Source organism: Paramisgurnus dabryanus, chromosome 14 (assembly GCF_030506205.2).
Source record: "Paramisgurnus dabryanus chromosome 14, PD_genome_1.1, whole genome shotgun sequence".
Classification (NCBI taxonomy): Eukaryota; Metazoa; Chordata; class Actinopteri; order Cypriniformes; family Cobitidae; genus Paramisgurnus; species Paramisgurnus dabryanus.
In genome coordinates, this window is record NC_133350.1 from 19,174,943 (window position 1) to 19,239,816 (window position 64,874).

The 64,874-nt window shown below is 36.7% G+C and overlaps 4 protein-coding genes across 4 annotated transcripts; 3 read left to right on the forward strand and 1 right to left on the reverse strand.

Annotated features, from left to right (window-relative positions):
- The first annotated feature begins 32,881 nt into the window (after nt 1-32,881).
- Nucleotides 32,882-39,725, forward strand: LOC135718991 (opioid growth factor receptor-like). The gene is made up of 9 exons (XM_065241441.2): nt 32,882-33,196; nt 34,197-34,271; nt 35,419-35,442; nt 35,673-35,738; nt 36,185-36,239; nt 36,326-36,404; nt 36,501-36,567; nt 36,731-36,879; nt 36,963-39,725. The coding sequence occupies exons 1-9, from the start codon at nt 33,017-33,019 to the stop codon at nt 37,603-37,605; spliced, it is 1,338 nt and encodes a 445-aa protein (XP_065097513.1). The 5' UTR covers nt 32,882-33,016; the 3' UTR covers nt 37,606-39,725.
- Nucleotides 39,726-41,585: 1,860 nt separating this feature from the next.
- On the forward strand, nt 41,586-46,618 carry LOC135719345 (opioid growth factor receptor-like protein 1). Its single transcript, XM_065242034.2, has 9 exons — nt 41,586-41,687; nt 42,558-42,635; nt 42,794-42,803; nt 43,002-43,051; nt 44,412-44,466; nt 44,560-44,638; nt 44,744-44,810; nt 45,383-45,531; nt 45,615-46,618. Exons 1-9 carry the CDS (start codon nt 41,586-41,588, stop codon nt 45,991-45,993), a joined length of 969 nt encoding a protein of 322 aa, XP_065098106.1. The 3' UTR covers nt 45,994-46,618.
- A 1,668-nt stretch (nt 46,619-48,286) lies between these two features.
- Nucleotides 48,287-51,506, forward strand: cep15 (centrosomal protein 15). The gene is made up of 4 exons (XM_065241442.2): nt 48,287-48,801; nt 48,885-49,008; nt 49,197-49,265; nt 49,949-51,506. Exons 1-4 carry the CDS (start codon nt 48,749-48,751, stop codon nt 50,132-50,134), a joined length of 432 nt encoding a protein of 143 aa, XP_065097514.1. The 5' UTR covers nt 48,287-48,748; the 3' UTR covers nt 50,135-51,506.
- Nucleotides 51,507-52,848: 1,342 nt separating this feature from the next.
- On the reverse strand, nt 52,849-59,926 carry fezf2 (FEZ family zinc finger 2). The gene is made up of 4 exons (XM_065241443.2): nt 58,465-59,926; nt 58,205-58,339; nt 57,964-58,096; nt 52,849-57,503 (listed from the first exon to the last, which is right to left on the reverse strand). Exons 1-4 carry the CDS (start codon nt 59,269-59,271, stop codon nt 57,247-57,249), a joined length of 1,332 nt encoding a protein of 443 aa, XP_065097515.1. The 5' UTR covers nt 59,272-59,926; the 3' UTR covers nt 52,849-57,246.
- Between the last annotated feature and the right edge of the window lie 4,948 nt (nt 59,927-64,874).

Sequence of the window (64,874 nt, forward strand, 5' to 3'; positions counted from 1 at the left end):
TTTAACCCAGTTGTTCTCAAACTTTTTCTGCGTACCGCCCTCCTTGTGTACGGTGCATTCCTTTGCGGCCCCCCCAAAGAAAATGTATATAAAATTTGTTCTAAAATGTAACATTTTAATGAAACAAAACATATTAAATTACAAAAAGTTGTGCTGTTGGTTAGGAGCCATATTTTTTAGGTTTAATTACACAGAATTCATGACAAATTAATGTATTTTTTTAAATGTCATAAGACTGGGCCCCCCTGGCACCATCTCGCGGCCCCCAGTTTGAGAACCACTGATTTAACCTAATGACTGGATTTGTCCCTTTACGACCCAATGTTGGGGAGCAAAAAGCTGAATGTTAGGGACTGACAGTTTCAGTTATGATTCATTTTCATGGTATAGATGCAATAAAAGGAAATGGTTACTACACAAAAGTTTGGCGTACCACAAAAGACAGTCATATGAGTTTGGAAAAACAACAGCATTGGTAAATGATGCCTAAACTTTTCATTTTGGGTAAACTATCACTTTAAACTTTCTACAGTTGAAAAATAATTTCGTGCCCAAACAATAATTTTTCTACTTCAAACACTGCAGATGTACTAAATATAGCATGAACTTTGTAAACATGCAAGATTGGTGGCATACATTTAATCGTTGAGTGGATGACTAACTTATAAATGAGAATCCCTGCTTTGTTTTGGTTTATTTAAGAAACTAGGATGTTGTACCAGATAAAGTGTGTGGCATGCATATTCATCCATAGAAAGCTAATAAGTTCTAACATAAGGAAAAGTTAATTGAACAATTAATCAAAGCTTAGCATGTCCATTAGGTTTATTGGAATGAGATGATTCATTGGGGCCGCCTGCTAATTTCGTTTCAAATTATTTAATTCTGATTTACTTCAGAGACGTAATAACCGCTGATGGTTTGAATTACCTAACAAACATTTTCACTAATTATAAAAAAGCACAATCTGTGATGCCTTGTTCCAAATAATCAATTCAAAAGTGTTGCGCAAGCAATTTTACAGTTTTGTGCTTTCTAAGCATAAACACAATTCATAACAGCAACAACAAATGTCAACTGCCAAAATATGCTCTTAAAAATGAAGACGTACACATCTGCTGTCTGTATCCTGCCGCACCAAACAAATATCTCTTTGCAGCGACCAGTATTTATGAAACACGATGCCATATCTATCTAGAAACATATGGAGGGGCTGAATAACAGGACAGTCGTTGCAGATGGACTGACAGTCCCAGTCACAAGCAGGGCAGAGATAGTTCATTTTCCCTGTAAATGTTTCGTTCCTCAATTCATCTCTGACACATAAATTGCTTTTGAGCCAGATCCGGTGAAGGCTTTGGCTTAGTTGATGCTCTGCGCCCCGATGTTAAATGACCTTTGAAACAATTTGATTATGATGTTCTGCTGACAGGCTTAAATTTTTCATGGGAGGGAAGGCTGTAATGGATCCAAGTGGAGCTCGGAAAAGGATGTGAAGAATGTGTGGAAAACAACAGACGAGAAGGGAAAAATCAAGAGAAAAGGAAGGGATTGGGAGGTAGAGGAGAACATGGGGATAAATGAAGACGACAAGCAGTGGAGAGGCCGAAGGGGAAATGATGCAGCGGAGAAGAAAAATGGTAATGAACAGCTTCGGGAGACGCCGGGCGGTCAACACAGGCTAAATAGGGATTACCACCTAGACTTGTGTAAAAAAGATCAGTTTGTCGGGATAAAGAGCATCACCCATGTCTATGGGTTGTGTGCTTTACCTCTTTAAAACAGATCTCATATTATCTCATAGAGAGAATAATTTTTAAATCTGTAGCTTACATTGTATACATTAATTTACACAGTTACGTCAGCGCAGTGTAGTAGTTGATACCCTTCAGCTATGATATTAACTAAGATAATTGACTTATTTATTTAGCTTGGAATCGGAAATCATTTTCTCTGAAGGACTCTGTTGTTACTGATTCTTAGCAGAAGTATACCAGACTTTAAGTTGTAACAATAGTTACAATACATAATAATATAAATATATTTTTTTTGTGGTTGTAGCTTTAATGATTTCTAACACATGATGAATTCCAGGAATTTTCAAGGCTGGAAAATTTAGTTGCCTTTAAAAGGGTATACTTAAATGTAGTTTAAAAAAATCTTCCAGCATAATTTTGTTTAAAACAACAAGATTTAATGCATATGCGACCGAAATTTAATCTGTGTGACCTTAAAATATATTTGGGAGCATTTGTGCGACTGCCCATTTTTTTGTGTGGTGCGACTTGATTTAGATTGTGATGCTGCGTGCTGCTGTCCCAGGTTCAGTGTTCTCTCCAACGTTACATAACCAATCAAATTTCACCATTAAGTTCTTACGTTTAATGAAGACCGCAGATTGGCTAATATGAGCGTTAGTCATTCCTTGTTGCCGTGCTACGTTGGTACGTGAAGCGCGAAAATGTGAAAGACGAACCGAGAGCATGACGAGAACGAGCCGACTACAGCCAATGTTACTAGTACTACTGTAATTAATGACGATGATCCGGATTCAAATGCGACTCCACCACCGGAAGATAAGACTTGACATTAAACCTTTCGGAGAGAGTGGGTTAAAGATTTCGAGTGTCTCCGCTATGAGAATGGTTCGATGTAACTTAATGTGTTTACTGTAAATCCTATAAAATGCGTTGTTGGCGGAATCCACACATTTTAAGCACCAGACCTTGCTTAAACATGGCGAAAGTGACAAAAACACAAGTAGTGTCATGACAAATGTGTTCACTATTGATGGAGACACCGACCTGTCTGTCAAAGAGTGTTTGATAGTGTATGTGCGCATGCGCTGGTGAATGGACATCCGACAAACATTCTTGTGGTCCATGTTGATGTGAAACACGACAATGCTGATGGTATGTTGTATAGTATTTTTTAAAACAATGCCTATTTAGTAGTAATAGCATCCTGGTAATGCAGTTATCAATACCAATATATATATATATATATATATATATATATATATATATATATATATATATATATATATATATATAAGCCTTCTTTATTAAGGTCACTTCTGTAATGTCCCAATTAATCAGTGTTTTACATGTTTGCTAGATTTTCTATTGTAATCTTAATCATTTTACCTGTAATTGTTAAATTATTATTGCTATACTATTTCAACAGAATTTGGGTATTAATTTTGGCATCTATACAGCCAAAAATAAAATAAATAGAAGACCAAAGTTTAAATGCTGGCCATGGTGGCGTTTTTTTTTTAATAAAATAAATCTATTAACATATACATAGTAGTTTTGGTGCCTTTTAATTTTTGGATGGATGCGCCTAAATTTTTGCTGGTGCTCCTAACTCTTTAAAGTTGGGAGCACCAGTGCTACCAAATAAAAAAGTTAATTTTGAGCCCTGTAATGCAAAGTGTAATGGGGGATTCCCCTCCATTTTCCAGGCCTTGACTACCACAGAAGCCACACTTGCTGCATTTTAACAGTTTAACTACAGTAACAAATACCTAAATATGTTTTTACAGTAGCTAGCTAGACAGTAAATAATATATCTAAATGTAAACCAGCACTATTATAATAACTATAATAATGTTTATTATGTTTTTGTGTCACTTAATGAAAGAATCAATTTAAGTTCTACTTACAATTAAATCAGACATCATTTTTTAAATAAGTATTACCTTACATGTCTGCTTATAACCAATCAAAATGTTTATTTATGTTTGTGTATGATATAGTTTATATAAATTTCCCTAAATTTCCAAATAATTCCCATAAATTCCCATAAATTACTGTAAATTCCCGTAAATTCCCATTAATGTCCGTAAATTCCCATAATTTCCAAGTTGGAATATTTCCAAAATTCCCCGATTAAGTTTCCTTAGAAAGAAAATTTACCTGAAACTTTCCGCCCCTTGGCAACCCTAACTCCACATATTGAGTTCTACTGTACTATAAGTTGTAATGTATTTTAAGTATTGTATCTTGACTTTGCATATCTTACTACATATTATGAAAGGTCTTTCACTTTATAAACTTAAAAAAGTCTTCTTATAAACATGTAAAAGGCTTTGTAATGTGGTCATAATGTTTGTAAATGGTCTTTGTATGCTTTAAGTAAAGTGACAAAAGCTAAGTCCTAAGATGCAACTTGAGGTAAAGTTGTGCGAAAGTAAAAGGAAACAAAACATAAAAATAAACAATTATTTATGAGATGGTACAACATATCACATGTTTTTTATAAGGCATTATGCTTGCATATATATAATTGCCATAATTAATTATAAATAGGCTTCATTAACTCTTTCACCGCCAGCGTTTTTAAAAAAAGTTGCCAGCCAGCGCCAGCGTTTTTTATGATTTTCACCAAAGTTTAATGCCTTCCAGAAAATGTTCTTCTTTAAATAAATAAACATACAATATACCAAATGAAAGAACAGACCCTCTGCTTTCAAACAAAAAAAACCGTTTCATCCTACCTTTAGTGGTTCTTTTGCAATCAGCTTTTGAATATGGGTAGATTTTTGCAAAAACACCATATTTTGAGCAAAAAGCAAAAATAATTCCATATTTGTGACGGACTTTTCATAGAGATCCCATTCAGAGCGATCTTTAAAACAGACACGGACATGCAGCAGCTTGCCATAGGGCAATACTTCCGGTTTTAAAAAGTTGCGGAAGGGCGCCACCTGGTGGATAATAGCGGTATTGCGGAAAGACGGAAAATCTCGTCATTGGCGGGGAAGCGTTTTCTCTTAATTGACGAGATATCTCGTCAATGGCGGGGAAAGAGTTAAAAGTGTTTGTGTCCCACGCCCTTTGATTTTATATTGAGTTCAAGCCTATGCAATTAAAAATGCAAAGCAAGGGAAAAAACATAATGATCAACACGGCTCAACTTGAATCTTGTGCACTTTGTAAAGCCACAATTTAGTCCGCCTGAGACAGATTTTTTGAGAATCCTAAGATTCCTATGATCCTAGAGCAAAATCTGTTGTCTTTGATCTCTAGTGTGTTCACTGACAGACGATTATTGACCACTGTGAGCCAATCTCTCTTCCAATAAAACTCTGTAAGACACAGTCCAGCTGTGTGGTTTCTACTATGACACCTATGACCTGAAAGTCTAGATGTGTCTTCCTGTGTGTGTCTGCTTTTAATCTTGACGTTTGTGCAGTCTGACATTAATGACAATTGAGATCCCATAGTGTTACATAGCTATAGCACTAGTCATGTGCATATAATTCGACATGCAACAATTGTAAAGGACTACTAAAAATCACAAAGTGTGCATCAGGCTTAAGCCATTAAATAATTGACCTGATAAAAAACTACGTTTCACACAATTCATGTGATTGCATTTCTTAAACAACTCAACATCAAATACAGCTCATTCCAAATGAAAAAGTAATGTCAATTATGTTGAAAATTATCACACATTCAGTCAATTTATCAAGTGATGAGCTGTTTCCGTACAAAAGCGGTTTATTGAATGTTTACTAAGTGTACGAAGACATCTACTCCATTGATTTCCAATTGAACAAAACAGCCTCTGGTCTCCCTGTTGGCCATTAAGCTTTTCTGAGTTTCTCCCTGGGGGAGGAGCTTCGGAAAAAGTCACCTGATTGGTATCAATCAACCACCTGGTAGACCTGATGGTTGTGCACAGCGGCAAGCTGGACAAATCTGTGCGCTCTTTCCTGAAATACAGTGCACTCTTTCTCCTCTATAGCCAGATTTAACCTGGTTTCTCTTGAACATTCATGCTTCAGAGCGCAGTTTGCACTGAATAGCATGCGCTACTGAAAAGAACGAAGGCCGGCATGCACAAAAAGATTTCAAATGTCATTCCAGGGTCTGGTCTCTGTGTTTAACACGCTGTCTGTCTCGCCTCGCTCTCTCCCGTTCAAATCCACTCCCACGCACAGAGCCGGGCACCAGGGCCTATATGAAACAGAGATACATGGACCTCACTGGCACTTTTGGCATTTGTTCAGTGCACGCTGTAATTGTGTCGGAGGTTGGCGAGGTTTCAAAGCCAAACTTTGCCGTGTTGTCTGCAGGAGATGCGGACAGACAAAGACAGACACAACACTGACATCACTCCTCAAGTTCGTGCCAGGTTTTATCTGTTTCTATGCGATAAACGTTACCAAGGAAACCATTGCGGTTACCCAGGGGAAGGGTATTATCGGTGTGTCAATCAAATGGAAAAAATATCTTTTAGGCTTAAGATAGACCTTTTACTTTAAAGTTACGGTATTAGTTTTAGCCAGACATGTCGGGCAGCACCGAGCCACTTGTTCCTTTGGAGTGCTAAGTTGGCGGCATGAATACCGACCCATTGCAGAATTTCCAGAATGGGGGATGGAGTGGAAGGAGTGAGAGAAATCTATAATGTCTACAGGCTGAAACCGATCCCTTCCCACGAATTGATTTTAGCTAAATGTCGCTTATAAACTGCCAAGTGTCATTTTATACAAATACAAGTGATGTGACAGAGGTCTAATAGGAAGTGAGGTTATGTGAGATCTGCTACTGATCTGCATGGCGGCTGTTGTGTCTGCAGTTTTAAGGCTTACGTGTGATCAGCATCCCTTGTAAAATTCCTAACCTGCACCATCACTAAAAAAGATAAACACAATGTAGCGGTTTTTAATATCAGAGTCAAGATGAGGATGTGGATGTATGCATTAAAGGTGAATATAGCTTGCAGCTTGGACGCATGATCAGTTCCTCATTATTCCATAACTGTGTTCATACTGGAGCAAAGCGATCAATACCAACAGGATTATTTTACATGGGAACATTGATTATTTCTGACATTCTCTAATTTAATCTCAAACAAGACAGAACATGGGCTGGGCTGTAAAGAGCCTTGGGTCTATTGAACTTGTGCCTAATGTGCAAGACGTACACAAAAATCGTCACAGATGTTTGCTTTAATTGCTTAGCGCACTTGAAAACTGCAAAAGTTGCAAATTGCTTATTACCTGAGGGTAAGCGGGCAGTTATGGCTGTATTCAGATTCCAGAAAGACGTGGCTGCTGACACGAAACACATTTAGCTTATTTTTTTAGGGGCCCCATTTATTCCTTTCATCCGCCTACCTCTCTCAAATATTTCATTTCTTTTTACTACCGTTTTTATCTCACAGGTTTTGTATATAGTACTCGCAGTGCTGCTTTAAATAAATCGCCATGACCAGTCTCACAAATTGTATATCAAGGTTAAACTATAGATGTCTTATTTTTGCATAAATCTTTAAGTGAATGCAGTCATGCATTGTGTGGGTTTCAAATTCGCAACGCTGAACCATGCCCTAAATGCAGGATAATCATCCATACAAAACACTTGAGCCAACGAGGAAACACAAACATGCAGCGTTGTGATGCTTTCTCAAAAACAAGCCATCTTACACAGAAAATCTGCCACATTTATATTAAGAAATTTTAAGAAGCTCAACACGTGTAATGTGTTGGTGGCATGTGCACTACCTGGCAGTCTACACCTGCAGGAGTATTCCTGGAAGTCTTCCACCGTTCCTCACAGCTGCCCAGAAGATAAATTAAAGGGGATATATCTCAGGAAATAAAAGATTTTCTTATCTTATGAGATTAAAGTGCGCTATGAAAACATACTATAAGCTTGAGAACTTAAAACATCATACCATGTGAAAAACACTATTTGCATTATTCATACTAACTTCTAAAAAAAATGCATTTACTAAATGAATAAATGCATGTGTCCACTCCACATCCAATTCCTTAATGTAAAACAGCATTTACGTACAAAGGTAGAGTTTGACTGGTTAGCATTGCCCTGTAGATGCAGGGCTCGACATTAAAGGGACAATAAGTAGGATTTTTCCCCATCTAGTGGTGAAATTGTATTTTGCATTCAAACGAATATTGCTCTCTAGCGCCTCGCTTTCCGAATGCGTGTTGCAACTACGGTAGCCGTTATGTACTCACTGATCTCCTTGTCCGTTTCAGCTGGTTCACGTGTTCCGAATGAAAACGCGTTGTGGAACGTGTTGGTAGGATAGTGCATTGTCCTTCTCTGCTATTATAGTTTATCAATATGGCGGAATGACATGGAAGCCTCCTTGGACTTACCCGTTCAATGTAAGTAAAGAGAAGAAATTCGAAGCTTACAAAAAAATGTCAGATCATCGGCAGAGGTCATTTGACACCAAGACATTGATTTTGATTAATAAAACACTTAAATCTTACTTACTGTCCCTTTAAAGTCACAATTGAAATTAAAAACTTAATTTTTTTGGAATATTGTTGTGTTGTTTACAAATGAGTTATCTGTGAGCGTCATTATTTTAAAAAAAATGTAATGTGCCCTCATAATCTTTCATTCCCCCGACTCCTTGGAACGATCTCTTCCGGTCACGGGGTATGGCGGGTGCGCGGGGCCCGAGAAAAGATTGCAGCAATTAGCAATAGCTACATGATCCAACTTCCAACAATCCAATCAATTCTGGATGGACGTCATGAGAGGAAAATAAGATAATTGTTACTTCCGTTTCACCGTGACTTTAAAGCTTGTCCAGGACAAGCGAATGTTTTGGATGGGCAAGTGAGAAAGAATCATATAAAGTATGATATGACCTCTTTAAGCTATGGCTATTCATACATTTATTCATATAATTTTCTAATGCATTAATAAAGTATTTTTTAGATTGTACTTTCAAGAAAATCTTGTCCTTTTTTAACCGCAGGAGTATACACATTTAATAAATGCTGATCAGTCATTCTCTTATACGGACTAATGTCTCATCTCAATTAATGATTGTCATTAATCTCATATTAACCAAGACTCTTTAAAATTCCTTTTAATAATAAACTGCGCTTAGGATTTTAATTACGATGTTAATTGAAAGGGAATTACAGTCTTCTCCTACAAACAAACAAACCAAACAATCCCAACATAAAGTATACTCAAGACAAACACGCACACCTCAAAGTCTGTATTTTGGCAAAGAAACGTAATTAAATGCCAATTACCAGCTGTTAAATGGTGATGTGATTTAATGAAACCATTTGATTACACGTTCACTACACATCATCCGGCTTCTCCACTTTTATTTCTGGAGAATGCTGACTATGCAGCAGTTATTGGTGCAGTCTCTGAATGATCTGCGAAGCAACAGCAGACCGATCAATAGGCTCAGATTCAGTACAACCTGCAAATAGTCGCCTCTCATTTGGACTTCATGGAACTGCTTGTTGGCTGGACAAAATCAATCGGTTAAGTTCTCTGGAAAACGTAGGGAAGATTGATTGGCCCAGTACACAATGGCAACTGAGATCTATCTCAAGTCATGTTTGGATGTGCAGACATGTTATTAAACCGGACAGCGTTTTGGAAAGAAAAACCAACATTATTTTACCAGCATGAAAAGCCTGTGGAATCCTGCCTTAACATGAACCACATTCCGTAATTCCGAAAGCTTCTCGATTCCCAAAAGCATTACCCGTTTTGCAGTGTTCTGCCTGACCATCAAACAGTTTTTTTGCAATGAAAAGAGATTGTTTGCTCAGTACAAAGCAATCATACGGATTTTTCTCTTTCTCCCTCCCGTACCAACTCACCCACTGAGGCCTATCTGTCAGAGTCTGAGTCAACACGACCTTATTTACAGATACAGTAAGCTTCTATCCTTTCTTCCTGCCCACGGGCCTCCGGCCCTCTCTCTTCACTTTATCCAGTGCTTAAGCAGCCGGTAAATTGGGCAAAGTTGCTTTATCTGATTAAAGAAGTGTATCACTAACAAGCACTCCGGGCAGTTGCTCTGATTTATTCTCACTGGTCCTGGGAGGACTCGGCAGCAAAAGAATGCACTGCTGACAATGCCGGTGTTAATGAGGCTAAGCGGAGATGCAAACTGCACAATAAAAAAAAAAAAATGTCAGCGCCGCCACTATATAAAAGTGTCACAAAGCGATTAATCATTTAGGCCTGTGAAGGGTTGGGTGGGTAGTTCAGATGAGTTTCATCTTGACCTTAAGATTTCTGGCTCATTGAAAATATAATAACTATAGTTAACAAGACTCTATGGATCTTTTAATCAGGCTTGGTTTTATTGCCGAGTTTGAACCAGAGATTGATTTTAATTCCGTCATCCTGCACAGGTTTCTTTTTAACATTGTACCGAAACTAAGTACATTTGTGTCATCATCGTGGGTACCGCAAATGCTAGCGTAGGCTGTTTACCACTGTTGCTAGGTAACGACAGGAGAAAAGGATGCCAAATTGTCCCCCATTCATACAACTTTATGCAGAACTCTGTGGCACAGAACAGGACTGACGTTTCCTTCTGCAGATACATTGCAAGAGATGTGATGGTAACTACAGTAGCATTACATTTTATACATTACATTTATCATGTAATGTATATATTTTATCAGTATGTGTGTTCCCTGGTTTGAACCCATGATGTTTTGCACTGCTAATGCAATGAGCTGCTGTATAGGAGTGCAGAAACAGCAGATATGGTAACCACATTATACTACAGTAAAGCCCTGGGTATAGTCTGTTATGTGAGCGTCAAACGCACAGCCTTGCAAAGCATAGTTCATTTGATTCATACACACGCTGACGTTCGAAATAACACGGTAGCATACTTTCAATATCAAGTTTATTTAGTGACCCTCAGGCCATCCGATATGTTGGTGACATTTTTTCATCAGTAGAACAATAAAGATTTAGCAGAAACCCCAGTGTTCTGACATATAATGCAAGTCAATGGAACCCGCACTTTTGAGAGCTAAAAAGCAGATATATCCAATACAAAGGTAATCCCCACGACCCCTGGTGACATATTGACGTCTTGTAAAGAAAATCGATCAGACTTTGCAAGAATTTTTACTTTATTTACAATATTATTAGCATTAATTCAGAGCCTCTGCCAACAGCCTCTGGCCAAACAAGACCGCGATCGTCTTCTTGTGATGTTTGGTGTTAGCAAACCCATCTGTCAGCGCCACGCCGCCACCTATAGAGCGGAAGCGTAAAGCGCACTTCCTGCTTGGCAGATGCTCTCCATTAACACTAATAATGTTGTAAAAATAGAATAAAATAATTTTTCGAATAATGGAATATTCCAGCCTGATCTCACAAGAAATCTTAAGTATTTTACGAGTTGGTTAATTTGTAAGAATTCATACAAAGTTAATTGTGCAAAATCATATGATTCTCATGAAAAAAACAACAACAAACGAAACCGAACCCCTAACCACGCACCTAACCCCAATGTCACAGGGGTCAAGGCAAATTTGTACTAAAACAAATGTGGCTGGATGAATTAATACAAATTAGTCAACTCATAAAATATTTACGAATTCTCGTGAGATAGCGTTGAATATTCAGGTCCAGCCCTATACAGTACGTGCGCTAAAGGTCTACACAGGTCCACTTAGATCCGAAAACCCGAGATCCAACTTGAGACCTGATCGAGTTCGGGTCTAAAAGTTTCACTTGTGCCTCGGACACGGGTCGCGTATAATATTAGCGGCATCGGGTCTCTGGTAATTTAAAATGAATGTGTTTTTGACGAACGGACCCGAAAACCCGAACTCTCTCACCTGTGTGCATCAATGTCCTTTTCAAACCTCCTCTGTTAGCCAAGAGCGCTTGCGACATTTTGTGGCTGGCGGTAGGTTAATTTTCATGTCAGTCAATTTTAAATGTAATGTACATTTTAGCGGTTACCTGAGTGTTGTCTTTAGACAACAATGTAAAACAAATGGAGCAGCTCGGCAAATTGGTTGCGAGACCAGCAGGTTTATTTCTGTCTGACTGCTGCGTGTGGAGCTGCAGACTGCACACGTCAGTGCTGATTACATTCGGTTCGGGTCAGACTCGGGTCTAATTTTCTCGGGTCGGGTTTTAAAAAAAAATTATTTATGCACGTCGAGTTCTGTTTCAGGTCATTTCGGGTCGGGTACATTTCTTTGGACCCGAGAAAACCTCTAACGTGGGCACCAATTTACTATGTTTACAGTGTTTCTTAACCTAGTCCACATTTTTAATTAATCAGACTTTTTCATGCATTCCACTGGTTCGCATCAAGAGTTGGGACCAACCAAACAAACCAAACTCGGATATCAAACGGACTGAGGCCAAATGCCCCAGCATGAAAATGCCCTGTGGCTTTGATTTCCTTAGAATGCCTGACAATATGTTTCTGGGCTTGCTGCGAGCGTGAATTCATTAGGGAAAGGCACTGTTTGGTGCCCTGAGCAACTCCAGTGGCAATTTGGCACTAGCAGGTTGCATGCTACATAAGGAAAATAACTGGAGCAGGCATATGGTGAGACCTTCTGGTGTAAAGAAGCATAGTCTTGTGGCAGAGAATAAAGACTGAAACAGTGATAAAAGATTAGTGAGACTTCTCAACGATGCCCTTTAAAACTTTTCTCAAAGAATAACAGTAGGTGAGGAAGATGAAGTGTTAAGGCTGGGTTGTGAAACTCCAGATGGTGTGAACAAAGTCTGGTGTGGTTTGCTCAGCATGCTGGATGGCAATGAACAGTCCACTTTGAAGAAACTATCATGTCAGACAACTAGAACAAAGTCAAACTCTCAACAAATAATAGGTAGGCGATCTTTATCTACTTATATGTAATAACACCCCTCACATACACTTTGAAGGTCATTTAAAAGAGAAAAACCAATAGCTGTGCCATTTCGTGAGTGTGGGCATGCCATATGGTGCTTATAGGCACATTACAAAATGCTGATCATGAATTCGTTGACTGCCTCTGTCCAAAACCAAAATCAGTCGTCGTCCTTTCTGGTTAACCAGACAATGCTGGCTTTATAGCAGCAGTGACAGAGTACAATAAGCGTGAGGTGTGCAGCGTTACATGCTGTTTATTCTATTTTCACATCCCTCCTCCTGACCACATGTTCCTGTTGCGAGGATGGATGTGGGCCAGAAATAGGAGGGCCAAATCGACAATGATTGGAGGTAGGCTGCTCCGCAGTCATGGAGCGTTTTTGATAGGAAATCACAGGCTTTTCAAATGATGGTGGAAGTGGCACCATTATCATAACCTTATAATGTCATTATGCTAAAGGCTGGTTGTAAATAGGAAGTAGCAGCATAAGTAATGGAAAAAAGACCTTTCTTTCCACACTCCACGCAGCTTAAAATATCTCATACAATCGAGATTGAGACTCTTAATGTCTGTTAATGTCGAAAATCTCTACCTGCTACCTGCTGCGTGACAAATGCGGTTCTGAACAGCTTGCCCTAACCTTTTGTGTCATATAACCGTTTTAAGCAAAGATGGCATTTACAGTAATTATACGTAGTATGCTTATTACACCCCAGGCGTCTCTTGATGTAACAATACAGACATGATTAACAGTACATGAAAAGTTTTAGTGTGCAATTCAGTTCACAATCAACTGTACATACAGATACTGCAGTTTTAAAACCTTGGTCTTAAAATAGATGTTCAAACATGCATGAATTTTAATGTTGCATATTAGGTACTAAATTCCAGAAACCCAATTGCTACTGTCTGGTGCATTTGTATTGCTTACGTTAATTGTTACATATGTGCAATAAGGTGCACAATACATTCAATTATCATTACTACAGTTAGCACAACTGCTTTCCATTAGCTCTCTTAACTAATTTAAAAACTGGGCGGCACCTAAAAAATGAGACTTTTATTCTGTAATGCATTTTAAATAAGCTTTAGAGTCCCACTGAAGTGCTTTGGAACGTGCAGGATTATTCAATGTGGTGACCTCATTTCAACTGAAACAGGAAGTCAGTGCGGAAATCTCAGGAAGATCCGCCTCCTTTTCAAAATAACCATTAGCGTTTGTTGATGACACAGTCGAGCAAAGCCGCATTTTTTGAACGCTTGTGAGCACCACAGTTGTATAAAAACAAACTCCAACAGACTAATAAAAACTTTTATTACAGAATAAAAACAGTGATAACAGTCATGTATTATTTATGTTGGTGCATGGCAGCGATGTTGGTGATAATGTTGAGGCTGTCTAACAGTTTGCCATGTTTGATCTCCTCCACAGTGCTTTTGTGCGCTCATCATTTTGTGTAAAATCTAAACAAGTTGGATATGTTTTGTTTTCGGCACAGATTCATGCATATGATTTGCTGTGTGCTTTCACGCTGGACCTGGAGCACCCTGTGTGTGTGTCTGCGCTGTAGGAGCTCGCATAATACTGAGGTGATATCAGAGATATTCATTCACCTCAATGGAAAGCATATTTACACTGTCTGAATTCTTTCTTATCCAATACATATGTGCCATTTTCCCTATAAGAACAAGTAAATATGTTAACAGGTGTCTGATTTCAGGTGCAGGTTCCACTTCTTTTATAATGTAGGGGCAGGATGCTTTAGGATGAGGTAATTATAAATTCTAGACTTTTTGATGCATGTGACAAACTGTATGTTTTGAATGATTATATCTTCTGAATGCGAATATTGTCTGCTTTTTGGCCATACTAGTTAAGCCTAAAGTATTTACACTATCAAGAAAAAACAATTATTTCAAAGGACTTTAAGTATTTTGGTTACACTTAGCGTGCACACCAAAGCATTTACACCAACGTGTCATGTTTTGTCCGAGCTAAGCGCCAGTGGTTTTTCCGGGTTCAGCACTGAACGCAGAGAGTTGAAAAATTTTCAACTTTGGGTGAAACGCTCAGCTTGTCAATGTCACTTCTCACTCCGTCGTCCAATCACAATGGGGGAGGGGTGTTTTACAACAACCATCTGGGAGCATCGTTCAACGACAAAACAAAGCAGAGGTAAAGCAACCAAAGCGATCAGCTGAATAAAGCTGGCAAGCACCTTCAGTTGGTGTCCGCCTGGCATTTTCAGCCACAATTTAAACGCTTTGGTGTACACGTCCCCTTAATAACCTTGCAACTACATGTCAACTAACTCTCATTAATTTGCTGTCCTTATATTGTTAGTAGACTGTAAGGGTTAGGGTTAGGGAAGAGGTAAGTGAAATAAGTGAAATAAGTTGACATGCACCTGCAAAGATACTCATAGTTAGTAGAATACAGTATCTGTTTGGGAACCATCACAATAAAGTGTTAGTAAATATTAAACATACAGTCTACTAATACACTAAAGACTGGTAGTTGATAAATAGTTTCAAAGTTACTTTCAGTGGACTATCAAAAAAAAAGAGTTACCAATATTTCTGCAATTATTTTTGGTGCAGAAGTATACATTTTGAGGTGGTTTCCAGGACAGGGTTTAGATTAATCCAGGACTATGCCTTTGTTTTAGTAGGACATTTAAGTAGTTACAGACAAACCTTAAAGTGTAACTAAACCCCTGGTCAGAGCCTGACTCCACCCACTGGCAATATTTGAAAAACGCAAGAAAAGTGGGCAGATCCCAACGGAGATAGAGGGGATGAACTAAGCTTGTACCAAGTGTGTGGTGAGATCGTAACAAGGGCGTGGTGAGCTTGAACCTGCTTATGTCACGAGTCATTTTTTGGACCCAACATCCAATAAGAAAATTAAACTGCAGTAGCCACCGTTCAACCTGAAGAGGGCAGCACTCAGACGTTTTTACACCATATATTGTACTATTGAAACACTTTATATCCAAATGTCAAAAAACTGACTAAAATCAATCAACAGCACTAATAAAGCATCAATCTTACAGATCATTAACCAAAAAAAGTTGGTTTAGGGTTTAGTTACTCTTTAAAAAAAACAATGCAGACTTAAGCAGACTGTACTCCAAAAAATAACGACCTCATATGTTGTTTGTGCAAGCACCTTATTACAATGTAAAGTGGCATATTAAGGGATTAGTGTCCTCTAGCGGCAGTTGCTTATACAACCTGTTGTTAAGTTTTAAGGTTTTTGCTTTATACATCAGATTAGACATTTAAATTTGACATTATACATTTGTAAATGTAGAAATGGTTTCATAAACATTTATGGTTTTAATGATAATTTGGAGCATCTAACCCCACCCTCACCCTTACCCTAAACTAGGGCTGCACGATCACAGGCAAAATGATGATCACGATTGTTTTGCTCAAACTTTTGATCACGATTAAAAATACGATCATTCTTTTAGTGAAGAACTTCTATTTACTTCAGTATTTTATTACACTTTACAGCCATGTATATAATATTATAAACATTTTATAGGCCTATATTATAAAATATTTTATTGTTTCGTAATATCCACAGCTCACATTCTCTTAGATCTTTTTAAAACATTTAAAATAATTCCGCAAAATTCCGCATAGATTTTGCAAAAGAAATCCGCAGAAATAACAAAAATAACTCCTTACACAGATTCCTTACAGCTGTAAGACTATTGCAGCAATTAAAGCAGTTCAGTTTTAACTGGCAAAATTATAAAATATCTTTTATTTATTTTAGAACCTTTTTTGTTTGTTAAATTAAGGTTTTTGATACTGACCAAGCGGTTAGCGGCCGACAGCTAACGTCATGTTGACGACTTGTTTGATCAAATGAGCCTCTCAAATCAACAATTCACTTGCCTACAATAACATCTATATAATATATATATATTTTCAGCATATAACAATGTTAGTTTAAATGTTTATTATCAACACACTATTTTTTTTAAAAACGGAGGGGGGCTGCTTTGTTGCTCGCAGACGGCGGGGTGCAGAAAAATAATGAATCAAAACAAAACTAAATAAACATGAAACGAAATAAACATGCAGGTTGCCTTACCTTACACATTCGCTATGCATCAATTAAAATTCAAGGCTTTACACCGCATTTTTTAACATGACTACCGAAAGAAGTCTTTTATAGATTATGCACAGTATTTAAGGTTTTATTCAGTTCTCCATATTCCCCGATGCACTGAAGGTCCTGCTGCTGGCGGAGACACTAAACACCGTTGCAACAGGTGCATTCTAAATGTGCGTAGTGGACTCGTGCGATAGGTTAAACGTCTTTCTTTTACAATTTATCAATGTCTCAACGTTTCTTTTAATTAAATTATTATATATAAAGGTGGAGAAGCCTAAAAAATCCAGAGGCCTGGCCGCATATCAACTGTGATGGTAAAATTGGTCCGAAACCCGACCCAATGGGCGTAAAAAGGCTGAAATGCAGGGCTCTAGTATATATTTATATCAAATTAGAATTAAAATAAAATAAAAACAAAACATTTTTGAATAAAAATTTAAACCCCTTGCTGCTCACGGTGCTTATTGGACACATATCCTTGGCTAACTTACATGATACGCGATCTGTTATTGTTGTGTCGTGGATGGTCGGGGATTTTTTTATGGTTGCGGCTTGCGTCTTCAGCTTTTGAAACTCTTGATATTTCACGTTTGGACGGAACAGGAGCACAGTTTGCACAAGACTCGTGACTTACCTGATCAACATCTCTTTCCTCAAATCCGAAATATCCAAACAAAGGAGTTGGCCTGACCCTTTTTGGGAATTAAACATACCTATTTCTGCACTTTCTTCGTGTTGCTCTGCCATTATGTTCGAATGACTGTAAATCTCGTGATGCTAACGTATTTTGCACTTGCAAAGAAACACTCCGTTTACTCTGACTCCGCCCATAACAAACACTGCTTGATTCTAGACCGTGTGTTTTGTGCTTGGTCTTTGCACATTAATCGCGACGATTGTCATTAATTAATCGTGGGGCACGCATATCGTTATCATGATAAAAATACGATTAATCGTGCAGCCCTACCCTAAACCCAACCACTTCTCAACCATATCAAACACAACACGCATGTCAGGTATTGCATAAAACAGTATAAAAGTATTACAAACCATTCACATTGCAAACCTTGCGAACTGAAGCCATACGATTACTTTATATGAAGAACTCTGTGATCAAAACGCAAAGTCAGATCTCATTCAAACATAAACCAGCATGACGTGGTCGGTCACAAGAGCCAATAGCGCTTCACATTCTTAAATAACGTAATGATGCAATCGGTCACGAAACGCACGAGAGCCAATGCCTTTTCACAACCATAAATGACGTATCATCGCTTCTTCTGGCGGCAGTTTTTGAATCAGTCTACACCGGATCTGATATTTACAGCGGATTGTCATCACTTTTGCATCTTTTCTTCAAATAAATCGATCGTTTGACCTCGGTAAACTTGGAATATTTTAAATTCATTTTTAAAAATTTGTGACTGTTTTGTATGCTGTGTTTATATCATATAATAAGTATGTTATTTGCCCTAAATGCCTGAATATTGTAATGTGTAATAAAATACACTTAATCCAGGAGGTTTAAATTGAAAATCTTATCCCAGTACATGTCATCATAGCAAAATTATACCCCAAAATATAATTTTATACCCTAATATATTAAGTTTCACCTGCTGCCTGTAGAGGCACTAATTAAGTAAACACATCTTTTGGTTGTATTTGGTGAAATGGACAAACGACCAAAGCAATCGTATGAGTTAGAGGATATGTTGATCTTAATACAAACAATGGCACTGATATATGTTAAGGTATGTCGGTAAAAGGTGTTTTTAAATTAAAGCAGCTCAAACATATATTTTAGTCTGGCACTATAGGATAAGCTCTGTCCGGGAAACCGTGGACCTTAAAGTCTCAAAATGCTATGGTTACCAACATTAGGCAGACATAAACAGATCTATTTCTTGTTTTGATTTTCCCAGCATATTTCATGCAAATGTTCAGAGACAAGAAAACCCAAGAAAGAAAAAATGAGAAGGGTAAGAAGGCAAATATCTAATTCTGCACCCAAGCTTTTAACATATGTCTGAAGCGAGAATAAAATAGAATATGAGATGTAGCCAACTATTGGCCTCCAACTGAGAGAATCTCTATTTACTGAGAATGAGTTCGATTACACCTCATCAAAACACAGCCAGACCAGTCTTGAGAGAAAGCCAAAAGAGAAAAAAAAAGTGTGTTTGGGGCCAAATACATGTGCCATATATGTAGCAATTGAAAGATTTCTTATTCATTTTTTATTATTATTGTCTTTTGAATTCATCTCACTATAGGGATGGGAATTTTAAGAAATATAAAATTTTTGGTTCTTGATACAAATTACACCTAATGTTTTCATTATTGTGGCACTTTTGAAAGAAGTTATTCATGACTAAAAGCAAAGTTCTTGCATTAAGACTTTCAAGTCATTTCTATTATTATACTGTACAGCAAACTCACAAATAGTTACACATCAGTAGTGCTGTCACCAGGAAACATTTATATTTTTATGCTAATGTTGGTGTTTCAGTTCTTTTTAATTGAACCGTATCGGAAAAAGAACTGGTTTTTAATTCTCTAAATTTTCTCTATTTATACACAATTTTGTCCACAGTAACACTCAGTACAATCAGAAGTCTTGGTTACTGTACAGTCAGTTACACTAGCTTTTATGAGCCCGATAGGAATTTTCAATCCATTCTTTTCACTATTAGACCGCTCCACTCCCACCCATCATATCCAAAAGACTCCCCAGATTTCTCTTTGAGCAAACGCATTTCCCCTCCGCAGACACACAGAGATCTGAGAGAGAAACTTTAATCACATCTCAACCATAAGCGAGGTTTTTCTCTGCTGCAGAAGCTCTTTGTTCAAAGACGGCATTTCGCTGCCATCAGAGCGAGATTACGGTACAGCGCACTTACCCAGGAGAGATCTCGCAATAGCAAAGCGGTTCGCACCAGCCAAAACCGACCTCTTCTGGGGTGCATTCAAATAAACTTTTGAAGCCTGCTTAATATTTTCTGCGCCAGTCTTCTTGGTTATATTTAAATATTACATCACATGTTACAAAAATATTACGTGACACTTACAACTTCCTGTCTGAACACAAAATATTTAGTTCACATATTGCTTAAGCAAAAAAGTCTGATCTTGAGTAAATACTACAGCTTCAGAGTTTATTATTAATAAATTTAAAAAATAGTGATTACTGTATGCTTCACTTCCCCATCCAGTTTGTTTGCTGGTGGCTACATGCAAAGCTTGATGCTTTGACTTTAACATTTGTTGTTGCCAGATAAAAATTAAAAACTTAATTTTGTAGGTTCTTCTACTGCTATGTAGTAGTGCCACACTACTGTAGATGTTGATGTATATTGCTGTTTATGCTGTTCCCCTGACTCTCTTTGTAGAGTTCATTTCTAAAAGATGAACAAAAGTAAGCTGTACCCTTTAAAGAGTAACTAAACCCTAAACCAACTTTTTTTAGTTAATGATCTGTAAGAATGATGCTTTATTAGTGCTGTTCATTGATTTTAGTAAGTTTTTTGACATTTGGATATAAAGTGTTTCAATACTACAATATATGGTGTAAAAACGTCTGAGTGCTGCCCTCTTCAGGTTGAACGGTGGCTACTGCAGTTGAATTTTCCTATTGGATGTTGGGTCCAAGAAATAACTCGTGACGTAAGCAGATTCAAGCTCACCACGCCCTTGTTACGATCTCACCACACACTTAGTTCGTCCCCTCTATCTCCGTTGGGATCTGCCCACTTTTCTTGCATTTTTCAAATATTGCAGTGGGTGGAGTCAGGCTCTGACCAAGGGTTTAGTTACACTTTAAGTTCAACATAGTACTATTTATAATGTCCCATCGTTCCAATGGGTATTCATAACTTCTGTAGTCTCCTTGATCAACTAAACCCTCTAACAAAGGAGAAAGAAGAACGTATCTGGTCATCAATGCAAGCTTACAGAAAACCATTGGACATTCATTATTGATTTACACAGAGGGAATAGAAATGGTGCTTGTTAGAAGACTAGTAAACATGCTAGTCAAAGTTGTCGATAAAACCGGATTCAGATCAATCCCAAACCCTATACGACCTAGACAAGACCCACTAATATCAAGAGCTAGCTCAATAGAGCCTATGCACTGATCCAATAAACACCAACAGACTCTTTCTAAATTAGTTGGTGCTGGCTGGAGACTTTTGGGCCTGTTCAGATTTTGTGTCTTTGGTTCGTGGAAGTTTGTTAATTTTTTTGTGAAGTGCGGCAAGCATACTCAACTAAAAAGCGAATCGGTCGCAGAACTAACGTGCTTTTGGGCCTGTTCACATTTCGGGCCTTTTGTGCATGCAACAAACACAGACTCCTTCTAAATTGGTTGGTGTTGGCCAAGTTGTTTGGCCCTGTTCAAATTTTGCATCTTTAAGTTCTTTATTTTATATGTAGACGTCAGTGATGCGCAGGTTGATCCAAAATGAAGTTACCCACAGTTACGAGTAATCCAAAAATATTTTTTATGATATTCGGGTCACGGTCGGTCAGGTCGTTTGAAATAAAGATGCCAATTAAACCTTTGTAATTTATATATTACACATCATAACCCACACCCCTAGTTCCTACGTCTATGGCCCAATGACGCTACAATGAACATTTACTACTTTAAAAAAAATGTGGGACAGGAAGCGGGTCAGGTACAATATATATATATATATATTTTTGGCGGTCCAAGTTGCGAGCGGGTTAGTTGAAAACGTTGGTCGGGTGCAGGCTGTTTATACATTGACCTGCGCATCACTGGTAGACGTGAAATAGAGAGATGTGAAATAGAGAGCAAAGCTGTTGCAGCGCACATGTGGTTAAAAATATTTAAACGTTTCAGGATAACGTGTCCACACTGCAAGTCATGTGACAATAACCAACCAATCAGCTTCAACCTTATGTATAAACACTTTATTATGTAAACATTGTATCACTCCAGAGTGGCGGCTCGTGGCTTCTCATCCGAGGGGTGCCTAAATCAAAATAAGTGTTCGGAGTGTCATGTGTGTTGCTTGCGTTTTCAAAATATGTGTTTGTTGCGTCATGTAAACCATGTGCATCATGTGTTTTGTCAAAATAAGTGCCTGCTACACACGCGTCAAAACCGTTTATGATAAAAGAGACGCACACGTTAACAAAACAGTAAACTCTGATTATGCATGAGATTGAGAGATATCTGGCAAACGCGAGCGTCTCTTTTATCATAAACCCTTTAGATGCGTCTTCAGCAAGCACTTATTTTGGCAAGACACGTGATGCACACAGCATCGCTCGACGCGCAAAACACATATTTTGAAATTACGAACCACACACGACGGGCTACATACATGTTGTGACGAACTTTGCATCGGACGCCCTCGAAAAAAGAAGTCACCGGCCGCCACTGTCACTCCATATCATCTCAGGATGCAGTACGATCTGTCAAGCAGCTATTATTTTCACAGTGTCTCTTTTAATCATGATGTGTCTACTTTACTTTTGAGATGCTTTTATTAAGACGTTATTATCTGTATTAATACTTTTTAGACGTTAACAACTATGGGTATGAATGATGAAGCATTGTTTAATGTTAAGCTATAGGGTGAGGATTTACTGGACCTCCTTTTCTTTTTGTTTGATAAAATGTGTATAAATATTTGTGGTTAGTCATTCATCGGACGATACAAATTTCTTAAATATTTGCTCTTCAAACTTTAAGACTTATGCATGATGTAATATTTTCTAATCTGATGCGAGAATGTCACTATTTTGTTTTTACTTGAAGGTCATGGGACCGAAACGTTGCTGATTAATACATATTTTGGATACTTTTTCAAGATTTATTGTGTGCTGGATCTTCCTGTTGCTGTTTTTTTTTACACAAGTAAGAAATAATGCACAGAGACACTACTGAATCTGTGGAGAGTGCGGTGGTTGCTTAGCAACGCCAAACACTACTGGAGCATTTAAAAGAAGGAGCAGAGCGGCACAGTCAAATTTTCGGCACGGTGCAAGACGTGAAATATGAACGGCCCCTTTGAAGTTTGTTGTATCGGTGTGAATTTGTTTGTTGCTGTTGGTTGTTGTTTGTTAGATCTGTCTGAACTGGCCTTAAAGATGTATGTGTAAGTTTAAGAAGGATCTCTTGACAGAAATGCAATATAATATCCATAACTATATTATCAGTGGTGTATAAAGACCTTACATAATGAACTGTATTGTTTTTATCACCTTATAATTAGCCGTTTTTATCTACATACACCTTGGGTCCCCTTACATGAAATTCGCCGTCATGTTTCTACAGTAGCCCTAAAGAGACAAACTGTTCTACAAAGCGTTTCGTCCCTACATTGTTTAAGATGATGACATGTTTGTCTTGGCCGGCCACCATATGCATTTTTTTAATTGAGGGGTGAGCTGTTGGTTGCAATATCACAATCTCACCTCTAGATGCCGCTCAAATTTACACACACCACCTCTAAGACCCAGATCATACCCTAGGGCAGTGGTTTTCAAACTGGGGGCCGGGGCTCCCAGGGGGGCCGCGAGATGGTGCCAGGGGGGCCCCAGTTTTATGACATTTTATAAAATACATTCATTTATCATGAATTCTGTGTAATTAAACCTAAAAAATAATAAGCCAACTAACCAACAGCACTACTAGGTATAATTTTATATGTTTTGTTTAATTAAAATATTTCATTTTAAAACTGTTTTTGTCATAAATTTTCTTTCGGGGGGCCGCAAAAAATGCACTGTACACAAGGGGGGCCGCACGCTGAAAAAGTTTGGGAACCACTGCCAGTAAAATCAAGACCCAGACCAATTTAATAAGATTCAGATGCAAACCAAGGCCTAAAATCAGGTCGTTTAAATTAATCAATTAGAATAAAAAAGTGCTTAATAAACAGCTGTCCTGATGTTTCTAGCAATGTTCAAAAGGTTTCTTGAATACCTCTATAAGATTCTCTCTCCATAAAAAGTTGGAAATATATTATCAGATTTGTGATAACCTGTATGTTCAGTGGCAATTTTAAATGTGTCAACATTGTGCTTTGAGCGACAAAATTCTTATATAGACTGAAATCAGACTGAAAAACAAAATGACATGCTTAACTTTTAACTCAGTTTCCTCATAATTTCAGTTTCCAATACATTTCATGCTACACAGTGATTGTTTCTTTCATCTGCAAACATTTATTGGTTTCCTTGGCAACTCAGTGTACAATTTAAACCCTTTGAGCAGAACTGATGCATTTTATGCTAATTTAAAGCACGGCGTTTTGAATACGAATGCTCGTAAATGGCATAAAAAAATGTATGTTAATTCATTAGCCATGAAAACAGAAACATAAAAAGCAGCAAACTTTTCTCTATTGTGAGTTTTAATGAGACAGTAGGAAGATGATAATGTGTCGTCAAACACTCGGTACTGTACTTGCAGACACTTTGCTTTAACTTTTATACTGCCAGAATATCAAAAACAACTTCAACATTTGCCCATTCGACCCATAGCGTAAGTAAACGGCCAAGTATTGCAGCTCATATATTTTTATTTGTTGTTGAGCCATTCAGAGATATCGAAGCTGAATCTCCACGAGCATAATCAATAAAGCTCTTTAATGCAATGAAACATAAGCGAATGACAAGTCTGACGGTTGTCAGTCGGGCAGAGATAAATGGCGTGAAGCCTAACCACAGCATGTTGAATTATTTAGAGTCGCAGCAAAGGATCAGACTCGCCCCTCCTCTTTTGAAGATCAAGCATACTGACGAATCGAAGCAGCAAGTTTCTATAAAGTCTTGAATAATTCTCAGTTCAAAATGCTTCATAGCAATTCTCCTCTGTTCTGTCCTTCACGTTTATTTTGCTAAGATAAAAAATAAATCAGTCAAGATACTCTTGTTATCTTCTGGACTGAATGCTTATGGTTTTAACTAATTTTATCTCTATGTGCTGTCTTTATCTGTTCCCATTCAAATTCTGCCATGTGGGCAAGTTTTGAAATAGACATTTTGTAAAGGAAAATGTGATGTGCAATTAGAGTATTAAGTGGTCTATGAAATGATAAAGCCTGAGGGACCCCTTGAAGGTCATAGTGTAACAAATGATTGACTGAACTTTCAAATCACCTCGAAATTTCCCATATCAGAAGAAAATGTGCTGGCTGCATGAGCCTATGTGTGTAATTAGATGTAGATATGCCAGACGCCACAATTCATAAGGCAGCAACAACTGGTAAAAAGCTCTTTCTTTTAAAATAGGCGTGAATACTTCTGAGTGAATTATTTATTTCATTCTGTCTGGAGAATTCTGTTCATTCCAAAGTTCTGTTCATTTGTCTACAAGGACATTAGGGCTGACCGAATAACCATTTTTTGTGGTCGACTGATATGTTTTTTTAATGACCGATGCCGATACATATATGTTAATAGACCTTTCTCACAACTTCCGTATTTATGACCGGAAATACGCAATCGTCGCGGAAATCTACTTCCTCCGCAGTCAAGGCAATGTAAAAAGCCGTATCTGTTCCATCAATTCCCTGTTGATGGTGAAGTTAGACAGAAGTGGATTCAGGCTATCCGGCGAGACTTATAATGTGTCGTTTTAGTTAACAGTTCAGTAACAGTTAGACTCGCTCTCTACTTACCTAGAAATTTATGGACAAATTCTTCATGGAAAAAGTTTTCCTCCATTAGTCGTGTCACATCAGCAAATGTAATATTGGCAAATCCGTTAACGAAGTTTTGTAGACTCTTTGATCCATTTTAAACTTGCCCGGGTTTATGTTTTTCTAGTGTGTTGACGCTTGACAGGAACTCCACTTACACGACGATTACGTATTTCCGGTTACTGTGAGAAAGGTCTATATAACACAAATGTAATTGCAGTAAATGAGAGACAAAAAGAATATTGGTGAATCTAAAAAAACTATTTGCTATGCATGAAAATTAAATATACCCCTGTTTTAAGTACTTAAAAAATATTCACAAGACATATGTACTACTTGGAGACTACAGTTTTGTTTTTGTGTAACACGACGCCACATCACGTGACTACTAATAATGATTCATCATTTTACTGTAAGTCCGATTTTGGGTTAACATTGGAGCGTCTTTTTATTAAGAACAATAAATTAAAGGAAAAAAAAGATTTATTGGCTGACTGAAAAAAATGGATCAGCTGGAATATCGGTCAGTGCAAAAAAAACGGTCTATAACTATTTTTAACCCAAATCGGCAACAAATAAGAGGAAGCTGTTCATTCCCTCATAAAGCGAATAGGTTTGTGCTGCAGATGCTTGACCTGATTTTGCCAAGTGAGAGATATACTGTATAAGGACAACATTTTTGTAAAAAAAAAAACGAAACCCACCCCAAATCAAGAGAGCCGCGGCAGATGACTTAAATAAGCAATTTCACATTGGTCCAGCATTCTCTGATGTAATCTAACAAATGCACATGCAAAAGCACAAAACAATTGTTAAGTCTGACGTCAAGCGGCACCGCTTCCAGGTCCAAACGCACTACAAGATGCCTGAAAAAAATCACAATCCTTATCTTTATCTCCATAATTAAATCCTATATGACCAAACAGTGCTTCATATTTTATGAATCTTTAAAAAATCAGTGTCTGGTATGCCTAGAGCTTGGAGAATGTATGTAGTGTTTATAAAAGCTAAGCTTAAATGTGTGATATATGAATAATAAACAGTGCTCAAAAATGGCTATAGGGGTTATATAAACAAATTAAGGCTTGGACCTAGAATCAGTATTCCTTACGTCATGACTTAACAAGCGAATAGCCTTGAATAAGAAAGAACAAGGTAATTTAACTAGTTAAAAGTGTGAACTGTTATTAGGTAACTTTTTATGAGGTACTTTATGGAACACAAAAACAGGATATGCTAATGTTTAATTCACAGGTTTGTGCAGATGACACACGTGAAATAAACACTCTTAGAACGGATGTGTTAAAGGGGACATATCATGAAAATCAGACTTTTTCCATGTTTAAGTGCTATAATTGGGTCCCCAGTGCTTGTATCAACCCAGAAAATGTGAAAAAGATCAACCCTTAGTTTTGGTAAACCATTTCCGCAAGCATGTGAAAAAATAGCTCATTGAAATCTGGCTCCCCTTGTGATGTCAGATGGGAATAATACCGCCCCTTAATCCGCACTATCCTACCACAACACTGCCATTTAGTGCAGAGATCATCTTATTTGCATTTAAAAGGACAGACGCAAAACGGCAAATTTTTGCTCACACCTACAAAGTGCAATTTTAACATATTATAATAAATTATCTATGGGGTATTTTGAGCTACTGAACTTATACTCTGGGGACAGCAAAGATTTATTTTACATCTTTAAAAAGTCTTGTGAAATGTCCCCATTAAAACAACACACGTGTTGTCCCAGAATCCACACATCTCTGTATTATTTTTGAAAATTACTTTTAACACAACTTGTGTTTTATTTTAACACAAAATTATCACAAAGAATATAGGTTTTTAACACATCACAAAAGATTATATTTGCAAAACTTATCTTTGCAAGAGATTTCACTTCCAAACAGGCCAATTAAAAAAATGGAAATCCCAAAGAAAGGTTATAGTTTGTCAAAGAAACTAATCAGCTCTTTTATTTTACTATTAGCTAAATAACTTGCACAGGCCTAGCCACAAAGCATTTTAACCCCAGCCCTGCTTTTTGCTCAGGCTGTGCATGGAATCGAATATATCATAAGATGTCAAATGAAAGTGATACAGTACATGGTGATATAAAAGCAGGAGGAACTTGAATGGTTTTCTTTAGAAAATGCAATTTCTCTGTGAAGTGGCCATCAGTGGAGCTGAACTTCTCAAAATTTGTTGCTGATAATGTAAAAAAAAATGCCAACTAAACCACAAATAGGTATGGCATTTATTTTTATTTAATTTATTTATTTAGTTTTGTGTCAGCAGTTTGCATTATTCACTAAAGATTTTATAAGTACTGTTTGTTATTCAGACTCATGTTCTCTGTTAATTAAGTCCAATTCAGCATGTATGATTCGATCCACACAACCTTTAAAGTCCCTGTGAAGTCAGAAATAAAATGTGTTCTGAGTTTGTCACACCACAGAAAAACGTGTTATTAGCCACACAACCAAGTTTGAAAAATGGAAAAAACGGCAATTATAAATATAAATAAAATAAGTTATTAAGTTCTTGGAAAGATAGTGTCCGCTGTCTGCGCTGAAACCATGCTCACTCGCAGAGAAGCTGCCATCTCTGTCAACTTTCAAATAATGCTACAACCTGAGCGGGACAGGCCATGCGTGGTGGCTCAAGTGCATTATCAAGCCCCCAGTTTAGGCCCGCCTAAAAATCCTGACCACAGAAACGGTGAAAAACTGTTTAACGATCTAACTCTGCAATTGACCTATGCCAAAGCCACGCCCCCTCCACTCACTCCGACAATCAATCAACATTCGGTGACAGGCGCTATGGCAGCTGTCACAGTAGGAGACATTTCACAGGAGGCAATTGCATTGGTGGGTTATATTAATAATGTTATTGTTGAGAAGGTCGATGAAAAGCTTCAGCTCCACGCAAAAATTTACAGGTCACGGTGTAAACCCGATAAATCGCATGTTACATTAGAGATGTTAAAGATAACGTTCAAATACGTTGTGAAAGGGTAAAAATAAGGGTAAAAATGCACAACGTCGCCCTGCATCTCGGGATACCAAGTGTCGGAGTTGCACGTACCCATGCCATTTGACCATTTTAAACTTAAAATGACAAGAAAAACATATAAAAACAAATTAAAACGGACTAACTGCAATGCATTTCAATTGACATGAAAGCAGAGAATGTATGAGTGTATTGGGTTAGTTACCGCACTGTGATTGGGTCATTGCATTTGGGGGCGTGGCTTAGCCATAGGTCAATTCATTACTACACAGTTTACAGTCTTTGTGGCGTGTTTCAGCAATACATTTCTAATATTTAAAAATGTGTTTAGAAACAAATTTCAAGAAACTTTAATGAAAAGGTTCATAAAATGGTTATGTTATTTTGTTGTGTAATTGGATGTTATTGCACATTTAATTTCATTAATGGGCAGAAAACCTCAGCATAACAGTTAAGTCTACACTTACCAGCTAGACAATGATGTATGATTTTTATTTGCATATGATCATGTATTTACTTACAGTGTTTTCCGAATCTCAACGGTGTTACATTCTATCTCATGCAAAATTAAACAGCTAAAGATTTTCTTGTGTGCCTGAAACAAAATCACTGCACTAAGATTGAACCTGCATCATTCCTTGATCTTATGTAGTCAAGCACATTGAAAATGCTCTACTGTATGGACATACTTGAAAATAAAACTCTTCAAAAAACTCAATACAAGGCCAAAATGAAGATATCAAGCACATTAAATATTTATGCACCCACAAAGGTTTTAGGGGGATACATAAAGCTGTCAAAAATTATCTATTGCAACACATTACAGACTCAAAGTTAAAAAAAAAAGGCTTTTGCATACGTGGACAAACTACCTACATGGCAGTATTTATACTGAATGGTGTATGGCTTTAAGTGCATGGCCGTGCCAGCAGAAAATTTGACTTATGATGCATTACTGCACCTTGGTGAATAATGTAACAGATTTTGGTCATGCCAAATCAAATCTACTTTAAATATTATTGAAAAAGGCTGTTTAATATAAACTGTTTCCTTGTGACAGACTCGTTTAACTAACCAGCATTTAAAGGCAGAGCTAAAATTTCATAAAGTTTTATCTGATTCCAGTTGTGACATTTGACAAGTGTCTTTGAATAGCACAGATAATGATGAGCCATAGTGATACAAATCTTAGGCATTGACATGGTTTACACAAAAATGGTTTTGACATAGAGCCATCTGCTGTTCTCATGATGCTATTGCAATAAAAACAGAGTTCTCAGTCACCAACCAAACAATTCATCTCCTTGGAGAGCACAAGACCATAAGAAAGCTTACTGAAAGAAATTAAGGAATAAGAATAAAAATACTTTCTGTACGGCTGAATAAATCTACATGATACAGGTACCAGTAAAGCAGCAAATCACAAGCAAAAACAATTGTGAATTGTACTATTGGTGCTCTTTAATGTTATGGAAGAGGTGCATGACTACTTAAAGGAAATAAGTCAATAGCATTGGATTGAAATCTGAAATTGACTGTCAATAAGTTTTGTGATGGGCCTTCCAGCGTGCCTTACTGTAAATAAATAGATGTAATATATAAAATAATGATTTTATTTAATTTTAGCAATAGACCTACATGATTATACATGATTATAGTTATCATGTAACCTCATTATATATTCATAAAGCTATTTACCGTAAATGATGTCATATTTTCAGCAAAAGCTCAACTCATTCTGCAACTCTCTGCACCTGTGGTCCAAAGCCCTCCGGTGAATCACAGAAGTACTGCAATATGAAATATTTTGTAAACTCTTCTGTCAATTCTGTAATATATTTCTATAAAATGTGTCCGAAAACTTTTAAAAGCAAATAATATGTTCTGTTTCCTGATGCTAAATCATAGCAAGTAAGCAATAAATGTATATGTTTATACAAAAGTGTTATTTATGATATCAAGTAAAATGTTTTTTAAAAATGACATTTATTCAACAATATTTTCGAACATGCAGAAATAAGCACATTCGGTGTGTTTTTGTGTGTCACCTTCTTTTAGGATTATCAGTTAATAAATCCTCTGTGTCGTCAATCAGGATCGAGTGCACAAACTAGGTCGTTTATCTTGTCGTAGGCAAAAACTCACAGTTTTTACTTTGTAATTTACGTTATTTCATTAATTTCAGCCTGGACGATTCACGCCAATTTTCTGGCATGTTCGGAAGGCCCGCTTGAGAAATGCAGGCAGAATTGACAAAGTTACAGATTCATCAGCCAATCAGAGAGCTTTTAAGCGTCGAGTCATTTCACGTGACTCGCAAATGTTTATTTCGCCTTTAGTCATTTACGTTTTGTAATGAATTACCTTGAATTATTTTTTATAGGACCACTGCCACTCCTGTCTTCTCTCAAAATACCTCTAATTAAAATCTCTCTTATAAACGATTTGCTGTTCCACACAGAACAATACTGCCCCCTAATGGTTACATTTATGTAAAACTTGTTAAAATAATTCCACTAGTGGTCAAGTAGCTGGTGCTTCTAAAAATGCTCGAAATAATTGACCATTCATAGATTTGTTCGAACTACCAAATTTAAATGACAGTAAATATTTCTGGGGATCAAGTACACTATAACCAATTAAACAAAAATATATACACACCTTCTATTAGTAATTCCAGTCATTTTTGTAGAAACATTGACAACTAGAACTGTGTTGCAAGAGTTTGGTGAGGTTTTTTTTCCAGCATGACATTACTTAGTTGCTTAAAAATAAAAGCTACATATAGAAGTTTTTACTGAGTTTGTTGTGTACTGCACAAAGCCCAGAGCTAAACCCCATAGAACACTTGTGGTAAAAACATTACATCCCCTATTGGACATTATTAGTGCTGGACGTCCCAGGGAGAAAATACAAGTTCTAAAATTTACTCAACCTCACTTTTCCTGAAATAATTAGCCACAGTTGATTTGTTTGACTAGAAGGTCAGGCCTGTTAACTGGCACAGAAAATCTTAAGAATAAAATTTTCTTTACAGATGACTGATTGAATGTCAGAACAAGCATTGTTCAGTAAAAAAGAATATGACAAATATAAAATGAATGTATTTACAATGAACAGTTACTTGCATGGCATTCATGTTTCATGCCTTGACTCATTCCTCAACTGTGCATTTTAAAATATAAATTTTTCCAGCAAAATATATAGTCATTGTAAAGTAGATGTTTGTTTTTAAACCACACAGTTTGTAGGGGAACATGCAGTTGTAGCTTGATCATAGGCCTAGCTAAAGTTTTTTCTGTGGAGCTTCACCCTCTGGCAAATTTTACCCCACTTTACCCTCTATAAAAATGATTATGGCAATTCACATTCTTCTGAATGGTTGAGTTAATGTTTAAATTATGCTTTGTATTATCACTCTAAAAACAAACGGTGCTATATAGCACCAAAAGTGGTTCTTTGCCCGTAATCATAGAAGAACCGTTTTTAGTGCCATATAGCACCGGTGAAGCACCAGTGAAGCACCTGTGTAGAACCAAATAGGGGCCATATAGCACCACATATGGTTCTACATAGCACTATTTGGTTCTACACAGGTGCTTCACTGGTGCTTCACCGGTGCTATATGGCACTAAAAATGGTTCTTCTATGATTACGAGCAAAGAACCATTTTTGGTGCTATATAGCACCGTTTGTTTTTAGAGTGTACACAAAACATTAAGGCCAGGGGTCACCAACCCTGTTCCTGTAGATCTACCCCCCTGCATGTTTTAGTTTCAACCCTGCTTCAACACACCTGCCTCTAATTTTTTGGGTAGCCCTGAAATGCTTGATTGCCAGGTTCAGGTGTGTTTGATTGGGGTTGGAGCTGAACTCAGCGGTAGATCTCCAGGACCATGGTTGGTCACCACACTGATCTTGCCTGGTTTCACATCCCTTAAATTACACTTGATTTAGATAAGATACAGAGGAACTTCTTTTTAAGTAGTTTTGGTTTATTGCAAATATATACAACACAATTTAGTCAGTTTGCTTTCCAGATGTTTAAAAAGACTATGTCTCTTTTTTCATTTTTGTGGAATGTCTTTTTTATTGCATAACTTATATGTACACAGTATAATTTATATAGGTAAATTCAGGGAAAAAGAAACACTCCTAGCAACATGGATGCATGCAAACCCGAAACGTAAAACAAAAAAAAGAAAAAAAAAAACAGACTTTCAGGTCTTCCAAAAATAGCTAGTTTTTCTGTCGACTTAATAACTAAATTATATTTTGTAGAGCGAAACGGGTAAAATTAAACATTTTATAAACAATAGGCCTATTGTAGATCTGCTTTCACGTGGGATCTATATTTTGTTGTGTCAGATTATTTACGCGATATCTGGCAACCCTCAGAGGTAAATCGAGCTTCTTGCCTTCCTGGTTTATAAACTAGAAATGCTTTCGTTTCATTATGAACTTTCATTTTCTCTTGCATTGAGAGAGTTAAGCACGCGTTGCTCAACTTGATCGGCGTTTCTGATTAATGCGGCTTAAAAAGTTTTTTAAAGTTTGTTACTTTTGTTGGACATTTTTGTGGCTGTTTCCAAGAAGAGTAATGAGCTATATAACGGGACGAGACTCGGACTTAGATGTTGATGATGATGATTGGGACTGTCAGTATGACTCCACATGGGAGGACGAAGATAAAACATGCAAAAAGAAGGTATAAGTTATGTGTGGACTTTTTGTTTTGTTTAGTTTCGTAATAGCCACAGTCGACTTACTGTAGCTCTCATTCAACGTAATAGTCAAGTGCATCTATATTATGTTATATTTTATAATATATTGGATATAATAACCATATGAAATTGTACATACCAGTACGCTATGTTTGTGGGTAAGCGTAATACAAGTAGGCTATTTCTGAGAATCGCATATATTTCAGTTTCACTATTGCCTGTTTTGCTTCAGGAGACTTGAGTGCTTACTGACGCATATTTTGGGTGGTTTGCCAGGACATGGATTATCTTAAACCAGTACTAGGCTTTAGTTTAATTAGGAAATATAACTAGTTTCAACAAACAAGCCTTACTAAAAACATTACTTGTGTGCATTTTAAGGAAAAACAATGGGCACTGATGTATCTAAGGTATGCCAGTGCAAGTTGTTTTGAGTTTGGACAGCTCTTACATATATTTTAGTCTAGAACTAACGTTAGTCTCCCTGTCTGGGAAACCACACCTTAATGACCTGGGTCTGCCATGATAAATAAAGTTCAGTGTTTGTTAAAATTGGAATAAGAGACTAGAGCAGTGGTTCTCAAACAGGGGGCCCTGAGATGGTGCCATGGTGGCCCCAGTTTAATGAAGTTTTATAAAATACATTAATTTATTATAAATTCTGTGTTTTTAAAATAAGGCTTCTAACCAACAGCACCAAATTTTATCATCTAATACATTTTAAGTTTTGTAATGTTTTGTCATAAATTTGCTTTGGGGGGGCCACAAAAGGATGCACTGTACACAAGGGGGGGCCGCACGCCGAAGAAGTTTGAGAACCACTGGACAAGAAAATTACAAATATAACATGCCAAATTGGAATGGTCTTAATATCGATAATAAACTAACACGTTTTTTATGCTAACTGCATTTCTACGTGCTTATTCAATTCTGTGCATAGAAAAAGATCTGAAAAGATTCATTGCTGCTGATTTTTGTTTACAGAAAAGTAATCTGTCCACAAGTCATAGGAATATGTATGCTGCAAGGGACATGCAAAAGTTTCGGCGTAGCATCAGAGTAAGTTTCATTACCCTAAAAGTGAAAACTAGAGTGAGGTGAATTGTGCCACTTCAAGTAATATTGTCCTGCATGTAAACACAAAGGGCCCTTTTTATTATGGGCCATTTCTAAACATAATGGACTCCATGCACGGTGGCGCTTAACGTATTTCCGGTGAAATCTCAGGATGCTGGACTACGTCCGCCAGTCATAGAGCACTATGAAATTCAGGAACGTTGGTTGCCAAAACAACAAATATAACACAGCTAATTTAGTTGATGCTTGTTTACACGCCCCTACCCCAATAGAATCTGGACCTTCTTTTGATAGACCCACCCCACACATACGCAACCCAGGCAATGATGTCGGTTAGTAGACATGCCCCCTAGCTGATTGGCTTCAGGTGTGTTTTGGTAGTCGGCCCGACTCTCTCTTCCAAAGTTTTTTTTTTTTAATCATGCACCCCCCCTTTAATACCATAACAACATTTAAACATATGAAAGTATGAAAGGACAGAACTTCTAGCCACCACTGCTGTGTGTCTTCGTGTTTACAGCATTAGACTCACTGGAAAGCATGACAACTTCTACAGTGCTACCCAATATCTGCATTACCACTCATTTTAGCTAGAAATTGCACTGATAACAGTGTTATTCATCTGTTGTTGATATACTTGATATGAATTTCATATGATTGTTATCATCAGTACTAGCAAAGTTAACATCTGTGGTTATACAAGCTAAATGTTAGAACAGTAAAACTCTTATTTTGCGTATTTATGTATGCTTTATTAATAACAAAGACAAATAGAAAATTAATATCTAATATACATTTTAGCGATTCTGCCGACAAATCCGCTTTAAATCTCCTGTACCAAAAACTGAAGAGCAGCCGTGAGTCAAACGCGAAAGTTAAGCGGTCATAGAGTCCATTATGATTAATAGATAATGGTGCACAATTACCTAAATACTAAGCGCAACACATTGACCCCCTGGCACATTTTACCCCACTCTAACTTTTAAATTAATATGCCAGTTCACATATTGTAAGTTTTACAAATGTAAAAGTACTTTTGCCGGTTGCAGTGGTGCACATGAAAGCCCGCTGTATGCTGGTTGTTGTTCGAACATTCAATCTTAAACAATGACTTTGTTTGTAATTTAAGAACTTGGATGACAGCACATCAGAAGTAAGTAAAGTTTTTTTTCTTTTGTTAGTTTGTCATTTATGGTACTGTATAACTCAAAAAGCAGTACAAAAGTTTTGTTTCACATTTCTTGAAGTAGACTTGATTTGAAGCATTCACTGTAGAACCTTCTTGCTTAGTTTCGGTTTCATGCTTACTGCAGTTGCACCCACTTAATATTATAAAAATTTTCTAAAGAACTGTCTCAGATGCTAATTCATCTGTATTTACAGGTGTCTATGAATATCGTCCCATACGGTATATCTCAGGGTCAAGGGTACACACAAAGCCATTCCCGGGTAAGTTTTTTTTTAACCCTAATAAACAAATACTGTAGGTTAGAATTGGCACTACATTTTCTTTAGGCAGGAAGAAAAGAGACAGTTGTGAAACAAATGTCCCAAGCATATTTCTGTGTGTTTTTCTATAGCATGAAAGGGTTTTAATGACACAACTTGTCCCAAACATTAGTGGTAAGCATTTACATCAATTAGTAAATTGAGGGCCATATAAAATCTATATGCACACATATTAGAAACATTTACAAAAGGGACAAGACTTTCCTAGGTTACAATTATGAACTTATTAACAATTCTCTAAAAAAAAAACAATCTTACCCAATGGCCTTGTTTTAAATTCTAAAACTATAGATTTGATGTAAGTAACCCAACACTTTATCTTCCACAAAGTCTTGATTGGAGGAGATACTTGGTTAATGATTTTTATTATTAATATTGTTTTCCAGGATCGCTTCTACAACCTGGAGTTTTACAAAGGTTCAACGAGATCAGTGCCAGATGGTATTCCATTGTGATCATACTATATATAAACTGTAATGTCTATAATTGCTGATTTCATTCAAACTTTTTTTTTTATATTTCTACAGGTGTAAGCATTGATGAATTTCATAAATATTGGAAGGGTAAATATGATAGGCTGGAAAGAGTTCACTCCTACATTCAATGGTAAGATCCTGTTACAATATAAACAAACTCTATAAATCTGTTTAAAACATCAGAAATGTAGAAAGTCATTCAACTTACCAACTTACTATGCTGCAGGTTGTTTCCATTACAAGAGGAAGGGATGAATTGGGAAGCACATGTTCTCACAAAAGAAGAAATCAAGGTAGGTTTAAACATGCAGTTTAATGCATCTAATAATATTGCTTTTAAAAAAAAGAAACAAATTTGTACAACCAAAAGACATCTTACTTGAAGGTAACCATTCTCTGTTTTACCAATTTGTTTAAAAAAAAATTTAATTCAAAATGATCTTTCCTGTTGTTCAGCAATTTCGTAAAGACAAAACGGCGAAAGGCAATTTGTTGAAATCATATGAACTCATGTTGGATTTCTACGGTATACGCTTGGTCAATGATCACACTGGAGCAGTAGCACGTGCTAATAACTGGGAGGAACGATTTCACAACCTGAACAGGTTTATACTTTTGCACTTGCCTCTGTTTATTTCATTTACATGATTTTATTTAAGTACCTTTTTGCATCTCTTTGATTTTACAGAAATACGCACAACAACCTTCGCATTACACGCATCCTGAAGTGTCTTGGGACACTCGGATTTGAGCATTTTCAGGAAAAACTGGTCAGGTTTTTTCTCCACGAAACTCTTGTAGAGAAGAATCTTCCAAATGTAAAACTAAGTGTACTAGATTACTTTATATTTGCTGTTTTAGACAAGTCACAAAGACAGGATCTGATTAAGTTTGCCTTTTGTAAATATCAGCCCCAAAAAGATTTTGTGTGGGGACCCAAAAAGATTCTGTCAAGATTCTGTGCAAGCAATGAAAGCAAGATTGTTTCAGGGTATGAATGGAAAGCATATGAGGAAAGGGAAATAACACCTAGTAGTCGCAGTAACACTGAAGATAATTCCAGAAAAATTTCCAATGTGCAAAAAAGTGAGTCCAGTCAGAGCAATAATGCAATGCCTGAAGAAAAGACAGGTGTATCGGGTGATCAGAAAACCTCTGGCCAAAGTAAGGAAAAAGGGCAAGTTAAAGGTGAAGACCATCAGATCAGCTTAAAGAGTCCACAAGGTGGGGAGAAAAATGGTGTTGATCGTCATGTTCGGAATCAACATAAGTCTAATATTAGAGGAAACGTGATGTGTGAAGAAAAATCTGACGGAGAAATAAACGTATAAAACTAATGGCAATGTAAAAAAAATGTTTGTGGTAATTTCATAAGTTTTGACTTAAATTTTGATTTAATATCAATTACTTCTGTTTACAAGCTGATAGATAACAGGAGATTAGAAACATTATATTCTACTGGCTAGCTATACAAACAAAATGTTTGTTTGTTTGTTTTGCTATACAAAATTATATTGATAGAAGTGATTACCTCAGAAAGAAATTAGGTAATGACATTTTGGTAGTATGAAAAAAGGAATATTTGTTAATGATAGATTCATGATTTTTCTACTTGACTGGCTGGTATGTCTAAATTTGAAGTGTAAGATTATAAAAGTTAAACTATATACATTTTTGCTTATTTAAAAAAAACATGTTATAAATATGATGCTCTTCTACTGTTTTCACTATTGAAGCTAATAAAATGGTGTGATTGTTGAAGAAAGTCATGCACTAAAAAAACAAAGGCTCCATTAAACCTCAATATAAAACATTGTGTAGTGTGTTACTTATGTAGGCAGATATCTATAGGCTACATAGTGGTCTATAATAATATTTTTGTGGCATACAGTATAACGTACATATTAAATCTATAATAGGATAGTATAAGTGCTATTGAAAGTGGTAGTAAGAGTATTTAGATCTAGATAATAGTCAACAAATAAAGAGCAAAAGGAAATGTTACTCAAAAGGTCTAGTGAAAAAAACAGCCATAATTTCCTGTAATTGTTTACTAAGCTTTCCTGTAATTCTATTTTGCTATACAGAAATGGAAAAAGACCAATAGGCCTGAGCATTTTATGCTTGTGTTTTGTTTTAGTTTCCCTTGCATTTAACACAATAGGGTATGCCAATCAGTACACACATGTGGGTTTGGCTCCACCTTTGGCTAGCCGAAGGCCCAATTTCATTTCTCTGTCTTACCCCTTAGTTTTGCACGTTCACGAGAGAGAAAGGGCTATTCCAATTGGGCCTTACTCTCACGTGAACATGCAAAACTAAGGGGAAGGGGTAAGACAGAGAAATGGGATTGGGCCTAAATACCTTTTATAAGGTCTGCTTTCTGACCCTTGCCTTTCAAAATGAAAACATAAAACAGTACAGCAAATGGTCAAGCAAAATAGAAGAATGGCACCTGACTGTTCCTCTACTAAAAGACTAGCCGCACCTTTAAAGGGACACTTTACCCATTTGCATTAAGCTTTGTATAGTTAGAACCCCAGTCATGTTTTTGAATGGTCATGCATAATTTTCTCAGTTGCTGCTGAGACAGGAGAAATACAGATTTCAGTGTTGCACTTCCTTCTTTCAATGATGTAAAAATCATCATTTTGCATCATTGAAAGAAGGAAGTCCAATATCTTTGTTGAGGGAGTGAGACTACAAACACCCCTTTTCTCGGTCAAATAGGCACCACATTTTAAATGTATGTTACATTTTGACTACAAATATGACACACTTTCAATAAAGATTCATGTTTCTACGGGTGAAATGCCCCTTTAACTGTTCCTTATACCGTGTAGATTGTTCAAGTTAACTTTCCTTTAATAAATAAAATGTCTTATTTTTCTTGTCATGTTGTTTAACCTGTAACCAGGGCCGGTGCTATATCACGTCCTTTGTTTCCTGCTTACCAAAAGCAGCATGCAAAGACAGTTCAGCACATGATATTCAGGAAAAATGTGTTTTAAAAAATAAACGTAGCTTTGTTCTGTGTATCAACGTAATTTCAGGACAGATTCACTTGAAACTTGAGCGCTGCTGACTCTGTTTAGACACTTTTAATGCGTGTGCAGGATAGTATTGTGTGGGGAGCTGACTATCAAAACGGTCAAATTAAAAAAGTTTGTATTTAAGGTCAAGCAGCAAACAAAACTGGCGTTACCTAAAATAAACTGTCTGCATATCTTGTAAATCCTCTACACTTTTAGTTTTCATATCATGAAAACATGATGCATATTTATCGAAGAGAAAAAAATTATTCTGCTTAGTAGTTTGTCTGTTTTACTTCCAGTGGCAGCTGATTTGTATGGATATTTAAGGTATAAAAAGGTATTGAAATACATATGAATATATCCATAGTCTAATTAGATAACTTTATACTATATATTGGTTCAGTAAGAGGGAAATTCCTCTTCATTCCCAGCTTAAATAAAAAAAGTTTTCTAGGTGTTCATTTGTAGTTTTTTACAGTTAGGGTTTTTGCAATGTAGTGTTGTCTTTTAAATTTTACTCTTTGGAGAAAGCACAACTGTTATCATGTGTTATCCCTAAAAGGTGATGTTTTAAATAAATCACTGCATCCACAACAACTACAAATTTGACCTGACTTAAAATGTTTTACACGTGTTTTTGCATAATTTCTGATTACATTTTAACATAAATGTAATCAATTTGTTACTTGATAAAACAGAAAAGAATATATGGAAAACGTGTTTAATCACTTAGTGCTTAAATTATTTTTTACAGGGTTGAAAAATTTTTTTTTCATATTATGCTGAAAATTGGAGGGGTGTGAGGGGCCTCCAGTAAAAATTTTGCCTAGTGCCTCCAAATATCTAGAACCGGCCCTGTAACGTAGTCATGGTTTTGTTTGAATTTATTAGCGATTTTAGTCTTGCTAAATTCAGACTTGCCAGTTGAGGTCATTTTAATCAGATGACAGAGTTCATCTCCTTTGAAACACCTGATCCATGGATTCAGTAGCACGCGAAGAGTTTGATCTGAGCAAGAAACATGAAGATATGTGAGTCCCTGTTTATTTTAACTGTAAGTTAACTGACTTTTTATTTCTCGACTTTGTCTACACGATTTATTGACGTTAACATTGTTTATGTTAGATTGGAGGGAAGAGCATGGAAGCGCTCTATGAACAACATAAGACTGAAAAGAAACAGCAACGTCTGAGGTCTTGAGCTGTGAGCATGAGAAATGCTCAGATACTTAAGGTAAACTTATAGTCTATCAAACAATGCATCTTACTGTCTTAACTCAATCGTCATAACAGCCAATATTTAGCGATATCATACGTTATCTGACATGCACAGGTTAAAGCAGCAACTTTGCATCTTCAGCTTCTTCATGTGATTTGCTTAATATATTTGTATTGATGTTTGTTATACAGGACTTGGAGAATGTTGAAAAGAAACTTCATCAATGAATTGGAAAATTCATTGTGTTTTAGGTTTGCGAGGCTACACTGTAACCTCCTCATCTCCCACTTTTTAAAAAAGGTGGAAACTCTCGCATTGCACCAGTACAGGTGAGTGTCGCAAGAGTTTTGTGGTCCGGAACATTATTGTAGACATGACTGGGTTTCTTTAGTGGTTGAAAATTATTTTTGTGTTTTAAAAATTGATTATGTCCATGGTGGCCGTGGCCACCCCTGGTTCCGCCTCTGGGTTGGTCACCAACACCCACTAAATCTATTTATCTAACTTTTTCAGCTTGCTTTCCAGATGATTACAAAATCTCCCTTTTTCAGAGTTTCATTAAATGTCTTTTTTATTGCAGAACCTATAAATACATAAATTCAGGGATAGAGAAACAATTTTAGCAATGCAACCATCACGCGGAGACAGAAAAAAGAAAAACAGTACATTGTAAATCACTTTCGGATCGTCCATAAAATATAGTTTTTCTGTAGACTTGATAACTAAATTATATTTTGTAGAGCAAAACGGGTTAAATTAAACATTAATAAACAATAGGCCTAGTGTAGTTCGGCTTTTATGTGGGATCTACATTTTGTTGTGTCAGATTATTTACGGGAGATCTGGCAACCCTCTGAATTTTATTGAACTTCTTGTCTGTCTTGTTTATAAATTAGAAATGCTTTTGTTTCATCATGAACTTTCATTTTCTCTTGCATTGAGAGAGTTAAGAACACATTACTCAACTTGTTCGGCGTTTCTGATTAATGCGGCTTAAAAAGTTTTTTAAAGTTTGTTACTTTTGTTGGACATTTTTGTGGCTGTTTCCAAGAAGAGTAATGAGCTATATACGGGGATCAGACTCGGACTATGATGATGATGATTGGGACTGTGAGTATGACTCCACATGGGAGGACGAAGATAAAACATTCAAAAAGAAGGTAACCTAAGTTATGTGTGGACTTTTTGTTTTTAGTTTTGCTAATGCTCTTAATGTCACATGCGTAATAGCCACAGTCGACTTTATCTCTCATTTAACCTGATAGTAGTCAAGTGCATCTATATAATGTTATATTTTATAATATATTGGATGTAATAACCATATAGCCATATGGCATTGTACGTACCAGTAAGCTATGTTTGTGGGTAAGCCAATGTACCAAAAGTAGGCTATTTCTGAGAATGCATTTCAGTTTCACTTTTGCTTGTTTTGCTTCAGGAGACTTGAGTGCTAGACAGAATTTTTTAACCCAATTTACCTATCTTTATACTGCTGTTTTCGCTGTCCCAAGAAACGGGCTGATGTCTTCCTTGTCCTATTAAGTCCCTCCTTCAGAAATATGTAAAAAGTTCTAAATGTTTAGCTTGTTTAGTGTGTCGTGATTCGACAGTAGCTTAGCTTAGCAAAGCTGTTTGAGCTTAGCAGGCAACTGACGTATTCCTGTGGGCGGAGTTTAGTCAAAAACTCTTTTATTGATGTAATTCAACCAGGAAGTAGAGGGCTGTAGTCCAAACCGGCCATTCACTGTAGGCTTTAAAAGATGAATTATTTTAATGAAAATATATCGCCTGCCAGTGAACTTTGAGCTTTATCATTTTGCAGGTATTATTTATGCTCTAACAGCAACATTACACATTAACTAAAGTTTGAAAAATGGTATCAGGAAGAACGTAACCTTTAATATCGATAATAAACTAAACCAATCTTGTTTTTCGAGAACCTTGTTAAATGCTAAGTGCATTTTTACGTGCAATTTCTGTGCATAGAAAAATATATGAAAAGATTCATTGCTGCTGATTTTTGTTTACAGAAAAATAATCCGTCCACAAGGAGTCGTAGGAACATGTATGCTGCAAGGGACATGCAAGAGTTTCGGCGTAGTCTCAGAGTAAGTTTCATTGTGGAGACTAGAGTGAGTTTTACAAATGTATAAATACTTTTTCCAGATGCAGTGGTGCACATGACAGCCCGCTGTATGCTGATTGTTGTTCGAACATTAAATCTTAAACAATGACTTTGTTTATAATTCTATAACTTGGATGACAGCGGACCAAAAGTAAGTAAACAGTTTCTTTTTTTCTTTTGTTAGTATGTCATTTATGGCACTGTATGACTCAAAAAGCAGTACAGAAGTCTTTGTTTCACATACCTTGAAGCATAGTTTCGGTTTCATGCTTATTGCAGTTACACCCACTTAATCTTATGAAGATTTTCTATAGAACTGTCTTAGATGCTAATTCCTGTGTATTTACAGATGAAGGGAGCCTCTTACAGTCACTCTCTTGCATGCAAACCCATTGCCAGGTGAGTTTATTTATCCTAATAATCAAACAGGAAAAAGTGAGGTAAGCATTGTCACTATTTTCTTACATTTTCCTTAGGCAGCAAGAAAAGAGTGATAAATGACCCCAAACATATTTCTGTGTGTTTTTGTATCTCCAAAAATAATAAGCATCTATAGGCTATTCAGTTCTGGTGTCCCACAGAGTTTAGTTCCAACCCTAATCAAACACACCTGTCTGTATTTTTCAAATAATCCTGTGGTTTTCCATTAAGCTGGGTACACACCACAAGATAATCTGGCTAAATTTGGGCTGATTTCCCCATTTACGACTATCCCAGGTAAAGTCCCGATCATCTTCGTGGTTGCACCGATTATCTTAACTGATTTTCCTGTGGTGCACAGTGCGTTAAGGGCGTCTGAATCTGCTCGGAAGCACGTCGGGGCCGTACCGATTGCGCATATTCAACAGAAATCCTGTTGTGTGGGGGAAGCTCTGAGGACAAACGCGCGCACACACACGCTGTAAATTGTCACGTGAAAAGAAACGATACCCAATCAGAAAACTAGCAGATGAAAGATAAAACCATAACAACTACATGGCGCAACATGAACAGTTCAAAGTGAAATGGACATCAGAGATGTAGAAAAGCGGTGATTTGTATTAATCACATTTCTTTACCCCCCTTTTGTTTGCCATGTTTGTTTACTGTAAAGTCACGTTTGGACGCGAGAAACACCAAGATCTTCACGAGATTTACTGTGCTCTCAGCTGAGCCTCGCGTTGTTTGTGAAGTTAATCTGATGATGCGCATGTGCTGTCATGACCACATACTGGCAGACTTCAAACTATAGGAACAAATGTGTTGAATTGTTGATTTTTTTTCATCATGTTTGTAGTTTCTTACATTTTAAAAATATGATAAGATAAAAAAAATATTTTGGTGTGTAATAAGTAATAGGTTTGGTTAGGGCTGGAGCTAAACTTTGTGCAGCACCGGCTCTCCAGGATCAGAATTGAATGGCCCTTATCCAAAGCAAAAACATAAAGATATGACTGTTTAAAGAAAGTGGTTAAATGACACAACTTGTCCCACACATTAGAGGGAAGCTTTTACTTGTAAAAGTAACTTGAGGGCAACATAAAATCTACATGCACACTTAAAGAATCAGAAACCTTTACCAAAAAGATTTCCTATAAGGGCATGATCTTACCAATACATTTCTATAAAAAAAAATTATCTTACCCAATGGCCTTGTTTTTTTTTTAGGTCTAAAACTAAAGATTTGATTGTAATAACCCAACACTTTATGTCCTACAAAGTCTTGATTGGAGAAGACACTTGAAAATGCTTGTTTTTGATGATTAATATTGTTTTCCAGGGTCCCTTCTACAACCTGGAGTTTTACAAAGGTTCAAGGAGATCAAAGCCAGATAGTATGCCATTGTGATCATATTGTAAATAAACTGTACTGTCTGTTATTGCTGATTTTATTGAAACATGTTTTTTAATATTTAATATTTTTGCAGGTGTAAGCATTTATGAATTTCATAAAGAATGGAAGGGTAAATATGATAGGCTGGAAAGAGTTCACTCCTACATTCAGTGGTAAGATCCTGTTACAATATAAACACACTGTAAACTCCAGCTTAATCTGTTTAAAAAATTAGAGATTTAGAAAGTCATTCATCTTACCAACTTACTATGTTGCAGGTTGTTTCCAATAGAAGAGAAAGGGATGAACTGGGAAGCACATGTTCTCACAAAAGAAGAAATCAAGGTACGTTTAAACATGCAGTTTAATGGATCTTATAATGTTGCTTTTTTAAAATCTGGCGGAAAAATTAATTATTTGTGAAATTAAACACAAATAAGGAAGTAATCACCAGTTTCCATTTTTGGTAGACATTGCTTTAAAGGTGCAGTGTGTAAATTTTAGCGGCATCTAGTGGTGAGGTCACTAATTGCAACCAATGGCTTAGTCCACTGCTCACCCCTCGCTTTTAGAGAAGCTGTAGCCGCCACTAGACAAACATGTCATCGTTGGAGACAACTTATTAAAAAAATTTGTCCGTTAAGGGCTTCTGTAGAAAAATGGCGGCACAAAATGCTGACTTCTATGTAAGGGGACCCACAGTGTATGTAGATAAATGGGTCTCGTTCTAAGGTAATAAACACATACCGGTTCATTATGAAAGGTCTTTATACACCCCTGATAATATAGTTTTGTATATCATTTTGCATTTCCGTCAAGAGATCCTTCTAAAAATTACACACTGCACCTTTAAGTGTTTGATACATTTATACCAAATTGTTACAAAAAAATTCAAAGTATTCTGTCTTGTTGTCTAGCAATTTCGTAAAGACAACGAAGCGAAGGGCAATTTGTTGAAATCATATGAACTCATGTTGGATTTCTACGGTATACGCTTGGTCAATGATCACACTGGAGAAGTAACACATGCTCATAACTGGAAGGAACGATTTGACAACCTGAACAGGTTTATACTTTTGCACTTGCCTCTGTTTATTTCATTTACATGATTTTATTTAAGTACCTTTTTGCATCTCTTTGATTTTACAGAAATACGCACAACAACCTTTGGATTACACGCATCCTGAAGTGTCTTGGGGCGCTCGGATATGAGCATTTTCAGGAAAAACTGGTCAGGTTTTTTCTCCAAGAAACTCTTGTAGAGAACAGGCTTCCAAATCTGAAACAAAGTGTACTAGATTACTTCATATTTGCTGTTTTAGACAAGTCACAAAGACAGGATCTGATTAGGTTTGCGTTTTGTCATTATCAACCCCAAAAAGATTTTGTGTGGGGACCCAAAAAGATTCTGTTACGCACTGCATTGTATGAATGTGCGAGCAATGAAACCAAGATTGTTCCAGGGTATGAATCTACAGCATCTGGGGAAAGGAAAAGAACACCTAGTAGCCGCAGTAACACTGAATGAAGTATTAGAGAAATTACCAATAAGCAAAAAACCTCCAATGAAAATAAGAAAAAATGGCAAGTTAAAGGTGAAAGACCATGTCAGCTTAAAGAGTCCACATGGTACAGGAGAGAGAATGTTTTTGCAACGTCAATCAAAAGTCTAATATTTGATGGTTTTAAAAAAGATTAAACCTGTGTGGTGTGTAGAAAAATCTGACAGAAATAAAGTGATAAAACAAATGGCAATGTAAAACATTTTTTTGTTAATTTCATAAGTTTTGACTTAAATTCTGATTTAACATGTATTATTGCTAAACTGATACAGATAACAGGAGATTAGAAACATTATTTTCTACTGGCTATAGGTTTACAAACATGTTTTTTAATATGTATTCATTAATTAAATTAAAAACTTGAGAAAGAAATGAAGTAATTACATTTTTGTGAAAAATGAATATTTGTTAATAATATTTTCATGATTTTTCTGCTTTTTGTACTCTGATGAAGTAGAACTTTTGTCTTGTATGTTTAAATTTGAAGTGTAAGATTATAAAAGTTAAATTATATAATTTCTTTACTGTTTTCACTTTTGAAGCTAATAAAATTGTATTACCACAATGACAAAATTGTTGAAGAAAGTGATGCACTAAAACAACAAAGGCATTAAACCTCAATATAAAACATTGTGAAGAGTGTTACTTCCATAGATATGTATATAAAGGCTAGATGGCTCAAGGCGGAGTCAGCTGTGTCGTCACTTGGCGGCCATCTTAGGTCAGTGCTGCCATAGTGCTGCTCCCTGCTGCTGTGGACGGAAGGTGAGTGACATACGCGATACGCCAACTAAAATGCTCGTAACTTGCTGAATTCTTGACGGATTTACAAACGGTTTGGTTTTTTACAAACGTTATTAACGTGGCTATAATTATGGATGCTTTAACATGTTTCATGAATTTTTTATTTATTTTTAGTATACGTATTCAGTGTCATAGGTTCATCTTTGACGTTTATAACAAACCAATCCGTTTGAAAATCGGTAAAAAATTAAGCAAGTTATGGTCATTTAAAAGTACCTGCATCATTAAAACTCAATGCTACGAGTGAGCGAGCGCCCTGTCCTAAGATGGCCGCCAAAATGCGGACGTTCAACTCAATTGGCCATCAGCGCGGACGAGCCATCTAGCCTTTATATACATATCTATGGTTACTTCTCTGTAGGCCTACCCTGGCAGCAAATATATTTTGCGGCCGCTAGGGGGCGTCTAGATTTCTAGGCTATAGGCCTATATCAATAGGCTACAAAGGGTCTATAAAAGTATTTTTGTGGCATACAGTACAATGTACATATTAAATCTATAATAGGATATAAGTACCATTATAAGTGGTAGTAAGAGTATCTAGATAATAGTCAACAAATAAACCGCAAAAGGAAATGTTACTCAAAAGGTCTAGTAAAAAATAATTGTTTAGTCATCTTTCCTGTAATTCTATTTTGCTAAACAGTAATTAAAAAAGACCAATAGGCCTGAGCATTTTATGCTTGTTTTGTTTTAGTTTCTCTTGCATTTAACACAATAATGTATGTGAATCATAAGGTCTTTCATAAGGTCTGCTTTTTGATAATCTGCATTTTTTAAAATATTTTTTTTAATTATCGGCATTCCAAGTAGCAAACATTTTTTGTTTTTTAATATGAAAAAAAAAGATTGAGTGAAAGATTTTGGTTAAAAAAGCAAGGCATGGCAACCTGAATGAACTTAAGGACAATCTCTACTGGCTTTTATTTTCTGTTTCAACTTGACTAGGTTAATGCTGTACAACTGACAGTTCAAATCATATATCTTGATCTTTGACGTCTTGATCTTTGACTAAAGAATACATGAAGTTTCAATAAAGATTTTTAATAATTCATTTCATGAAACATAGACCTACTCTATAAAAGGGAAAATATGTCTAAATCTTGCAAAGAAATGTTAAAAACTCTAAATAAAGATATTTAATAAACAGTATTTGAATGTATGTTTACATATTGAGAATAGATATAAACAATTATTTTAATAACATTAAACCCCTGGGACAAATGAGATGGATAAATTCCCAATTATGTTCAAGTAAACGCTTTTTTATTAAATGTGCCGTCTATTCTTCCCACCAGTAGATGGCGCACATCTCACAATCCTTTGCTGGTATTCTCTTATATCCGCAGTTTGGGAGCTAGCCATAGGCCGTTTCTCAATCCAAAGGCTGCAACCTCCGGAGGTCGCATTTGCAGGCTGCATACATCATAAATACTGTCTTATTTCAGAATATAAACAATTATAAAGTTGCTTGTTATTCTCAGTTAATCGTGAATTGTTGTAATATGCGTATGACTTGCGAATGTAATGCTCAGTTAACTTAAACAAACCTGGCATGATGACTTATGCAGCCTGCATATGTGACCTCCGGAGGCTGCTGCCTTCCGATTGAGAAATGGCCATGGTTACGCCAGGCCATGGGTGTTCGATTTCATGAAGCGCTGCGCAAACGGATCACCAGATGAAATCAAAGTAACGCGAGAAGCTGGCCATGCCAATCGCTGTCGCGCTACTTTGATGTCATACGTCGATCGATGAATTTGAATACGCCTCTTTGCATTCGGATGGCAGCATGGTCAAAGCTATGCTTTGTTTTGATAACGTAGTCATGGTTTTGTTGGGATTTTTTAGAGACTTTACCAGTTGAGATGATTTTAACCGAATGACAGAGTTAGTCTCCTTTGAAACAGCTGATCAATGGATTCAGCAGCACGCGAAGAGTTTGAACTGACCAAGAAACATGAAGATATGTGAGTCCCAGTTTATTTTTATTTAAGTTTGCTGATTTTTTATTTCTTGACTTGATTTATTGACGTTAACATTGTTTATGTAGATTAGAGAGCAGAGCATTATTGCTACAGCAGATGGAAGCGCTCAATGAACAACAAAAGACTAAAAAGAAACAGCAACGTCTGAGGTCTCAAGCTGCGAGCACGAGAAATGCTCAGATACTTAAGGTAAACTTATAGTCTATAAAAAAATGCATCTTACTGTCTTAACTCAATTGTCATAACTTCAAATATTTAGAGATATCATACGTTATCAGACATGCACAGGTTAAAGCAGCAACTTCAGCTTTTTCATGTGATTTAGGCTTTATATATATATTGTGATAAATATATTTGTATTGATGTGTGTTATAAAGGACTTGGAGAATGTTGAAAAGAAACTCCATACAAGACAGCTCCTGCATCCGGATATTGTACATCTTGAGGTACTGAAACCTACCCAGGGCTCAACGCGGTCGGGCCAGACTAGTGGTTACGGTTTTAACTTGTCCTGACAAAATTGTCACTGGCCCCAATAAAAAAGTCAGTGTCACATATTTAAAAACAATCATTCAAAAGTCAAATTTAATTGTATACATATACAACAGACATGTTCCAAAGAAAAAAGGCTCCCAACTTTTCTGCTTTACCTATAAACTGACAGCAAATTGTGCAAAATATAGCAAGTAAATGTCTACTTCCAAGATGTTAAATAATATTCATTGATGAAAATATATTTTAGTGACTGAGGGTAAAGCACTGGCCCGATCGGGAAAGTGACAATACTTTTTACTGGCCCGAACGTCGCCCACGCTTGCCCCGGGCCATCGGGCAGTCCTTTATGTTGAGCCCTGCTACCTAATACTATTTGTTGATCAGTGTTGACTGTAACTTTTAGACACACATGGTAAAATAATGCAATTATTCATGAACTCTTCATGATCATCAAAAAAAGTTTAAAATGTATGGATTTTATACATAGCCTACAATTTTACCTTTCATAATGGGAGCTGCTCTAATTTCAAATGACAGCGTAGCTCTTTTTCCTACCCAAGATATTGATATGAATAAGTAAATATTTGAACAACCTATCTGTTAACTGTTATCTGTTTTTTTGGTCCTATTATAGACTCGTTATTGGGCTTCAGTCGAACAGAAACTGCCGGAATGGGAGCAGTATTTGTTGGGCGAAGGAAAGGCTCCGGTTAGTGAAACTGGAACACCATTTGGACAAGATAGACTGAAATGGGGGCAACAACATTTCTCACCTGCACATAGCAGGAGTAAGCCCCCTCGACCCAAACCTAGAAAATAACTGAATATAGACCCTTTTACAGCCTACGTGATCAAATAGCCTGCACACGCATTTAGGCAACAGAAGTGGTGTTATTCCCCATTGGTTCTAACGTGTTAGCAACTCAGAAAGTTTATTAAAATGGTTTACCAGCATCAAAATGTCTGGTTGTTGCGTTTGGTTGCACTAATATAGTATACTAATATAGGTATATATGTATCTCGCAACTTTATTTTTGGCCATCTGCTAATGTCTTCTATTCACTCCACTATAGTACACGGATCTGGTAGCTGTGTTGAAAAAGTTGATAAAGTTAATTTTTTTAAATAACTTTCTCTATCACTGCTGATTCTTGCTATACTACTTCCATTGCCTAAATGCGCGCACATACGCTGCCACGTCATCATTGTGCACAAACAGTAAAAAGGTCTATTAAAGTTTTAATTAAAAATAATGTAATTTTTTTGCAAATGTATCTGTTAAAAAAACATTTCAGCTTATTTACCTGCTATTTAAGTATTTTAAACGCACAGGACATAAAATATTTATTAATTATTCAACATATATACAATATATATTATAGTAGAATTAGTAACAGACTAAACAAAAATGCATGCATGCATATTTTTTTAAATGTGTTCACTTTAATTTTTTTAGTAGTATGTCCACATGGGGGCAGTACTGTCTATAATTTTTGTAGCAATGGTAGTAAAATTTTGTTTTGTTCATAGAAAGAAATACATTTAAAAAATCAGGATCATGTTTATCATTATCTATTATTAAAAGAAAACTAATCTCTTCATACCATCTTTACCAAATTGTTAGTTATTAAAATACGGTTTAGGTTTCTTGTTTCCTTTAAGTTAAAATGAAAAAGGTATCTATAAAATGACAAAGTTTGTTTTCAAGAAAAACTTTTAAGCAATTAACTATCATATTTTTTATTTTCCCCTATTCCTGCATAAGCAAATAACTGAAGCTAGGTTATTGTTGCATTGGGCTTTGTGGGCCCTGCAAAAAGTCCAAATAAATGATATAGACCTACTTGCATATTTAGCATGAAGATTACTATGGTCCTCTTGAATATTTTCAAATTTCCATTTGCAAATGTGGACAGCTTTTGAACGCTCTCAGTAAAAATGAGGTCATGACTGCCATTACACAAAGCCTCTCTGAGCACTTCAACTATCTTCACTATAATTGCTATTGTATTGTGTCTTTATTGAAGGGTCAGCCACTTAAAGTTCAGCTGAGTGTTAAGTTGACTAGAACTTTGAATGCATTTTGGTGCATTTTGGTTATTAATTAGACTTGCTTTTGTGCTAGTCGTTTTACTCATTAAGGTTGGTGGTTTAATGAATATGGATGTAATAAATGCCACATTTGAGGTTAACATTTTGATTAATATCTAAATAGATTAAGTCCTGTATATTAATACACTCTAAAAATTACTGGGTTATTTTTACCCCATGCTGGGTAAATATTGGACAGAATAGACTGCTGGGTTAAAACTGACCCAATGCTGTTTTAACCCAACTTGCTTTGTTATTATTACCCATGGTTGCATAACAACAACCCAACATTGGGTCATTGTTTACACAGCATGGGTTAAAAATAACCCAGTCATTTTTAGTTTGTATACATCGAAATTATTCCTCATTCTGCTATACTTGTTTCTTTTTTATATTTTGTCACCGTCTTTCGGTCTCTCTGTTGAGGGAAAGATGGCAGACCCCAGCCTAATTGGATGATCAAACCAGTGCAGGGTGACACGGAGTGGCGGCTTGACAAACGCGATCATCTGGATGGTCAGGGTTGAAGAGGTGGTGGTTGGCAGCTGCCCTTCCTCCTCAGCTGGGACTCTTGCCCCTGAGGTCAGGGTACCAGTCAAGGGTTCCAGTTGGGGGGGTCGACTGCAGAAGGGTGGAGAGTTCTGGGTGTGGGTGGAGGGCAAGACAGCAAATTATCCAAAAGGATTTTGAAGAGCACGATCTGGAGCCTTTCCAAATGACTAGCTCTGCATTATGCATTCTAATGGAGAACGCCCCAAGGTGAATTGGCTACAGACACCACTGCCAACTGAGGCTGTCAGAGACCCAGCACAAGCCAAGGCCAAATGTTATAGCTGGGCCTTGGGTTACAGACACCTGGCCATCAGCCAGATCTTCAGAGCATTATCTTAAGTTAACAGAACCAAGTTCATCCTTTTGATGATAATGCCTTACATCTTTGAAAGTGATATAGCTGAAGCTGTGCCTGATAGTCCATTTGTTGCTGCTGCATAAACAGACTGCATGAGTTTTGTTATTGCAAAATTACTCCTAATAGTATTTTGAATATGGGCACCTTGAATGTTCAAAAATATTTGTATCTCTAAAAACACTATAAATATTTTTTTCTCTCTGCCTCAAAATATACCACCCATTGCTCCCAAAAGTGTTTTTCATAACTAAAGCTTGTAAATGTAGTGCACTTAAACACAAATAGCTTCTGCTCGGGAGCCTGTAAGGGAATTCTCATCATTCTTGAAACTGCTATTGCAGCACTAGTGTTGGTCATAAGAGGTCTCCTGATGTGTTTTTGTCATATGTATTGATTTTGAGTTTCGATATCATTATTTTCCTCCTTTCCTCATAAGAACCATTCAATCCAAGTAGTCGAAACATCCGCTCCATCAAATATGTTTGTCTTTTGGGGTCTTGGGCATATATGTTTGTTGGGGTGCAGTGGTATTACAGCCTTTGGTCGCCTAATCTATAACATTTAACACTAAATATTTTTAACAAGGGGCGTACCATATTTCCAAATGGAGTAAACATTGTAAGGAATGGGTCAATGACATCACTCTATATCAAATTCTTTGCATTCATACTTGGTGTATTGAAGAGAGTCCCAGCTTAACAGCAGGATTTTGGTCTGAGTTAATTAAGACCCATCCACTGGGAAACTGGGAGTGGAGATTGTCCTAAAGGGGCATCCTGGGTCAAAAGATTAGCACCGGACATCCCAGATTTACTGATCCTGACAAACAATGACACTGATTTCAGGTCAGGCTTCAATAGAACCAATTCAGCAAATTAAACATATCTGTTGGAATTCTGCTGATTAGTCCCCAAATTCCTTTAGGAGTTTCCTTTTGTTCATATTTGTACACTAGTCTACTAAGATTGCTGAATCTGGAACAGATTGTTTGAGACCTTCGTCTCTTTAAGAGACTGCGAGTAAAGTATTGGATGAGGGGACAGAAGGTCCCCTTCAGCTGCGTGGCCCGAAGCCTTTAAGGCTGCCTCTGAATGGAGGTCATACCCGAGACTGACATTGATGTGATTCCGGCGAGGCAGAGTCCCCGCACTCTGCTACCATTCGGCTGCCTCGACACCTTAAAGCAATAAAGCTCCTTCTCTGAGCGTGCCCTTGACGATCAGACCAAACCCTGTAAAGGGGGCACTGTTGCCACTCAGGGCCTAGTGGGGGCTGCGTGGGTAATGTCTGAGCCCAAATGTTTAGGAATGTGAATCTGGACAGATAAAGCCTATTCCTGGGTCCTAAATTGTGTAGCCTACACTGTAAAAAAGATTTGTTGGTTAACAGTGTGTTCATGCTGCCTTAAAATTTCGAGTTAATTCAACTTTTTGGAATTAAGTAATATTTTTAAGTTGAATAAACTCCAAACTTTAAGCACGAACTGTTGTGTTTTGAAGTTGAACCAAGGATTTTTTTACAGTGTACTACGACTGTATGTAATATAGTAGGCCTATGTGTGGGTGTTGTATGCATGCTTTCTGAACATACTTCATCCACCATCTTTTCATTGTCACAATGTAAAAAATACTGCTGCCTTAATTTTTTTTGTTGAATCAACTCAAATCAAGTCATATCAACTTACTATTATTTATCTTGACTAGAGATGAGTTGTTATAACTACAGGTGAGTTGTTATAACTTATAAAATTAAGTTGACTTTTCTCAACTATATTTTATAAGTTGTGACAACTCATCTCTGTAGACATGATGATGACTTGTAATCTGAGTTGATATAACAAAGAATTTTGAGGCAGCAAAGTATTTTTTACAGTGCATGTGACCTCTATATTCAATCACCTATGACGTACTAACAAGAAGAGGAAATAACTTAGATGTTTTGCATAATCACAAGAATTATATTTATTGGTATTTATATCACTTAACTTACTTCCCAGCTCACAGTTTTCCAGTATTTTTTTTATTTGCTGGCTCCTCAGCAGTGGCATCATGGGATAGAAAATTGTCAATCAGATGCATAGACCTACTGAAAAAAATCTCAGAAGAAGTAGTACAGCATCCTGGCATTTCTCATAAAGTTTTTCGCTCATTTCGCATAGTAGGCTTAAGTAAGCAAGCGTTTTGGACCGAAGGTTTATCTCTTGACAACGTATGTCATATACAGGATGGGGTTATGCAGCTTTTTGTGAATTTCTTCTGTCAATTTATTTGTATTCTTGATTATTCGTTGACTGAATATTCACAGTCTGCCCGAGCAATATTGTCAGGTCGACCTCCTTTATCATTATCATCTTGGACATAAATACGTGTACGGAACACCATGCGGTCGCTTGGCCGCGGCTGTCTTTTCAACGCAGTTCGGTAGGAACGAATCCAAAGAGCGCGCGCCTGACGCTCATTAACTTTCTCCTTGGCGCGCTACAATGCGCCTTGCGAGCGCTTTGTGCCAAGAAGCAATGGTTCTCTTAACAAGTACTACAACTACCCGCTCTTCTCCAACTGGGATATAAATTGCTTTCCAAAACGATGGGAAGGAGGACGGTTTAATTAGAATTTCATTTGGGCTAAACTGAGAGAAACGACGCAGTTAACATTTGGTGCATTTAATTGGGGCCTTTTCTTCCTCGCCTCCTTAAAAATGCTGACGCTACCCCCGTTAATCTTCCATTTACAATCAATTGAGTTGACCAAACAAAAGTCTGGGTCTTCTTTTCTTCCTGTCTCAACCGAGCTTTTGTCGCTCGTAAATGCCTCAATTTCGGCTGATCTCTGTCGCGTACATGCTCTCCGCCGCTGACAGTTCATTAATGCGCTCTTGTCCCTATAATCCCTCTCGCCGCGTTACATGTGCATGCAGTAATGAGCTCCGTTGTCAATTAACATGTTTCTAGAAGCAAAGCTGGTTGCTCAGATGTTTGAGAGGTAAGTGCGGAAAAAAGGCCAACGAGACTGCCTTTAGGTTGTTTTCTTCTCCGCAATCTTTTTTAGGCACTATAGGCAAGATAGGCAGCTTTGCACAAAAGGGATTTTTGTACCCCACACAAACATGTCTTTTGGTGAGACCCGCCCACGTTAGTATTTTCCCAGACCTCTTCACAACCAGTAATGTTTTACTCTGATCTTTCAGTTTATCTTTTTTGGATGTCACGGCATGTTAAATAGCAGCCCATCCGCACAGCAGTCGTTTGTAAAAGAATTATGACATATGTTTAAGTTTAACTAGTCAAGCGTGCAATATGGTCGTATTAGGGTATGAGTGTAAAAAACATTTTCAGCATTAAAAGATCTCAATAAGCCTTTATATGAAGGCTACTGAGGTTCGCCTTGTTTATTTTTTTATTTATTTAAACGCCGATTATTTTTATTCAAGATAACATAAGACATACTTATGCATTAAATGTTGCTGTTCCCTATAGGGCATATAATAAAATGGACAGTTGTTCACATCAAAATAATTACATAATTAATTAATGTATTCTGCATTTCAATACGCCCAAAATATTCTGCATTAAAACTTATTCAACAAAAATATGTTTTTGTAGTTTATTGTAATATTTTATATTTTTTGATCAAAAAAGTTTACTCTAAAATCATTCAAATTTAAGTCAGTAACCTATAAAATGTAGGAAATGCAATGTATGGCAGGTTGTAAAGCTCTCGAGACATTAAAACATTATTTCTAAATTCATAAAATCACGCCTAGGTGCAGTTGAATGAAATAAAGACACTTCTGGTTAAACACATTTTTGGGATTTTGCCTCTAAGGAGTTGAATAGGCCAGTCAACTAGCAATATTAGTCTTCCTCTTGGTCCCAGGACGTGGGCATAATTGCTAATTGAGCTGTAATTGGGAGACAGAGATTTGAGATCACGCGCTTGTCTCATCAAAATTTCTGATAGCGTGTATATAAGGATAATATTGTTCCAGGATCCGTGAGCAGAATACATGATTGTTTATTAAAGCTGCAATGATGAGGAGATGTGGGAGAAGTGCAGTCCATTTTCCACCTTCTGATGAACACGACTTGATGCGCCGACGCTTCCCATGAGGCTCTTTAGTTGATTAACGTAATAGGCTTTCAAGAGTCCATGTTTTATCTGATAATTTGAGCCATTAAACTGAAGTCAAGTGTACGGTCACAGAGGCAGAGTCGTGTATCGAATGTCTAAATGAAACCACAGGCTTTGAACTCCACCAGACATGTCATTATAAGATTATAATGTGGACTGAAGGGTCTTATACGTTAGATCAATAGTTTGTGGCTATTTATTGTTTGAAATTATCATCATACTTATTGTTTTTGTATATGTAATTTATAAGGTTTTTAACCTGTTTTATATGATCAACTTTATTTTTGTTTATAAATACAAATGTAAACTAAAACTTCACAGACCCAGTATTTTGTAATTCTTACAATTAATTATAATTCCTACAAAATAGCAAACAAAAAATCAAAAATTAAAGGAAAATTATCGAATTATTTAAAAACATTTTGGAAGCCAAAAATAAAAATTTTTGCATAGGTACATTTTAAAACATTTCCGAATAAAAACACACTGTGGCAGTATTACGATTTTATTTTATATTCGCTTCACTGCGTCAACACATGTCAGCAACTTTACAAATTTATCAAACAATTTTTTTACACATATGTTGCATTTATTTATAAAACACTTTTGTTTTAATCTAATCTACAAATAATTGCTTGATAGCCCCGTGTGGTAGGGTGTTTATTAAATAATATTTTATTCTGGTTTATGTACAATTCCTCGATGATGTGATTTCTCCCGCCTCGTTTATCTGCGTTCAATGGAAGTTGTTCACAAATATCAAGTGGTTCATCAGTTGTCCAAGTTCATTTAAAAGCTGTCTTATTTCTGGTGTCCTCTGGAAGAATCATTTCCGACAGATAAACAGTTGGCATTATCGTGTAGTTTCCGTATGTGCTTTTTTAGGTCAAAGTTCCTGCAGAAACCTTTCCCGCATGTTCCACAGGTAAAAGGCTTCTTGTCGTTGTGCGTATGCATGTGAAATGTGAGGTTGTAGATCTGATGGAAGGCTTTGCTACAAATTGAACATTTGTACTGTTTCTCGCCACTGTGAGTCAATTTGTGATTCTTGTAATTCCCTGGAAAAAAAAATTAAAACAAAATGTAAGTGAAAACATTTTCAAAGAAGAGAGCAGAAAGTTTTTTTTCCCAAAAAAGGTCAATGGTTCACAATTAAGTTACATTTAACAGAAGGGGTTCATTTCCAAGCCTTTTTTAATCAGTACTTTGCATGTTGAAGTCAAGAGTTGTCAAACTTTGTTAATTTCAAAGCCAAAACAGTCGAGGACTGTCGACGTACAAAGAAGGGAAAGGTCTGTGTCTTGACCCATATGAAATGCAAAAATGTTGTCAGAGTAAGTCACGAGTGACAAATAATGTTTGCATTGATTTCATATAAACTCAATGCTTTGGTCTTCCAAGGCAGATACATACATATCTACTTAGGTTTGTAGTCAAATAAAAAGCGCTTTCGATTGTATTTATTTATTGTGCTATATTTCATGTATTTTATGCTATTTTAGTATTAGGATGTCATACCTTTTTGATGAAATCCCTTTCCACAGAATTCACAGATGAATGGTTTATATCCGGCGTGAATTCGTATGTGTGTGTTTAACGTCGAGCTTCTGTTGAAAGCCTTTCCACACTGGTTACATTTATGAGGTTTCTCCTTTTATAAAATCATAACATTTCGATTAGGCAAATAAATCATATACTGTTTGTAATATAGCTAAAATGATCACAGTAAAATTCAAATGAAATGTGTGCGTTTACTCACCTGTGTATGAATAATTTTATGTCTACACAACGTGCTTGCCTGGCGGAAACCTTTCCCACATACTTTACACACAAACGGTCTTGCGCCTGTGTGTACCGGCATGTGACGCGTGAGGTTATAGTGCGCATTAAAAACCTGTAAAATAAATTATAATATTATTTATAGGCTAACTCTGCTTAAATGCAAATGCACACTTTTTGTACATTATTTAACATGCACTCTCCTATACATCTTTACAACACATGCATTCCACAATTTACCTTTCCACAAACTTCACAGGTGAAGTTCTTGGGTTTCCCGTCAGCAGAACAGTTATTGGTTTTACTATGCGCTTTCACTCCATTCTTCTCCGTCAAATTGTGATTATCCCGAACTATCTGGTCCAACTGTCCAGGCAGGTGTTCTTTATGTGGGTATTGGGGCGTAGGGAATTTTTCGGGTGAAACGCATGCAAGTTTCGCGTTCTCCAACAAGAGGAGCTTCTGGTGCGCGCTTATGGCTTGTGCTTGTGAGTTCGCAATTGCCGAGGAAAGTAAATGTCCATGCAGTAACTCGGACTGATGATAAGCAGAGTCCAGATAGTTGAAATAACACAACGATCCGTTGGTGGGCATGGTCAGCGCTTGATGTATAACCTGTGGTTTGATGACCCTTGTTCCTGGCAACACCGAGTGTTTTAAGCTTGAATCCGATTTGCTGCAAACGCCACAATTGGCTTTACACATCGCCGCTGAAGTGCAAAGAGCTCCCCTGAAATTAACTTTCCAAAACTCGGAATAGTTCATTAAAGCCTTGGCCTGTAGGTCGTAGCTGAACGGCTGTAATGGGATCATACAGGGAATGGGAGTACACAAGCCGACCGTCTTCTTCCCTTCTGATCCCTCCAGTCCTCTGCGCTGTTCCGTGGCGCCTTTCGGTTCCGAAGTATTGGACATGATTCTGTCTATAGAAAAAGCCAGGGACTTGGGTGCCGCCGTGGCCCCGCTCCTGTCGTCTAGTCTCGGGCAGGACATGACTGTTTCCAGAGGGAGTGAACTTGCCATTTTTACCGAACTTGGTGTGAGCATCGACCAGTCGCCCCGTCCTCTCCTGCTGAATTCCAGAGAAGCCAGGACACGCACCAGTTTAATAAGCACCTTGCTTTTACAATGTCACCCATTTGCATTCAAATGGCCATCCCCAGAACAATAGCATCCAGGGGTACCCGATTAATGCTCATTAACTAGTACACACAAAATTAACAGGACATTACAGAGCTCGTTAAGCAGAGAATAAGACAAAACCCCTCCCAGAGTCGATTCCTATTCAGCACTCGCGAAAATCTTACAGCAAACTTACGCCAGTGAGTCGATGTTGTAGTTTACCTTTTTCTCCAAAGCACACAGCAGATGTATTCAAAGATAACTGCGTGACGGCACTGTCACATTTTACGCGCAGTCGTTCGTCTCATCAGCGCGAGATCACTGTCTCGAGCACTTAGCTGACATCACTTGCTCTTGCTCTTATCAGGGTGACAAGGAAACGCCATCACCACAACTGTCCCCTTTCTTACCGCTCATTTATACACGGCCACGGGGGTGGTATGCATGACAGATACTACAGATTATTATTTAAGTTTCTTGTCCCAAATCGTCTGTCACACACCCACAGCACATTTCATATTTATCATTCGTGAAGTGCAGATGGAGTAAATTAAAAATTACTATATATTGTCTAGCTTTCATTATTATTACTATTACTTTATTATTATTATTATTATTATTATTATGCATGTTAGTTTTTTAATTATATTTGTTTTTATACAAATAATAATAATACATTATTTTAGATTTTATACTAAATTATTATTCGCTATAATTGAATGGTATTTTTGGGGATGGTAAATCATACACGTATCACAATTTTCGTATTTAATTTTTTTATGAAATTTAAAAAAAATATATAAAATGTTTATTATTTATAAATATTATTTATTTTTATAGTGATCACATAAATCTGTATCACTATCATTTAAAATTTTTACGTGTTTGGAATTTAACGTATTTGTTTATTTATTTGTCCAGAAGCACTCAGGAAATATGTATAGCTCAGTTTGAATTAATAAGGAGGATTTGGGGACCGTCCGACTAGTTTCAATTTTCATTGCAAGTTACTAATCCTTGTCGCCGAAAATTGCTTTTCCATGCTGGTTTATACTTACTATTTGTACAATTGAGAAGGTCCCATTTCCACCTGTTTAGAGCAGATTGTGAGAGCAGAACCTCCCTCGGATCCTATTAAACGTTTTTCCTCCGTCACCTATTCAGAGGAACCAATTTTGGAGCGCGATTCAGAGTTCAGCCTTTTTCACTTTTAGCCACTAAAGCACTGCGTGGAACCTGGTTTTGTGTTTTTCTCAAATAAAGGGAAGGATTAAAGGAGGGAAGAAAAGACTTACCCTGACCAGAGGTATAGCACAAAATGAAGGGAAAAAACCCTTTTAAAGCTGAATAAAAGTTTGCTGGAATCCAGAGTTTTGTGTGCTTGCTACAATGACCAGTCGCCCTCTCGTCTTTTTTAAGAGGGCTAGCTTGAATTCATTTGTTTGCAGACGAATTCACCTGAAACTCACAACAAATTATTACTCAGAAAAGCCTGAAATGAGCTTTTCAAATTCAATCACAGTGATTATGGTTATTGTGAGAAGAGTATGGCGGAAGTTGCTCATGCAGGGTCGTCTAGAGATGTTTGACTTACCATCTTTTTTTTGTATAAAACATGAGAATAGAGACTTCTACAAGCATACATGCATATGATAGTAACTATGCTGTTTCTATTTTTTTTTAACATAAAACCCACATTACGTGTTTGAAAGGTTCACTGATATCCTTTGGCAGATGCATATAGGTTCTGTTGTCTTTAGTCTCATTGCCTAATGCTGCTATTAGGTGTAGTCTAGTGTTTACTTTATTGTTTACTGTTTAGTTATGTTTGCTGTCATCCCGTATTTCTCGCTGAGAAACAAAACAAGCAAAAGGGAGTTGCCAGTTACGCACACCTGCAGTCGCAGTAGAGAGGGCTTTAAACTGCTTCCACTAATTCTAATCATATGTAAATGATCTAACTCTAATTTGAGTTTATTCAGCTACAATTACCGGCTTGTCCACACAATAAACATTGATCCTATTGCTGGAACCTCATTCTCAATCCGCTAACACGTTGTGAAATTAGCTCAATTCCCATTTAAAGGACGCGCTCCTCTTCATTGAGCAGGAGGCAAAAGACGGAGCACAATTTAAATGACAAATTGCTTGTGTATTATATCGCCTTCAATGATCGAAATGCAGTACTTTAAATTGATTTTGTAATGAAAATAAATGGGCATATTTTAAATAATTAATAAAACAGCATTTGTGTTTGGTACCATATTTGTTACTTACTCTAAATAAACCGATTTGATTCAAATTAACAATACACCTAAAAAATAAAATTATTAAAAAACTAAACAGTGTCTCTTATTACATAAAGGATTTAAACAGTTATTTGTTTGTGTAGTACCTATTATTATTATTATAAAAAAATATTAATTTTATTTTTTCACACACATAACCCATCAACTCTGACTGCCATCGATGTAAAAGCACAAGTTTTGAACCCGATCAACCTCTCAAGGGTTGACTTCTTAAAAGTTATCAATGTGAGACTAATCCTCAGTTATATGGAGAAGAAATCCTGATATGTAATTGTGTGGGCAGACTGAACGGTAAAGATTCAAAAAATAGACCTCAAATTTGGCCATGAGCCAATTTATGCATAGACATAATTTTTGGGGGCTTTTTAATTCAGTGAACCATTTTTCAGTGAATTGATTTTAATTTCAATTTGATTGCATTATTACTGCTATTCATTTTTTTCTATTTTCTACATATGGACTAAAGTGTTTAGTGTTAGTGCCATATGCAGTGGTCAATCTAAATTACACTGTAAATATTTGCTGTAGTTATGCAGCTGTTTGCCAGTAACTTGCTGTAGATTTAAGTTTCTGTTATTTACTGGCAGTTTGTTCAAAGTTAAATGAACATTAAAACAAAGTCTTTGCCTTTACAGAATAAAACTATAAAATAACAGCCTTATGCAAAGCATTCTGGGAATCAGAAATCTTCATCAACCTTTTTCAGTTTTTTCCCTTCAGATTTTGGTTCCAAAATGCGTTACATTTAGTTTTATTCTGTAAAGTTTTATTCTGTTGATAAAGACTTGTTCATGTTTAATGTTCATTTAACTTTTAACATCAAACTGTTGCCAGTAAATAACATAAATTTACATAAATCTACAGTAAGTTACTGGCAAACAGATGTAATTTCTACAGAAATTTTTAACAGTGTACTACTTTTAATATGACATTTTATGGAATTAATACATGATGGCTTGCGAATTAAGTTAAAATGAAAGAACTGAAAACCTTATGTCCAACACATGATAATGATGGCACCTGTGAATTTAATAGCTGTTTAATTCTGTGTGTAGGAAGTGATGTTGCACTTTAATGATAAGAATTGCAGGACAAGAGAAATAAGTAGAGGTTGAGCGAGACACAACCACACCTCCACAGACACATTCTGCCACACATCGTGGAAGGGATCCCACCCTTAGGTGTATTAAGGGGCAGATTTAATAAAGAACTTTCAGTCCATCTGTTCTCAAAGCAGTGAAGGAGTCATGATGAAAAGTTTGGATTTTATTTTTGCTTTCATTTACACACATATCTAAGAAAGGAGAACCATTGATTAGTTCTCGTTTCAAATTATTTCAATTTGAGGTAGTGGTCTTTATAAAACTGATGTTTTTACTAAATGTGACCCTATCTGTGGAATTCAGGCCCTTAAAGTAACAATACGATTAGGAGCTTCAAAGTTTGATTTAATTTCATATTGACCTTACATATTCACTGAAGACATTTTCACAGAATGATCTTTACATTACGTAGGATGATTTTATGTAAAAACAGAAAAATCACAAAAAAACTATATATAATATAATATAATAATCTCTCTCTCTCTCTCTCTCTCTCTCTCTCTCTCTATATATATATATATATATGTATATATATATATATATATATATAGCAAAGTGTTGCAATTGCAATTCAAGGAATATTAAAATAATGCAATACTGCAGTTATTGCAATCTATGACATAAAGTATAGCAAAAATAACATATGACACAAAACATTCATTTAATATTTTAAAATTAATATTGCTTGCAGATAGATGAGCCTTTACAGTAAGCTCATAATGCATAGTGTTAAGTGAACAGAACAGAAGTCATGAACAGAAAATGTGTGTTGAGGGGTAAAAAAGTTGTCACTAAAGTCCAGCTGAACTCATTTGAAGTGTTTTTTCAAATGCATCTGTTGCACTTTTTTATTTGAGGGAATATCTACAAATTGTCACCCTTAATCATAAATCCACAAGTAAGCATTCACATCTCGACAAATAGTTGAGCAAGTTTCAGCAGTTCAGCACATCCCTGTTTTCTGTGGACTCTACAATAAAAACAAACGTACAGATAAACAAACCAATGGACAAAGTAGCGCTCAAAGTTGCTGAGAAAACGATGACAAAAGAAAAAGCTGTCATGTAAGTTGCTGTGAACTGCAAAAAAGGGCTGTTTTAGTGCAGTCTTGAGTCCTTTTGTCAGCCAGGACGTCTGTCCCGAAGCTTGCCTGCATTCCTGCAGCTGTCAAAGCCTCTGTTTCTCACCTACACTTTCCACACCGCTCACCTCACTGCCTGTCCAATCACCTTTTATCAGCATCACAGACACATAGCACACATAGATAACATTTACATGGTCACAGTATTTTCTCAATAGGTTTTGTGACTGTGTGGTCATCTCATAGTCATACACCACTCTGGATCTAGTGCATGCTCTTATAGCCAGCTCTTTTCTCTTTTAAATTGTCTTTTAGTGCACCTTTCTTCTCTATTTTCCTTTTCAAGTCCTAACGTTCTTTCAAGTGCTGAGTGAACCACTTTTGCTCCTGCTTATTCGAACTGCCTCTATTTTTCTGACCCTTGTCGGTGTGCAGTGGGTTCTCCATAATGTCAGCACTGAATGGCACAGTGGTTTCCAAAGCGAGGGGGGACTCGACTGCACCTTTGATGCTCCGAGCAAAAGGTTTGAATGCTTTCTCCAGAACAATGACAAGGAGGGCTGACAAAGCCGCGGGTGCAGGGCAACCTGGGTAACCCAACTTCACCTTCCTATTCACCATTCACGTCCTTCATCTGTCCACCAAATTAAATATGGTCCGCAAAATGGACAAGGGAATGTCCCCTCCAGTGTTATGGGGACGGTGGAGACCTCAGGATGTGGGCGATGGGTCTTGTGAGTAAGGCTGGACATTAACATATTCACTTCAGGCTAGAACAGGTGGGTGAGCGAACAATGAGGATGAGAGCGAGGGAGAAATGCGAATCGGGACATTTGATTGGATGCAGAGGATATGAGCTCATTGCTCTCAAGGGCCTGATTATCCACTTTAAACTTATTTGAAGCATATTTGTGTTTCTTTGTTCGAATGTCTTAACTTATCAGACTCTCACATGACATCACTGTGAAGGGGGCATAGAGTACAGCTTAACACTATAGATTGGTAATTACTAAGTATTGATTAAAGTTGATCAAG

Excerpts from the sequence above, each read along its gene's own strand:
- LOC135718991 (XM_065241441.2), top strand. The coding sequence starts at position 33,017 with ATGCGGCTTAAAAAGTTTTTTAAAGTTTGTTACTTTTGTTGGACATTT. Across the intron at positions 34,272-35,418 it reads AGTTTCGGCGTAGCATCAGA|AACTTGGATGACAGCACATC; the intron begins GTAAGTTTCATT and ends TTGTAATTTAAG. Across the intron at positions 35,739-36,184 it reads ACACACAAAGCCATTCCCGG|GATCGCTTCTACAACCTGGA; the intron begins GTAAGTTTTTTT and ends ATTGTTTTCCAG.
- LOC135719345 (XM_065242034.2), top strand. The coding sequence starts at position 41,586 with ATGAGCTATATACGGGGATCAGACTCGGACTATGATGATGATGATTGG. Across the intron at positions 43,052-44,411 it reads GCATGCAAACCCATTGCCAG|GGTCCCTTCTACAACCTGGA; the intron begins GTGAGTTTATTT and ends ATTGTTTTCCAG. Across the intron at positions 44,467-44,559 it reads AAGGAGATCAAAGCCAGATA|GTGTAAGCATTTATGAATTT; the intron begins GTATGCCATTGT and ends ATATTTTTGCAG.
- cep15 (XM_065241442.2), top strand. The coding sequence starts at position 48,749 with ATGGATTCAGCAGCACGCGAAGAGTTTGAACTGACCAAGAAACATGAA. Across the intron at positions 48,802-48,884 it reads ACCAAGAAACATGAAGATAT|ATTAGAGAGCAGAGCATTAT; the intron begins GTGAGTCCCAGT and ends TTGTTTATGTAG. Across the intron at positions 49,266-49,948 it reads CGGATATTGTACATCTTGAG|ACTCGTTATTGGGCTTCAGT; the intron begins GTACTGAAACCT and ends GTCCTATTATAG.
- fezf2 (XM_065241443.2), bottom strand. The coding sequence starts at position 59,271 with ATGCTCACACCAAGTTCGGTAAAAATGGCAAGTTCACTCCCTCTGGAA. Across the intron at positions 58,340-58,464 it reads CCTGTGAAGTTTGTGGAAAG|GTTTTTAATGCGCACTATAA; the intron begins GTAAATTGTGGA and ends TTTATTTTACAG. Across the intron at positions 57,504-57,963 it reads AAAGGGATTTCATCAAAAAG|GGAATTACAAGAATCACAAA; the intron begins GTATGACATCCT and ends TTTTTTTTCCAG.